General features: G+C 36.8%; 1 protein-coding gene across 1 annotated transcript; it reads right to left on the bottom strand.

Moving 5' to 3' along the window:
- Positions 1-20025: 20025 nt before the first annotated feature.
- Positions 20026-55527, bottom strand: LOC145692331 (uncharacterized). Its single transcript, XM_081767630.1, has 3 exons — positions 55399-55527; positions 24000-24167; positions 20026-20600 (listed from the first exon to the last, which is right to left on the bottom strand). The coding sequence occupies exons 1-3, from the start codon at positions 55463-55465 to the stop codon at positions 20530-20532; spliced, it is 306 nt and encodes a 101-aa protein (XP_081623756.1). The 5' UTR covers positions 55466-55527; the 3' UTR covers positions 20026-20529.
- Between the last annotated feature and the right edge of the window lie 10589 nt (positions 55528-66116).

A 66116-nucleotide genomic window follows, 5' to 3' on the forward strand; every position in this document is an offset into this window, starting at 1 on the left:
GGTACGCGATGCGCAATTAACGACCTCGAAATTCAATAGTAGCGGAACTCTTGGTCATTTTCGGCCCATCTTGGAAGCCCATTTTGACCCACTTCCGGTGACGCACAAAACGTGGAAATAAGAACACGAAACGGCACGAAACATTGAGGCATAATATTTTACAGTAATTTAAATCCTGGCTGTAAGAGCCAAACTTGAAAAGCGCTATTTTTCCCTTAAAATCCTGGCTAGTGTTGCCAGCTTGAAAGGAAAAAAAACTATTTATCTTAAGACGTATCCGTAGCCGACGTTAAGGGAAAGGGAAAGGAAAAAGAAAAAAAAAAAGAATTTGGGTCGCCGATATTATTCCTTTCTTACGCTATAATTATAGACCAGTAAACACAACGATACTTAACTCCAGATTTTTGTACACTAATGGCATCGTCGATGTTGAGGAAGAAGAGATAAAAAAAAAATTATCATTCAGGACAACACCATATATCTTGCAACTCTGTTTATTTAACTTTCCTTGTAATAACGTATAATACTAGACTCTCATTAACATTTATGATCATGAATAGCTAGATTCAAATAAAAAAAATTATATGTATTCCGTTTAAAATTTTCAAACCTTTAACGCCAACACAACTCAAAGGTGAGTAACAGTAGAAGTTAAACAGTACTGTAATAACAGTGAAAGAATTGTTTACATTTAACTAGACATTAGCACAAGCTCCTCGGTAGGCTACTTCACAAAGAGGAGATTACCAATTACATTACTGCTCGTAAATATCTCATTGCAGAGAGAGAGAGTAGACCTACGGCTGTGTCGATTGACCTTCCCCCTTTTAGTACATAACATCTCCACTTTGTCCGCATCCAACTGTTAAGAGGGCATTTCCCTCAACATAATTTACAATTAACAGCGGCGGTAATAACAATACACACTGTAGAACATTACGGGGAATACAAGACCAGCCAGTGAAATTAGACTCAACTCCTGACACTTTCGCATTGAAGTACGAGCGGTATCGTACACCCACCGTCTTAGCGCGCCTCACTGAACTAGTGAGCAACATTATAGCTAAAACATGACATGAAGACAACTCGAGGATTTAACACAAATTTTGTGGTGTGGCGACTTAATACTTGGATTGTAAACTATATATATATATATGTGTGTGTGGATATTAATAGACAATACGGAATGCCCGCTACTGGACGAACATAAACTAGCCATCGCTAATCAATCTTTACTTTATCAAGTGAAGTACCTGAGAAGTAGACAATACGGAATGCCCGCTACTGGACGAACATGAGCTAGATGGTAGCGAGTAATACGTTATACATCTAAACAACTCTAGGAAATGATTTTATTCAAAGCAACAAAGAAACGGTGTTGATATTAGACTACCCCGTCGGCGTATGATTCGACTTACTGGATAGAGACTCACTTTCGTTTACTCGGACATATTACTGACGAGACTCATTTTAGACAATATTATAGACATTGTGAATTGACGCAGATAATATATAAATACACTGAAAACCAAGAATTATTGAATGTATATTGTTGTTTACTTATAAACGATCTGTATCAGTAGAATGAACACATGAAGATATTAATTTGACGTTAGATATTGTGATCGAAAACGATTTGGACGGATTATAAACGGTGGACAAATTTCTTTCACAACTTCCTGGACGATATCAGTTTCTTCACGAGACGGAATAAAGAATAGTAGACATAATTACCTGGGTAACAGTGACCAAAGCTCACCAAACCTTACTCTCACTTCACGAGTAGGAACACTGCAGAAACATTGTGAAACAATGTCCCAGGGTGACAACCGGTCCTGACGACTTCTCCAACATCTCACCATACAGCAATCATAACCATAACTTCGGCACAGGTTGACCAAAGGGTGACATCTCCTTAGTTGATGCCAAGTAAGCACATTTCACCACTACTTTCACCAGGTAGACAGAAGTTCGCTGCAAAGCTGCCACAATACTGTGTTCGCAACAGCGACCGCAGTCCAGGAACATTAATCCCACAGAGCAGGTATGACCAATAACCAGTAACATAGGATTGAGTCCCTTATTAAGAAATCTGATAACACAGAATCACTACGTCTAAAGACGGGGAATCATTACTTCAAGAGGACGAAGCCATACGCAATCGAATGCGGTTTGGAGACAATAAAGAAAGGCTATTAAACTTCAGATCTCATCACAGCAGTGATTAACGAGTATTGCGCCAATCCCAATAATACGTCAGACACACACACGCTGAGCAAGTTTTAGATGAATCCCTTATAATTTACTACATATTCATTCCTCCAACATAATGTTCAACCACCACAATGCTTAAGAGGGCACTGATAATAAAAAGCACGATCGTTTACTGCATAATTCGCAGGAAATTTTATGTCCAAAGACATGGACAAATTATGCTTCTCACTACGCTTCCGCCATGTTCGCTACAAGAAGCTAAGACAAAAGAGGGGGGGACTCCGCAGCCCGCTCGTTTCCTGATTGGTCATTCCATACTACGCATCAGAGCGTAGAACGGAAACGACAACTTTAATAATAAAATATATATGACTGAGTGGAAATAAAAATTATATAAATAAACGTTTATATACTCACGTTTATAATTAATCTCTCTGTTTAAACGAAACACAAAATTCAAATTATTTTAAACAGTCAGAGCTATTCTCAAAGGCCGCTCAACGCAAAACAAAGACATATAAAGAAAAGTAGCACACTATAGCTACGCACACTGGCCCAATTGTCGACCATCTTGAATCCTTCATGAGAGTCGAGAATTGAGAAATATAAAAGAAATAACATTAACTAAGAGCTGATTAAACATTTCCTCAAATAATCTCTTTGAGAAAATGTAACGCTCAAAGAGGAACGTTACATCCACCCAGGGGACAGGAAAAAAAATTTTTTTACACCATATATATTATTAGTTAAAGTTATTTATATGGATAATTCCGAAGAAGTTCATCTCTCCGTTCTTTGGAGCAGTTGAATTTCTTCAAGTTATGGAAGTTTTGCGTTCCCACACTTTCCCCAGTGAGGGTATGCAAAATCGCTGAGTTTTTCAGAACCTTTCTGGCTAAGAAAGGGCCCGAGAAACATTTCATATATTTAGCAAATTCTCCTTTGATTGAAGAGGAAAGATGGTGAAGTCTTACCATTACTAGGTCTCCTTCTTCTAACTTAACCTCCTTTCCTGTTCGTTTCAAAGATTTCTTAGTTTTATTAGTAACTTTAGGATACAATGTAATATAACGATCTTGGGTAGGTGTCTTCTCTAGAACACCAGGCCAAGGAAAATTCCTTTTAAATGCTTCAATAGCAGAATAAGATAAAAATAGCTCTGCAGGCGTACAATCAATACTACTACATAACGAATAATTAAGGAGTTCCTGACATCGCTTCAGTACAGTACTCCACTTAGAATGATTACTATGACACTCCAAACGAATAATTCGGTTGAGTTCTTTATGGCTCCTTTCCGCCAAGCCATTCGAAGAAGGGGAATAACTAGACGTTAATATTGATTTCATATTATGCTCCTTACAATAGTCCTGCCAGGGGCGCGAAACGAACTGTGAACCTTTGTCTGAGACAATGGCATTAGGATAAGGAAACAAATAGAAATAATTCTTTTCCAACACTGAAACTATACCTTTAACATGAGCAGTCTTTAGAGGAAAGAAACAAACAAACCTAGAATAAATATCAATAATAGATAAAATATAATAATAACCATTACTAACTGGGAGCCTCCCAACGAGGTCTACCGCTAGGCGGTCGTGAGGTCGACTAGCTTCTATATGAATTTCTTCTTTAAGTATTACTTGATTGGCGAACTTTGTCTCAGCACAATCAAGACAATCTCTGATATACTGTCGAATTGACAGCCTTTGTTTCTTCCAGTAAAATAAAGAACGACATAAAGACATACATTTCCTAGCCCCAAAATGACCACGCGAATGGACTATTCCAATTATTTCCTTTACTAACTCTTGAGGAATAACCAAAAGCCATTGGTTCGAATTTCTATGCATGAAATATAACAAACCTTGATAACAAGTGACATGTTCTGGAGAACTATTCAATAAAGACCTTAATACAAAAGTCATCGTACTTCTGCTTTTCCCTGACTTTCTCCAGGTTGAAAAGAGACGAATCTTGAACAGACAAGAAGTTGACATGATACTCTTCTAACTTAGAAGGCACTTCCGGTGGATTCCTACTCAATGTGTCCGCTACAAAATTTAAACTTCCAGGACAATGCTCGAAGACGAGGTCGAACCTTTGTAATTTGAGAAGCATACGAGTCGTCCTAGTATCTAAGTTCTTCATAGAAAAAGAATGAGTGACAGCAGCATTATCTGTATGAATATACGTGGTTCTTCCAAGAATATATTGTGAAAAACGTTCACACAGAAACAAAACAGAGAGCAATTCCAACTGAAAAGAAGACAATGAAAGTTCGTGAGGTTTAACTCTACGACTAGCGTAGGCAATGACATTTGGATGATCGGACCCATCAGGGTACTGTGCCAGAAAACCAGCCAAATTCTCTGAACAAGCATCCGAATGGATGTGGAACGGCAAATTGAAATCCGGTTGCCCCAACGCAGGTGGATTACTGACGATTTCCCGCAATTTATAATAGAGATCCAAAACTTCAGGAGTAAGTTTATACTTAACATCCTTCTTAATGAGATCGTACAATGGAGAAGTAAGAGTCGAATAATTTGGAATAAACCGCTGTCGCCATCCCAATAATCCTAGAAATTGACGCATCCTTTTCTTGGTTTTTGGGACGGGATAGCAACGGATTGGCTCATTATGACGTGGGTCAACTTTAACAGTCTGACCACTAATGACATGTCCCAGGAAGTTCACTTCCGTCAGAAGGAAGCAACACTTCCGGAAATTTAGGGAAAAATTTCCACGCTTGAAAATTTCGAACACACGCTCCAAATGGGCGAAATGTTCGTCTAGAGAAGTACTAGATATTAAAATATCATCCAAGAATAAAGTGACGAAATCTTTAGTACTTTGGTCGAAATAGCTATGCATTACGCTCTGGAAAATGGCGGGAGCACTCTTGATTCCTTGAGGCAAGACCAACATCACGTACTGGCGTCCTTTATAAACAAAACTCGTACAGGGATATGACGAAGGATGGAGACCTACGCCATAGTATCCTGACGAACAGTCAAACTTTGAGAAATATTGCGCTTTCGCTACACGGTTCAATATATCACCTATTGGTTCCACTTGAGCCTTAGGAGCCCGGACACGGTGGTTCAGTAGGCGAAAATCAATTACAGGTCTCACAGCACCAGACGCCTTGCGAACACAATGCATAGGGTTCCGGTACGGTGAGCTCTGTTCACGGGCTATGCCTAATTCAATCCATTTTTGCAATTCTGCCTCAAATTCCATTTCCATGGATTTTGGCACAGAATAATACGGTCCTACAACAGGTTCTTCGTCAGTTAATTCTATCTTGTACAAGGGCGTTCGTATCCTGCGGGGATACTCGCAGAAAATATTACGATATCGAAGTAACAAATTATATAAACGTTGCTTAACGTTAGTATCTAAATCTTCTCGAGATGAGATGTAGTCCTGAATTTCAGTTTCCGAAAGGTTAGATTCAGGAACTATATGCACATCTGACACAGAAAGAACAGCTGAATTTTCTACTGGAGGAGAAACCTCTAAAGTATTAACATCAGAGCACGAAAGTTCAAAGGCGAGTGATTCCTGCTTATCGGACGGCCATTCACTCCTCCCGATCTCAGCCTTGGTTGAAGACAAAGCTACCATAAGAATACTAGGTTGATCAGTCGAAATCACAACAAGACTACCAGCATTATCACGCAGTTTGATTTCCTTTCTCTCCCTGTCAATAACAGCTTTAAATTTGTCTAAAAATGGACAACCCAAAATAAGATCAGTTCGAAGATACTTTATAACCAGGGCCCGGATCTTGTTGACAAGTCAACTTTTTTCTGTTACGCATAGGACAAGGCAAGTTCAAATAAAAACGTTATCCATCAACTCTAGGTTCTAAAAATATATATTTTTAGGGTCAACTTTTGGTCACTTTTTGCCGTTTTGAAGTTTCAGGTAATCTTTTAATATTTTAAAGTAACTTTTAGGTCACTTATGGTCTTTTTATTCTTTTTCTTCTACATAAAGAAATCTTAAAATTAACACTGTTTATGGATGTGAAAAAGATGAAGTTAAATAATCTCTATGCTTCCTGACTATTGGGGTGGAAAAACTGCATTCTTAACAAGCTAATTAAAACTAAGCTGTAGCTGCTTAACGAAAGGTGGGCGTTGGTAGGTGGCCAAATAGATAGTTTTGGATTGTTGACCAGAAAGGATTAACTAAAAATGAATTAGAAGGAGTACAAAAAAATTAAACAGGGTTTTGTCTCATGTAGTCTACACTTGCGAACTTATTGTTTTAAGAATGTTTCCTAGTTTCAACTCGGGAGTGAATTGATGCTTTCAGTACGTACAATTGCCGTACAATGAACATAAATGATGAATGGAGTGCAACTAACAAAAATAAAACATTTTTAATATGAGTGAGAAAGCTTTATTAAAACTCAATAGATATTTTTTTTTAAAAAAATGTCAATGTTTAACGAAATAAACGTTTAAAAACACCCAAGTTTTAAGGTCATTTTTTCTGAATTTTAGGGTCATTTTACAGGAATTTTTGTGTCATTTTATAGGTCACTTTTTAGAAAATTTTAGGTCAACAAGATCCGGGCCCTGTTTATAACAAACAACGGAATATCAAACAAATGGCCCTGAATATTTAAACTAAATATCTGGACACCTTGAACTGAAAATTTTTCTGTACCGGCAAAGGCACCCAATGACAAACCAGTATATGGTCGCAATTTAGCAGATGAGAATTTTAATTTCAACTGTTTCCAAATATTCCAGTCCAGAAGGCATAGATCTCACCCACAGTCAATAGTACAGGTTAATTGGACTCCTCCAATGTTCCCTTTGACAACAGGGGAAGAAGAAAAATAATAGTCGGGCTTTTCCTTTTCTTCATCCTCCTCAACTACAAAGTTTACGTTAAATGACATAGCATTATTGCTCTCGTTATTGTTTACATCTCCAGATAATGACTCCACCAAGACATTATAAGTTTTGACGTTAGTTTCTGAATCATTATCTACGGGGACTGGAGAAATACAGCAGTCGTTTCCCCCCGTGTTCGGAAAAGACTGCAACCTTAGTTTTCCGAAGTAGATGAGGGTTGATCTTCCCTCGGATTGGAAGATGCTTCATCTCGTCTCCTATCATTATTTTGATATCTCCCGTTACGTCCTCGATTTCTTCCACGATAACGGTTTCTACCATTTCCTCGATATCGATTATTATACTGATAATTATTACTATTATTGTTATTGTTATTATTTCTATTTTCGGTCTGAGCATAGCTTAAAAATTCAGTTTGACAGCTACTGTCAACATGTTCTGAATTACGATTAATAATTTTAGCTTGCTTAGCGAATACTTTCTTTGTCGGAGGCCTAACTTCATGTATAGAAGTATCCTCAATCCCAGATAATAATGCTACTTTACTCATTAATTCGTCAACACTATTATATTGCTGAACAGACAGCAAACGCATATCTCTAGGCGGTAAACAATTCAAAATTAATTCCACAAGTTCCGAAGTACTCGGGGTTTCACATATATTATAGTAACTTTCAACTACAAACCAAACGTAGTCTAACAATGAAGCGAACTTTGTCTTATCATAGCGCAAAGATTGCAAAGACTTCTTCTGTGCACGCTCTATCTGGGGCGAACAATACTGATTCTTAAAAAGACGCACAAAGTCTTGATAAGTTTTGATTTCGGGAGCTACTGAGCTATACCAAGCAAACGCGGCTCGCACCATACAATGTTCTACGACCCGTAGTTTGTCTCCATCAGTAAGTGAATTCATACTTAAACATTTCTCAAGATCCCTCAAAAACTTCCTGGGGCTCCAGGTTTGATATCCCCAAAATACGAAGGAAAAGATTGTAAATCTTTCTGCTTAATCGCAAAAAGCAATGAATTTGGTGTTATACCACTGAAGGTGGCAACACTGTTTCGCGATACCGGATTATTCGATACAATAGTAGGGTGAAAAACACCAGGATCATAACTAGGCTTTAAATAGCTAGTATTAAACACTGGTGGGCTATTCCCAACATGAGAAGTGATCCCTCTCGACATTGACCATGTGACAGTGTCAGTAGTACGAGTACTATTACTTACATTATTACTGTAATAAACAGAAGAATTAACATTTGGAAAAATACTTAAAGCACTGGCAACCACTTTAGTTTCAATAGGACTAGCCGGAAATTCATATTTAATATCTGGTTCTGATTGCACAAACACAGGTTTACTTAAATAATTAGTAACAGACACATTGCATTCAGCAGACGTACTAACAATAGTATTGACAGGCAAATTATCCCTTGACTCAGAAAACGACACAGTAGGGTCAACACTAATACAAGGACACCTTCCTTACTCAGGCTCCCACACTCAACTGATGTAAATTTCGGTTTCTGCAATTTATCCACTTTATTAGTTAGGGTTAACACTTCAGCAAAAAGTTTAGATTGACTAGTATTACACCCCTCTAATTCAATTTTTACTTCATCATTTTCATTTTCAAGTTTTTTTATTTTATCAAAAACAACCTTTAATGCTTTATGATGAGATTCAGCTTCATTCTCAATAGAATCAACACAAGATTCCACAGATTCAACACACGACTTAACAGACTCAATACATAACTTATTATTCTCAATACATGACTTATTACTGTCAACTTCTACCTTAATGTTATCTAACTGCACTTGCAAATCCTTTTGATTAACAGTTAAAGAACTACAAAGATTTTCTACACTACCTATTCTTTCATCAATTTTGTTAATTGTAGTGGAAAGATTATGTACATTTTCAACAATGCACTCCTGAATTCTAGCGTTGTTAGCTTCGTTACTCTCTTTAACTTTCTGCTCAACGCTTTCTAATTTACTTTCTATTTTGCTATTAATATTAGCATTGCTTTCTTCTATCTTCCTATTAGTATTAGCATTACTTTCTTCTATCTTGCTCAATACAAGCGCAAACATTTCAGCAAGTTCACTCATCCGCTCCGTCCCTTTTTCGCTACCTTGCGGGGACTTAGGCGAAGAAAAATGTTTGGGAGGTGATTCATTCTCACGCTCCGATACTTCAGGAGAAGTATGTACGTCACATTTAGGACAAACCCAAACAAAAGAATCTGAGCTAACAGCTTCGAAAACACTAGAAGTATCCTTTAACTTAACACAAACAAAATGTGACCATTCGTGACACCTGTCACAAGATATAGCACGTTTCTTATCAGAGTCAATTTGTTCCGCGGCAGCAAGAGGCTTGCTACAACAAACGCAAATAATATCATCTCCATTAGGAGGAAGATTCCTCGACTCAGCCGACATCCTACTTACTTACTTAACTCTTAATAAACATAGACATATGTGAGCTCTATCCAGCATATCTCATCAACACCAACGCGACAGTCTGTATCACTCGTTTCTTCCCGCATAACACAAAACAACCAAATAGTGTAACATTTTTAGATAATAAAATAATCCTACAGCTGGGTTCGCCAAACTTGAGGCGTAATAGTTTACAGTAATTTAAATCCTGGCTGTAAGAGCCAAACTTGAAAAGCGGTATTTTTCCCTTAAAATCCTGGCTAGTGTTGCCAGCTTGAAAGGAAAAAAAAACTATTTATCTTAAGACGTATCCGTAGCCGACGTTAAGGGAAAGGGAAAGGAAAAAGAAAAAAAAGAATTTGGGTCGCCGATATTATTCCTTTCTTACGCTATAATTATAGACCAGTAAACACAACGCTACTTAACTCCAGATTCTTGTACACTAATGGCATCGTCGATGTTGAGGAAGAAGAGATAAAAAAATAATCATTCAGGACAACACCATATATCTTGCAACTCTGTTTATTTAACTTTCCTTGTAATAACGTATAATACTAGAATCTCATTAACATTTATGATCATGGATAGCTAGATTCAAATAAAAAAAATTATATGTATTCCGTTTAAAATTTTCAAACCTTTAACGCCAACACAACTCAAAGGTGAGTAACAGTAGAAGTTAAACAGTACTGTAATAACAGTGAAAGAATTGTTTACATTTAACTAGACATTAGCACAAGCTCCTCGGTAGGCTACTTCACAAAGAGGAGATTACCAATTACATTACTGCTCGTAAATATCTCATTGCAGAGAGAGAGTAGACCTACGGCTGTGTCGATTGACCTTCCCCCTTTTAGTACATAACATCTCCACTTTGTCCGCATCCAACTGTTAAGAGGGCATTTCCCTCAACATAATTTACAATTAACAGCGGCGGTAATAACAATACACACTGTAGAACATTACGGGGAATACAAGACCAGCCAGTGAAATTAGACTCAACTCCTGACACTTTCGCATTGAAGTACGAGCGGTATCGTACACCCACCGTCTTAGCGCGCCTCACTGAACTAGTGAGCAACATTATAGCTAAAACATGACATGAAGACAACTCGAGGATTTAACACAAATTTTGTGGTGTGGCGACTTAATACTTGGATTGTAAACTATATATATATATATATATATATATATATATATATATATATATATATATATATATATATATGGATATTAATAGACAATACGGAATGCCCGCTACTGGACGAACATGAGCTAGATGGTAGCGAGTAATACGTTATACATCTAAACAACTCTAGGAAATGATTTTATTCAAAGCAAGAAAGAAACGGTGTTGATATTAGACTACCCCGTCGGCGTATGATTCGACTTACTGGATAGAGACTCACTTTCGTTTACTCGGACATATTACTGACGAGACTCATTTTAGACAATATTATAGACATTGTGAATTGACGCAGATAATATATAAATACACTGAAAACCAAGAATTATTGAATGTATATTGTTGTTTACTTATAAACGATCTGTATCAGTAGAATGAACACATGAAGATATTAATTTGACGTTAGATATTGTGATCGAAAACGATTTGGACGGATTATAAACGGTGGACAAATTTCTTTCACAACTTCCTGGACGATATCAGTTTCTTCACGAGACGGAATAAAGAATAGTAGACATAATTACCTGGGTAACAGTGACCAAAGCTCACCAAACATTACTCTCACTTCACGAGTAGGAACACTGCAGAAACATTGTGAAACAATGTCCCAGGGTGACAACCGGTCCTGACGACTTCTCCAACATCTCACCATACAGCAATCATAACCATAACTTCGGCACAGGTTGACCAAAGGGTGACATCTCCTTAGTTGATGCCAAGTAAGCACATTTCACCACTACTTTCACCAGGTAGACAGAAGTTCGCTGCAAAGCTGCCACAACACTGTGTTCGCAACAGCGACCGCAGTCCAGGAACATTAATCCCACAGAGCAGGTATGACCAATAACCAGTAACATAGGGTTGAGTCCCTTATTAAGAAATCTGATAACACAGAATCACTACGTCTAAAGACGGGGAATCATTACTTCAAGAGGACGAAGCCATACGCAATCGAATGCGGTTTGGAGACAATAAAGAAAGGCTATTAAACTTCAGATCTCATCACAGCAGTGATTAACGAGTATTGCGCCAATCCCAATAATACGTCAGACACACACACGCTGAGCAAGTTTTAGATGAATCCCGTATAATTTACTACATATTCATTCCTCCAACATAATGTTCAACCACCACAATGCTTAAGAGGGCACTGATAATAAAAAGCACGATCGTTTACTGCATAATTCGCAGGAAATTTTATGTCCAAAGACATGGACAAATTATGCTTCTCACTACGCTTCCGCCATGTTCGCTACAAGAAGCTAAGACAAAAGGGGGGGACTCCGCAGCCCGCTCGTTTCCTGATTGGTCATTCCATACTACGCATCAGAGCGTAGAACGGAAACGACAACTTTAATAATAAAATATATATGACTGAGTGGAAATAAAAAATATATAAATAAACGTTTATATACTCACGTTTATAATTAATCTCTCTGTTTAAACGAAACACAAAATTCAAATTATTTTAAACAGTCAGAGCTATTCTCAAAGGCCGCTCAACGCAAAACAAAGACATATAAAGAAAAGTAGCACACTATAGCTACGCACACTGGCCCAATTGTCGACCATCTTGAATCCTTCATGAGAGTCGAGAATTGAGAAATATAAAAGAAATAACATTAACTAAGAGCTGATCAAACATTTCCACAAATAATCTCTTTGAGAAAATGTAACGCTCAAAGAGGAACGTTACAACATTCACTAGTCGATGCGAAAGGAAGAACCTCAAAATTCGGTAGTGGCGGAGCAGTGGGTCGATTTCGTCCCACCTTTGAGGCCCATTTTGACCGTCTTCCAGTGACGCACAAAACGTCGAAATAGACTCACAGAATGGTACGCGATGTGAACTTAACGAAGTCGAGATTCAATAGTGGCGGAACTCTTGGTCATTTTCGTCCCACCTTCGGGACTCATTTTAACCCACTTCCCATGACGCACAAAACGGAAGTAGACGCACAAAACGGGACAAAACGATGTGAAGGAAACGACCTCGAAATTCATTGGTGGCGGAAGAGCAATAATTTGTTCCGCTATATTTGTAGGCTCATTTTGACCCACTTCCGGTGATGCACAAATAGTGGGAATAGGCGCACAAAGCGACACAAAACACGCACAAAAGATGCAAAACAAAGTACCTCGAAATTCGTTGGTGGTGGAACAAGTTAATGACGTCGTGAGCACCAATATAAGTATACACTGTAGTTTTTACCAGGAGGCGCGATGGGTCAGTGATAGAGCGTTCACCTCCGGTGCTTGAGGTCCCTGGTTCGATCCCAGCTCGCGCAGCTTGGACTTTGTGGTGGACAAACATCGTGCTCTTGGATTTTCTCGGGGTTCTCCCGTTTCCTCCCACTTTCTTCATTTCATTCATTTCTCATCATCACCGTCTCCTTTAGCCTCACCGGCATAATCGTGGGACGTAAAACTAAAGATTTCATATCATTTTTTGTAGTTCTTACCATCAAGGCTGAGAACTGCACGGTCCATTTTTTTTTTTTAGCCAAAGTAGAAGCCCAACCGGATAGTGATGTCAACCGGCCCGGCTCGGTTCAACTGAGCGTACAGCTTGAGCTGGCTTGGTTGGGATTACCTATCGACTGGGCTCAATTGAGCCAATTGCTTGAACCGGCTCGGTAAAGACGAGTTATCGACTCGGCTCGATTGGAGCCAATGGCTCGAACCAGCTCCGTTGAAACGAGTCCATAGGCTGGGTTCGAGTCAGCTTAACTAAGCCAATGGCTCGAACCGGCTCGGTTGGGGTAAGCAATCAGCTCGGTTCGGTTCGGCTTGTGTGAGCCATTTTTTCGAGCTGGCTCAGTTGGATGAGCTGTTGGCTCCGCTCACTTCTCGGTTCGGCTCGATAAGTGAATGAGCTGTGAGCGAGCCGCTTGAGTCGTTGATAACCCTAAACCCGGGTCGAGCAGTTTTAAACATGTTTGGCTGGAGTCCCATAACTTCTAACAATTTTTGGCTCGAGCCCGAATACTTGCTCCTCCTGAACTCAAACCAAGAACCTCGTGACCGATGTCCTTGCCTCCTGAAAGTTTCTTGACTACCGAGATCGACAGTCAACTAATTTTTAGTATTCCGATACAAACCACCTATATTCCATGTTTATACAGGTACATGGTGTTATAATAAAAATTAGTTATAGTAGTAGTAGTAGTATCATTGATAATTATATTGTCTATGTAGGATACTTGAAGATAGTAGTACTTGGAACTACACAAAGGATTTAGCTCGAATTGGCTCTACTCGACTGGAAACTCGATCGGAATTCGAGTCGAGTTGGGGGGAATTTTTCGAGCCGAGGTCTCGATTCGAACTCAAATATGTCTGCTTCGAGTCGAGTCGAGTTTTAAAGAAAACTCACTCGAACTCGCTCGTGCTCATTCCTATTGTATGCATGACGGGTATATAGAGTTCTTTCCAGGGGGATAGAACCATAAACATAATATATTTAAAAAATACTTAGTTTCACGGCTTTCTTCCCAGGGGGGGAAAGGGATGGTAGGTATCCAGCATTTCTTATGAGTACCTTATTTGAAATATGTAAAACAGTAACAAGTGGACAATACAATATACACACATCTTCTTATCTTCAGTTTTAATTGCTGATTTCAATTGCAATTAACAATTACAATTAACAATTACAAGTTTCAATTATCAATTGCAATTAACAATTGAATATTTCAATTGCACTCTTTGCAATTGACAATTAACAATTAAAAGTTTCAATTGCCTGGTGACCAATTAACAATTAACAATTGAAAATTTAATTGCAAATTTTATGATTGAAATCAATTGCAATTGAAATTAATTGTCAATTACAAATTGAAATCAATTGCAATTGAAATCAATTGCAATTGATTTTCAGAGCAATTACTTTCAATTGATTGATCAATTGCAATTAATTTCAATTGATTTTGCCCAACACTGCCCTCAACTTTACTCAATGAAGCGTGAGGTGATGTTACATTTAAACATATATAAGAGAGAAAAATAATGTAACTAGGTCAGCCTACCTAAAAGCTAGGAAAACATATAAGCAAGCTGTTAATGAAGCGAGAAAGCAGTATACTTCGGCAAAAATCGAATCGTCTGTTAATAAGTGTAAACAATCTTGGAATGTAATTAATTCTATAGTTAAGAGTAATCGGGACTGCATGTACCCCAATCCAGAAGATTTTAGTAATTATTTCGTGAACTCTGTAAATGAAGTACACAATAATATTGACAAACCTGATGTAACAACATTCAATCTAATGGAACAATCTGTAAATCCTATACAGGATAATTTTGTATTCAGAAATATATCACCCCAAGTAGTTCTCAACATTGTAAATAACTTTAAGTGTTCAAACAGTGTTGATGTTTATGGATAGTCGAGTAATCTAATTAAAAAAGTTATTGATTGTATTGTTCTGCCGCTTACCCATTGCATTAACCAATGTCTAACACAGGGAATCTTCCCCGAAGTTTTAATATTATCACGAGTTGTGCCTGTCTATAAAAAGGGGCCCGAAATTGTCCATCTAGTTATCGACCAATTTCTCTGGTACCAGTCTTCTCAAAAATTCTTGAAACTGTGATGCATATGCAGTTATGTGATTATCTTGATAAGCATAACGTAATTAGTGATTCACAGTTTGGTTTTGTAAAGGATAGATCTACTGTTTGAGCGATCGATTTGTTAGTAAAGAAGGTTATTAGAGGTTTTGAAAACAAGGATTTTGTTCAGGCAACATTTTGTGATTTAAGCAAAGGTTTTGATTGTGTTGAACACACAATTCTCCTTAAAAAAAAAAAAAAAAAAAAAAAATAGCGCACTACGGTATCAAGGGTTTAAGTTTTAGGTTATTCAAGTCTTACTTAGAAAACCGTAAACAAATTGTTTTTGTAAATAACAATAAATCTGGTATTGCATCAGTTAAGTACGGAGTACCTCAAGCTTCAGTACTTGAGCCACTTTTATTTTTACTAGTGATAAATGATCTACCTTACTTTTTATCTGCTTGCTCTATATTATATGCTGACGATGCGACCTTCCTAAATACTAGTCCTGATCTTAGTACACTTAATGCTATAACTGAAAATACACGGGATTAGATTGTGATTTGGTTTAAGGCTAATAGTTTTTTACTTAACGAGAATAAAAGTCAACATATGACTTTTAGTCTAAAAGAAGTGCCTGTTGAGAATAATTGAACATGGGTGAAGTTTCTAGGTATTTATATTGATAACAAGTTATCGTGGGAACAGTATATTAATTATGTTTCTGGGAGACTCTCAAGAGTAATATATCTGCTAAAAAAACATGTTCCTGATAACTGTGTCAGATCAGCTTACTTTGCTTTTTTCAGAGTATAATTTTGTATGGTATATTTTTTTGGGGTAACAATTATCATCTAAATAGCATTCTTTTAATATAGAAAAAGGCCATCAGAATTATTTCAAACGCAGACAAATTAGATCATTGCAGACCTTTGTTTATCAATCTTAAAATTATGACAATAATCAATCTATACTCTTCTATATAAAAAGTAATCACCAAAATTTCATCTCAGGCAAGGCATCCATTCGTATAATACTAGAAGCAGTAAATTCATAAATGCCCCATATCAACGACTGTGCAAATCGTTAAATAGTTATGAGACACTGGGAATAAACCTGTATAACAAGTTGCCTGCAACACTAAAAAATGAACATATAGATAGATTTAAAAGTTAAGTTATACAATTGGTTAGTTGCAATGCCCTTTTATTCTTTATAGCAGTATTTTAATTGTTCAATAGAAGTGTAACGTATTTTCTAATCTCGTGTTGAGCTATATTTAAGATGCATATTGTTATTGTCATTTATTTTGTAATGTCATTTCATCATTAATTTAGTTAAAGATCATTATTTATTTATAGTTACGTATCGATATCGTATCATATTTTGACGTTGTCTATTGCTATGTATAGCTTAACGATAATAAAATTCTTTATTATTATTATTATTATTATTATTATTATTATTATTATTATTATTATTATTATTATTATTATTATTATTATACCGCGATGAATCCATGGCATTTCAGAACGTTGACAGAAAGTCATCAATGCTGATGGTTACTATCTTTGATCTTCCAGGTACGTCTTAGGTGACATATCGATGTTCGAAGGTGGTGAGTGAAAAAGTAACAGAACTTTCTTGGTTACCTTTATAATAAGGAAATACATTACATACACAATTAATTATGTTAATGATATATGGTCTCATTGGGCAAAAAACTCCAAACAAAAAAAGATTCATCTTAGCCAGAGAAATGGTTATCCTTCGTTTTTCATTATCATTTGGCCTTGAAACGAACGCCTCTATACACAACTATGTTGTGTTGGAATGAATAACTCATAGGATATGATGCTTTACTTTTTTTAAAATAATCAAAACTTCCAGTGTACTTCTAAAAATGTAATAAAGAAATGATAGTCACTTTTTTTTAAGTATTCAATTAGAACCAGACAATCTACACAAACTTTGGAATCGACCAACAACCAGTTGTTTCTAGCTGTTGCGGTTTCCGAGATCTCATTGTCGAACATATAAACCTAGCATTTTAATATATAGGTCTTAGTTGTGTCTTGTGCTTATTTAATAAAAATGCTATTAATTATTAATATAGGAACTTCATCCACAGTCAATTAATTATAATTTCACCATCTTTCGTTAATATTCACAGGGAGACTACAGATATTGAAGAATTTTGCAACTGTAACAATTATTTGAAGATTTTTTGTCCATTACAACTTTCTACTCTTTTATTATTATTTCTACTCTCTACTTAGGGGCACCGAAATATAGTTTGCTTACACTTAAGAAATGTCTAGAACCAGCCCTGTAACACATAGTCGTTATCACTCTCCACACTTTCTCATTTCACTATTCTCACACTCATTTATCAGCTACAGAACTCCTGTAGTGCTGAGATACACACCTCTGAAGTGAGAACAGTGTTTCCACTACTTTTTATCCTACCTATGAACGTTACTTGTCTGAGATACATTGTGCGTACTAATTAATTTGTTTCGTATTCTTAATTCTTTGTGAAGTAATTTCAGCTATCAATTTTCCGAAACTTTCTTTTACCAATTCTTAATCAGAATTAAAATATTGCCATAAAGTAAGACTTAAATGAATAAGAATGTTTGTTATATTGCAATTTTTCCTTTTTTCAATTAGGGGAGACCGGGGTATTCAAGAACACTTAAACTTTGATTATAAGTATCACTTTCGTTTTTGAAGATAAAATTAAGATTTTTGTGTATAGAAAGCTTGGAGTTTTTCCTGTTTACTAAAGTGCAGAGGAAAGTCAAAATTAATATTTTCAACAAATCAGTGAGATGTTTTAAAAATGAACCTATGTTCGGGATTGCCCCAGTCGTCGGGGTAATCCCGAACATACTGTTTACATTAAACTTTCCTTTACGAAACAAGCTAAATGCATTAAGTTATATTAAAAATATACCGTAATTTAATATTTAAATCTTTAATAAGAATTATAATTACAGACATAACTAATAAATAAAGCAATTATAAATATAGCGAACTATTCTTATTAATAAAGCTAATAACGCTTATTACCAAGATATGATATAGCTATTTCCCAAACCAATTTCATTAACTTATTACTTACTTTTCAATAAATACAGAACTATTACATTTTTTTTTGATAATTTATTTCACACCATTATGCAATCCCGAACACTTTGGGGTAATGGCGAACATCTGTCTGGCATTTCCCCATGAGACACCATTTTATTGTTATAATTGAAACTATTGTTGACTGCATATAGGCTAGTAAGATTACAAAGAGCTAATGCTCAAATATAGGGGAATATATAGCCTCATCTGTAACAATATGGATAAGATAAGAGCCAATTTACTTTACCCACATTATTGAATCAACGTTATAAGTGAATCGACTAAAATAACAAAACGTTTCTTCCTGGCAATCCATTCAATTGACTGTCACCAAATTTATGCTACACTTTTCCAGGTCTCTCCGCTAGCGTGAAGTAAAATCATCTGCTTTCTAACAAGCTTCCCTGGGAGTAAACTTGCGTGTTTGGCATTACCTCAGTGTTCGCGAATACACCGGCTTCCCCTATACATTTCCGCATTGTAACCCTCACAGGGAGACGCCCCATGTTAAAATTAATCTTGTGCCCTAATCTTTTCATGAAATTGTCATAACTGTAATCCTATCCTTACTATCCTTATCTTATTGATATTACTAGTAGTTACATCAGTTTGTCAGGGCCGGATTAAGGGGGGCTTAGGGGGCTGTAGCTCCGGGCCTCCAGGTGGACAGGGGCCTCCACTCTGATCAAATTCTCGACTGACTATCTACAAACAATCATGAAGATACAAGTATTATCATCATAAAATAAAATATAATATAAAAACAAGAAATATATTCCCTTAACTTTCCTACTGTACTTTTACAAAAATGTAGGTGAAGTCAGCAGGGACCACTTATTTTCCAGCCCCGGGCCTCCAGATGGGTTAATCCAGCCCTGCGGTTTGTATACACCTATACCAGGTAGTATCAAAATTATATGACTTCCTGTAGTTCACTTCAAAATCGAGTCTAAATGCATAAATAAATTAAATTGTTTGTACTAACTTTGACTTTAAAGAATAGTTGTGCTAAATTTGAAAACTCCTGACTAGTTATTTTGGAAGATACCTCTGTGAAGGAAAGCTGTTCTTGACAATATCTAAGGTGAAGGATTTCACTATAGAGAAACAACGAACACCGCAGGCCTTGATCAAGGTTTTGTCTGCATGTGGTAATAAATAAATAAATAAATAAATAAATAAATAAATACAAATCTTGTGTCCCTCGATAGTCAGATGAAAAATAAAGTCTTATTTCATCACCATTTGTTAATGGTCTTCTGACAATGAACTGTGCAGCCATAGGCTATTGTTCTGGAATGTTTATCACAGTGAGTAAAACGTTTATATTTCTCTTCAGACCAGGAAGAAGAAAGGCAGTCCAGTAGAAGATTTCTTCGTCTCCACTGAAGAAGTTTCACCAGATCTCTTTGAATGAGAAAGTTCTATATGCCACCCTCTGGGGCAAAAGTTGTATTTGACATACACTAAACGTCACTCATTGTACTAAAAACATGATTATATTGGCATCAAAAAGATTTTATTTGTAATGAAAGCACATGTTTTAAATTTTATATTTAACGTTTAATTTTTATATTTAACAAATAAAGGTAACAAAACACACAAGATCCTAAATAATCCTAAATCACCAGTCTAACATAGCTTTGTGCTTAATTGTACAGTATATTGAAATAAACTTGTGAGTGTATCGATCTATTTTCCTTGTTATGCAAATAATAAACACTTTTTAGTGCTTTATAATAATTTTAACATGTTTATATTCACGGTGTCCTACTCATTATTGCTCTCTTTTCTTCATAACGTGCGGAATAACCAACGCATGGAAAAGAAATTAAAGGTGGATTTAACCTTGATCGTGTATGATTTGCCTGACAATTACGTGAAGTGATGAAAATAGCCGCCGTTACACCCAGACACACCTAAATGCGACATTCCATGTTGTCAATTTTCAAATGACAAGAAATGTATTCTCTTCTCAATTTTGACCTCCAGAGGCCCAGTACTTTTTAGAAATGTGATATTTTAGCATTACATGTAGAAACTTAACTTTTACGATCAATTTCGTAATAAAAAGATAAAATGATATGTTTAATAATTTTGGTCAATCATGCTCTATTTGCGTCACTTCTTCTTCCTCAGATTCACAGGCTCCTTTGTGCAAATATGTAAAAACTGAAAGAGAAAAGGAAACATAATATCAAAGCAAATTAAACAGTTATTTCGTTTTTATACAAGGTAACTTTTATACAATTGTTAGAATATTGTTTTGTCTTTTTTTAATTAATAGCGATAAAAAGTATTAACCATTATGGAGCCTTATTCCGTAAGGGTCTTCGCAATATTTACAAATCGCAACACAACACAAATAATGCAATAAGTAAATTATAAATTTAATGCCGACTATCGTGAACTAAAACACAAACTCATACGGAATGAGGCTCATGGTTATAGAAAAAATATCTCAGTGACACAAGTTGGTACACAAGGTGTTTGCAGGTGGCGATCCCAACACGACACCCTTTGAACATTCCCAACATGTTATGTAGGGTGCTCGAAAACATACAATAGTCCTATTCATCCAACAGCACATATAATTACCCTAAGCGAGTACGCACACCTGTTTGGGCAGAAGACAGTCCTACAGATTCTGGACGTCCGTCTGGGATATGGTACTACAGGCTCGCTGTAGATTTTGGCTCAGCTGGGTGATGGTCGTTGCCGAAACTCGGCTACTAATCAGATGCAGTCCCAGCATGCTGGATAGAGCTTGTGCTTGAGTCCGAAATCTAGCAAACTATGGTAGAGGGCATATACAGAACATACAGGGGTAGACAAAAAAATCTAAAATATTTGGAAAAGTGTGAAAATCATACCTAGTATGGTATGGGACCTCATTTTGCGTCCAAAACAGCTTGAATCCGACGTGGAATGGACGTATACAGCTCCTAAATCATGGTGTGTGGAATTTTGTACCATTGTCCCTCCAAAACATGCTCCAGTTCCTTAAGGGATGCTGGTGGAGGGTAATGAGACCGAACACGCCTTTCTAACTCAAACCACAATGGCTCAATAATGTTCAGATCTGGTGATTGTGGGACCCAGGGAAGGTGCGATAGCTCCTGGTCATGTTCCTCAAATCATTGCAGCGTGACGGCGCAAAATCATCTTGGTAGATGCCATCACCATCAGACAACAATATTTGGGCCATGGGTAGAACCTGATACCCCAAAATGTTCTCATACGCCTTAGCATTCATCATTCCATGCAGGGCTATGATGGGACCTGCGGAAAACCACGATATCACTGCCCATACTGTAACAGAACCACCCCCATGCTTTACAGTTGGAAGCAGCCAGTCTATATCATAGGGCTGCGACGGTGTTCTCCATACGTAAACACTACCGGTTGTTGGAAACAAGGTGAAGGTCGGTTCATCGGATCACATTACGTGTTTCCACTGCTCATGAGTCCACGCCTTGTGGTCCTTGCACCACTGGATACGCCTCTTCGCATTTACTGCTGTGACCAGGGGTCTGGCGATAGCGGCCCTACCATAAATTTTCATTTTATGAAGTTCCCGTCGCACCGCTTTCGGTGAAACCGAGTTCTGTAGGCCGGAATTGAGTTCAGACATAATTTTCATTGCAGTGGTCTCCTTTTTAGCTGCTACAATCTGTTTTAATGCCCTCCGGTCCCTATCTGACAGGATTATCTTTCGACCACTATTGTGCTTTGCAGACGTCGTTTGCCCATGAATTGTGTATGGCCTCAAGACATTGGACACAGTGCCTTTCGATACCCCCACAATGTTCGCCACTGTTGCCACTGAAGCTCCAACCAGTCGGGTACCAACGATCATGCCTCTTTGGAAGTCTGTCAGGTCGCCCATTTTACCGCACTACTTTGATACCACGACACTCACAGGTGAACGGATTACTGCCGACGGAAGAGGAAGGTCCACATGACACATTGAAAACAAAAAATGATCGGCAGCCGCAACACGCGTTATACAGTGGAGGGCCAAACTTACGTGTCCTGTATGAAGTGTTATTAGATTATTTTGTCCATATCCTGTATATTTTCGTCAGTAAAGACACAAAGTGAGTGGATGATCCGGTTTATTGCCTCCTGTACTAGGGTTCAGGGTTCGGTCCTCTATTACGAGCACTAACATAGGATTTAGATTTTAAACTTGCTTGCACGAGAGACACAACCGTCATTGTGCCTGTCTTCATCTCTGAATACCACCGCCCTTCCGAAAATACCGAAGACTTTCACGGCAACGACCAGTTGTGAGATATAATTGTGCTGGGTAACGCAGGAACGTGTACTTGTCTCTATCAATCGATTGTTTAGTGTTCGTAAGTTTACATGAGGGCCCTCGGTGGCTATAATTGCACTAATAGTCTCCTACCAGCTAAGAAGACCTGAATGATCCTTCTGTCCACGTGCCCTTTGTGCGTCGCAGGGGCATGTCTGTTGTGGAAACTAGTGCTGTCGAAATCGGTTTTTGAAAAAAACGAAAACGGTTTTTGAAAAAGTGAAATTTCATAAAACCAAAATGTCGGTTTTGGAAACCGCTTTTGCGGTTTCTTTTTTGAAAACCGCGTTTGCGGTTTCGGTTTTGAAAACCGCTTTTGCGGTTTTGGTTTTGAAAACAGCATTTGCGGTTTTCGGTTTTCAGAAAACCGGTTTTCTCAAAAACCGCAAATACAAAATTCGACAGCACTAGTAGAAACTCTTTGTCTCCACTCGGGTACACCACAGCAATGTTATGACCGACGAAAATGTTCAAATTCTATGAAACGACCAATCGTTCCCTCGTAACTCCCCTATAGGGCCTTGCTCGAAGTCAATTACTCAATAGAGTTTTAATGGCACTGCAAACTGATCCACACATATAACTATACTTGTCGTGCTATCCAACAACTTTTAAAGTACTGGCAGCATGCTCTGTGCACACAGTGACGAGCCTGACCTCACTTTTGGCCGGTGTGATGCGACTTAAAATTAGGATCGCCATGCCCTGTATAAACGCACATTTTATGTTGTGCATTTTGTTCTAATCGATACGGAGTGCTTGGTGATAAATGAAGCTATCGTAAGCTAAAGACATTTGTGCCAGACATCAAATTACAGTATCTTCCTGAGATATTCAGAACGCACTGTGCATACTTCAGAAATTTCAATGGAAGATTTTCGAACATCCTCCTTGCAGTACTGGCCTTGCCTTTTCTGAGTAGAATCTACTGAACTTCTGAAGGCACACTTCCGCCTTCACACACCACATACTGACTCATGTGTTATAAATGTTACAGTTTTACTGAAAATTATTTTAAAAATAGAACCTTACAGTGTAGACATTTGTGCTACAAATCGTATTTCATCTTAGGTCATTTAAAGCAAATTGAATAATAGATGTTAATCTTTAATTTTAAACGTATTTCTAGTCATGTTGTTTTAACTTCTTTCGCATAAGGTTTTAATTAAAGATCTTGCCAATTATTTTATTCTCAGAATCTATGGATAATTATGGATAAACCCTGTATGTATTAAAGAACCGTTGCATACCTTCGTCTGTAGCTAACAGGCGACACTGAAGGTAGCACAAGTTTTCAAACGTTGATGTAACTCCATTCTCATCTTTTACGCACACTTCGTCACAAGCAGTTGGATCAACAGGTGCGCAAGGACAGGGACAATCACTACTTACAGGTTGTGAAGCTACGCTTGCAATCCCTGAAAATAGAATGATAATTAATAATAAGTCGCGGCTACAGAAGAGTTGTACTAACTAAAAGGAGAATAAAATATACAGTGAACTTACCAGTACAATCTAGTGTTTTACACGTTATATAATATTTTTTTAGTTGTAGGAGCACAACTCGTTGTTTCTTACGCTGACTATTTTACGGTTAAGGAAAGTCGGCATCTGACAGTAACTTACATGCTGTAAACAAAACAAAGGGGAGGTTCACCACTCACTACAATACCCTTTCACGCTGATTGTAGGCAAAGTCACTGATCGCACTGCTCTCTGTAGCTGAAATTTGAATATTCTGTTACGTGTTCAAAGTAGTTATTTTTGTTATTTGGAAATCATACAAATCATCCTTTCATATTACAATTATACGAGAGTAATCCCAAAGAGAAAGTCTCTTTTTTTTTTTTTTTTTGAAATACAAAGAAATGTTTATATTCAATCATGTTTACATCATTTTAATACTTCTACATTTAATTATTTTTTACATAATCGCGATTTCGGTCAATGCATTTTTAGTAGGACCGATGGCAGTTCTTGTATGCCCACGTCACACCAGCTTGTCACCATCTTTGAAGAAGCGTTGAATTTCATCTTTCACCTCGTCGTGGTTGCTGAAACGCGTTCCGGCCAAATCTTCTTTCAACTTAGAAACAGGTGATATCAAGGGTTTGCTCAACCTTCATGATTGTCTCATCGGAAATTGATGGTCCCTCGCTTCTAGTTTCTTCGGCGTGAATTTCAGTCCGACCAGCTGTAAAGGACATTTCTGACATCCATGCACGACTTGCCTTACACTTCCGTCAACTGGTGATGTCAGTTTAACATCTTTTGTGTTCAAAACCCGAATAACTGCACGAACTTCGCACTTGGCTGTAATATCAAGCGGGAGCTCTATTACAAACTACTGCTAAGCCAAAACTAAGCGTACCAGCGAGGTTCACTCAGGCTTGTTTCGGAATGGGGAAAAAAGTAATAAAACAATAGTATTGTCAATAACTACACGAACAGCTTCCCTACATCCCCGACTCTTTGGAGACCTTACTTTTGGGATTATCCTCGTAGAATTATTCCTTATTAAAATGTTCTAAGTTTGTCAGCAGATTTGCTGTCTCTATTGTTACAAACCCTTTGGAAACAACGCGTCCAACGCACGTACAGTTCGTGTTCTGTTTAACTGTCAGTGTCTGCTTTATTTAACTGCACAGTAGGCAAGTCAAATTGTTGTGCAGCAACTGGAACATTATATTACACAAAAATGGAGATGCTTCGTATCATTCGATTATCGTGTGCTAAGGAGAAAAGAGATAGAAATTTATCAAGAACTGGTCTAGAACTATGAAGACAATGTGCTGATATGTAAACAAGTGCACATGTAGCTTAACGTGTAACCAGCGGAAGCATTGATGTGACGGATGAGCAAAGTACTGGAAAATCATCGACATCAATCAATAACAGGAGTGTGTGTCGTATGGATGTAAATATTCGTGAAGGCTGGAGAGTCGGATTACAAAGTATTGCGGATTCGTTGAAAATTTCGTACGATTGGTAATGAGAGCAGCATTGTGAATGACCAATTCGATTATAGCAAAGTATGTTAGTATGTTTGTGCTAGATCCTAAAGAGTGTGACAAGAAAACCGATACCAACGGATGAGCATTGTCTTCACATATCTCACACGATGTGCGATAGGGTTCGTCATTTCTTCATCACAGCATAACGAGGGGTAAAACACTTTTGAAGCTGTGAATACACCAGTCAAAAGGGTAAACTATTACATGGGAACACATGAGAGAAATTCAAGACAGTAACCGCAAGAAAATCAATTACAATTGTGTTTTGGGACCATTTCCATCTTAGTCATGTGGATTTTCTCCCAAAGGGTACCACCATTACAGTCAAGAGGCACTGCTACACTATGGACATACTTAAAAATGCCACACGCTAGAAAGGTAGAGGAGCACTATGACAAAATGTGGTGTTATTGTATAGCAGTGCAAAACTTCATAAGTCGAATATACCCGTGCACACTTCCAGTGGCGAAGCGTGCCGTGAAAAATTGGGTAGACATATAACACTACACACACACACACACACACATATATATATATATATATATATATATATATATATATATATATATATATATATATATACAGTGGCATATTTACGATTTTATTTCGGGGGCTTTGCTAACTTTGTTCCTGGAAATGTGAAAATTCTGCGAGATATTTCATTTAGTTTAATATAATAAATACAATTTCGGGAGGGCTTAAGCCCAGAAGCCTCCGACTTAAATACGCCACTGTGTATATATATATATATATATATATATATATATATATATATATATATATATATATATATATATATATATATATATATAGGATACAAATGAATGTAGAATACCATTTACTAATTAAGTAATTACTCGTCACCAAAACTGAAAATATCAGCAAAACATACTTCAGAAGGTAAAGTAGAATGTTTACTACAGCACTAAGAAGTTACAATCATCACATGAACAAGACTAAGATAGGTATTAATGATTTACTGAGATAACATGAGATATTTATCTGTTTAAGTAAATGGGTCTAAATATGGAATACTTGTAATAATCTATTTACAAAAATCACAAATATAACATCCTCGTTCATATCCAAAACATTCCACGTGGCACCATATTTCTCACATAAGACACATCAATCATTGCTCTCCATTATTATATTGTGAGAATTTTCCACCACCAAAGGGGCATTCTGCATCAGGACTATTGGGATAACTTCATCGTCTGGCTGAGAAAAGCCTAAAGACGAGTCTTCGAAATTGATATCCCATTCTTTTGATGAATTGGAAGAGCTCTCTCTGTGTCGTTCTAAACGTTTCTTACTTCGCTCACGATATCTTGAGGTAGCTGTGAGCTCTTTGTACTTTCTTCCTTGTCCTATACGTGTATTGTTTATTATCTGTGTTTTCTTTTTCTGTTTGTTGTCTGTTGCGTTTCTTTTCTTCTGCTGCTGAAAAGCATTTTTATATGGTGAAGATGTCAAAACTGCAGCTGTTTCTGTTTCTCTTCTTCTGCTGCCTAACTGATTTCTAGGATTTGGAACTTGTATTATTTCCTCAGGACGAATTAGATATTTAGTTTTAAACCTCTTCTGCCATATTCTTAGCGTCAGTCTTCGTGAAGAAGTAATATCTTTTTTCCATTAGCAATAAATATTCCACTAATTTTAATTAGCGGATTTTCCAACTCTGTAGGTAATACAGTTTTTCGTCCAAGTATTGTTTTGGCAGCTTCCTGAAGTGTAACGTGCGGACTTTTATTTGCAAGCCTAAATAGAGTAGATCTGGGAGCATAATAATATTTGGCCTCTTTTAGGTGTGCCATTATCTTACTTCTGACTTGGAAGATGGCTACTTGCCCATTGTTTCCGATAACAGTCTTTCTTTTTGGATGAAGGCATATCTGTATGACACAAAATAAAACAGAAAAATAAAAGAAAATCGTGAGAGAGACAATTATGGAATACTATTCCATATTTATCACCCCATTGGTATTCCATATATGTATCCTCGCCACTTTGGAATGTCATATGTTGTAGCAATGTACAAAACATTTCAACTCTTTTCTGTTTTGTACGAAAATGATCGTTGATATTTGCCGAAATTCAGAATGCAAAATGACAACAATTGAACTTCATTAAGAATAAAATTTACTCCATTGGAAACTTACCTTTAGAAAACTCAGGAACCAGGAAAAATTATCAACAGCTGTATCACACTGGTTCTTTCGTTTAACACTTTCTAGTTCTACTCAGGTGTGGCGTAATATCCGTAGCTGTATAACAGTCTGCACCTATCACCCATCCGCTATAGGTCGGTATTTCATATTAGTAGTACTATTCCATATTGGTATCCTTTCCTCTATATATTAGAGAGGTCCTTAATTATATGGAAAAATATATTTTTTTAAAATTTCTTTGCTCCAAACCCCTAAGTTTGTTCCATGTCGGACCAAATTAATCCATGAAAAAAATTGGCTCAATTGAAGAATATTTAACCAACCCCAATCGACCTAAACATCATGCATTTACAATACACTAGCATACTGTGTAAGCGCGGGACACTATTGTTGTCTGGATTGAATATGATACAAAATTAAAAATATTTATGGCTACCAAAGTAGTTTTAATAACACTTTAATAATATCTTTAATTAAAAATTTCTCGTTTAAGACGTCCTCGAATCTAAGATGCACCCCGATTTCGCTGGGTTAAATTTAGGAAAAATAGTAATATGTTCGTTTTTATTATTAGAGGTAAAGGTGGTATTGTGGAACCCTGCAGGTAAAGTGGAACCCCTGCATATCGCAGCTTCCAATCGCTGCAGCTAACTGGAAAGAGCGCGAAATTATGCATTTAGTTGTCAAACAGCCCACTGTAGTGCTCGACTTCAGTTTGATGGGACATGTGCGTGCCGAGGAAGCTGTTCTGATTTTCTTTTTTTGTGAACTTTTTGCAAGATAAGATTCATATTGTAACTTGATGTACTTTTACTGATTATAGATACCAAATGATTTGCTTATCGTAATCTATCATAGTTATAATTTTTTTCCTTTCTTTAATAGCCTAAGTTATCTTTCAAGAGTAAGGTGTAAGGAGAAGTAAAAATCCAATGTGCCGAAGGTGGTAATGTGGAACCCTGCCTGTGTTGGTAAAGTGAAACCCTCTGAACTTTTCCACAAATCACTAATTGGCGTTCTTATGTCATTCCAGATGCCATGGAAACAACCAGGCCCAAAACCGAAAACTGTTTTAAAGAAATGGGATAGTGAAAATATGATTCATGCAATCAAAGATGTTCGAGCGAAGAGAACAGAAAGCCAGTTTCTTCAGGAGTGTTCTCGTGTCTCCTCAAGAAATCAGCCCAATACCTGAGTTTCCGAGAAAGCGTTCTAATAGAGGACGGAAGGCATCGAGTGCATCAGTTCTTACAGCTTCACCTTACAAATTAGCATTGGAGGGGACATTGACAAAGCTCTTAGTAAACAATGCAAAGTCATCGAAGAATCGTCTCATATTAAAAACTGTAACAGCTGCAGACCAAACGATAAAAATTGAATGTAGAAGAAAACTGTCAATTGAAGTTGCATCTGCGTCTGAAGACGAATCAATTGATTCTTGGGAATCAGGTTTAAGTATGCTGGTTAGAGAGAATTGTCCGCGTGACGATGCAGCGTGTATATTTTGCAGACCGCAGAGAGAGCTTTTTCTACATGGTCGACAGTAGCGTGGATTGCCTTTCGTAGACCTATAACGGGGAATGTAAACCTAGATACCTTAATAAACGAATACATTTGTTGTGAATACCAGCCTGCATTTCATTTGGTAAAATTTTGAATTCTTTAAGTATACTGATATTGGGGTTCCACATTACCACCTTACTTTTGAAACGACCAAATTTGGAGTGTTCATAAAAATGTGCATTATTTTTGTCTAATTCTGCATATTATCTGAATTTGATGGTATGTTGCGCTGCCAAACATAATACAGATTGTGTGTACAAAGTTTGAGTGTATTTTTATGTCCTCTATAAAATTTTACATGCCTAAAACAAAATAGAGTTCCACAATATCACCTTTACCTCTACTAAAGCGCTCTTTGATATTGCTCATTTTCGGTGATTTTTATATATCCCTCTCCCCTCCCCATGTTGCGGGGCACGGCATGGTAAAAATTAAACCTGGCCCGAATGCCATGTATGTTGAAAATTTGATCGAGATCGGTTGGGTGGTTCAAGAGTTCAAGAGTTCTATTTATTATTATATATTAATCTCCCCTCCCCTCCCCTAGGTTCTACCATCAAAGTGAAAATATTAAAAAAAAAAAAACTTTCCAGGCTAGAACGTCATCTATGTTGATAATTTGATTAAGATCGGTTCGGTGGTTAAAGAATGATGAAGTCACAAAGGCAGTCACTTTTATTTTTATGTTTTTTTTACATATATGTCTCCCTTCCCCTCCCCTACATTGTGCCGTCAAAGTAAAATGATGAAAACATCCCAGATCTGAACCTTATCTATGTTGAAACTTTGATCGAGTTCGGTCGGGTGGTATAGAGTAGGGATGGCCATTTCCGGAAAAAGAGTTTTCCGGTTTCCGGGAATCACATTTTCCGTTTTTCCGGAAAATTTTCCGTTTCCGTTTTTCCGGAAAATTTTCCGTTTCCGTTTTTCCGGAAAATTTTCCGTTTTCCGATTTTCCGGAAAATTTTCCGTTTCCGTTTTTCCGGAAAATTTTCCGTCTTCCGTTTTCCGGAAAATTTTCCGTTTCCGTTTTTCCGGAAAATTTTCCGTCTTCCGATTTTCCGGAAAATTTTCCGTTTCCGATTTTCTGAAAAATTTTCCGTCTTCCGATTTTCCGGAAAATTTTCCGTTTCCGTTTTTCCGGAAAATTTTCCGTCTTTCTAATTTTCCAGTTTCCGGAAGAATTATATTCCGTTTTCCCTGAAAATGTAGTCATCCCTAGTCTGTAGGAAGTTTAACCTTTTAAAGAGTTCTGGTATATTTATATACCATGGCGTACTATCCTCTTTGACCGCTTATTTAGGTTCTATAACAGGTATTTAAGCCGGGATTTTTTTTAATATTATTTTTCAAGTCAAGGATTGACCAAAGAACACCGCAGATGCGTTTTGGAACCGGATAGTCAACTTGGCGGCGCCAAGTGTTGCGAAGGGACGTGACTTTTTTCTTAAGGCAAATTTCAAAACTTTTTCACGCCTTTAGTTTTCAAGATATCAGATTGAAACTTGCATAAGGATTATGTGTAGACCTACCTTTGGGTATTTATCAATTTTTTTAGATCCCTACGTGAAACCGGAGACGGGCCCGGGGGCGCAAGTGTTACGAAGGGGTGATTTTTTCAGAAAAATTCAGTTTTTTTTCGATTTTCCGGTTAAGGTTTATGATACCGACACGTGGTACCGTTGGTAAGTGTGCTCTATCGTGAGAAAAACGAGGTATGAACCATGATTCTACGATAAATAGTAAGGAAGCAGTATCTGTTTGAGTGAAAGTCTAAAATTTTGGACATCCTTAAAGGGTTAAATTTCTTGCAATCTGACGTCTTTGTTACATTTCTATCTGATAATTCATTGTTAAGAGCTCTTCTTTGTTCTATCAATCTCTCAAGCATTTCATGTATGCTGTTCCACCGAGTTTTAACTTGCTGTATAAGGAAATGTACTTCCAATCCTAATAACCTTTACTGTTTTTCCAGTTCTGACGTTGCCAACGTACTATATTTAAAGTGGGAAACAATCCGACTAACAACACTTAACATTTTCTCGATTTTCTCTATTGCAAGTCCCTTAATTATAGAGAGTTTAGGGTCTGAGCAAAACAACATATGCTTGCATACGGAAGTTCTCGTACCGCACTTGTGATATTACTAGCATTGTCATAGACAATTGCATGTATTTTATCTAAAATATTCCACTACTCTGCAACATGGGCTAAGTGCTGAGTTAGGTTTACCTTTGTGTGCCTCACTTCTATTTCAATTATTTGAAGGACTGAACTTATTGAACTTAAATGGAAGCATATAGTGGGTTGCGATTGTAATATAACTTTCCGTAGCCTGCGAAGCCCAGCTATCTGTTGTCAAATCAATCGATTCCGCAGCCACACTTCTCCTTAGAAAACAAGGCATCAATACGGCGAGTTACAGTTTGCCTGGATGGTGAGTGGTAACTTGATTCTACTTCATTCATAAATTCAAGAAACCGAATTGCTTCAACGAAAGACAAAGGAAGAAGAATCCTTTGGTACCGTATTACTTATTTTACTATCAAGCACCTCTGCTCTTGCGGAAGAACAAGGTTTAGGGTCTCTGAGATCAGACAGAATTCTTTTCTGTTTCTTACGTACTACTATGTTCCCTTATTTGTAAAACATTTTTTCTGGGATCTTTCTGTTACTTTTGATGCATTTGAGCGAGCGCCAGGTGAAGCGATAATCTGAGATATAGAGGTAGCAGCACCTAGATTATCATCTACGTTTCTGAAATAATAATAATAATAATAATAATAATAATAATAATAATAATAATAATAATAATAATAATAATAATAAAAGAAACACTTGGATTGCATTAGGAGTTCACAATTTAGTAACAAAACATGAATGTAGAATAATAAGTAGAGCAACCCACATTATGCTTTATTTTTTTTCCAAATTATGCTTTATTATGCTTTATTATTAATTTCAATCATTGTTTTACATCAATCGTGTATAACGTATAATATTTACTATACATTAAATATTCTAAATATCTTGATCTATTTATTAATATTTTATGCAACCAGTTTCTTTCATATTTAATGAACTTTCTACCTAATGCACTGTAAAGAGAGGCTTTACTCGAGTCAGTTTTTTTTTTTAATCACTTGTGTGCGCCTTAGAGGTGCATATATACAGAAAGGGAAAGTAAAAGATGCCACCAATAAGTACAGAAAGTGCTCAACTTCAAGAGGTACACACATGGGCGGCGATTAGGGGGGGCAAAGGGGGGGCAGTTGCCCCCCCACTTTTTTGAAGTGACCCATTGATGTATATAGTTTCATTTGGAAATGTAAAGTTATTGCATATATATTACTGGTTCATAGAAAAGAATGATGCCATATATTTGCCGTTGCGTGAGTACGTATTGGTTAGTTCTCTTCCTGTTGTGTTAAGAAAGCTACAGGAATTGCGTTTTAATTGCCACTGAAAATGGTCCAAAATCTAACGTATTCGAGCACAATGATTCCAGCGTACTTCATTTCTTCTTACATTGTTAGTCAGACGCTTGAAACTAATCGAGATAACACTGAAAAAAAAAACTTTCTCAAGTTATTCTTTAATTGCATAAAAATTGACTAAAATGTATTTTCTTTTTTCTAATAACAAGGAATATTGATTAAAAACAGAGCAATAAGAAAGAATTACTACCTTTTACATTGTTTTACAGTGTAATATACGAATGAAGTGGTGTGTTTAGGGGTGTACGAGGATATATACAATTAAATTTACTGAATTCAACATAATTCTAGGTTTCAGGATTATTTTGTATAACTGGAGTGTGGATTGATTCTAAGTATCGTTGAGTTTAGATGTATTCCAAGAAAGTGAAAACTGCACCTAATGGCAACGAAAATGTTTCGGGAAGCTTACTGTCTTTCTAGAGTAATAACATACATTTAATACCTTGTGTGGAATTAAAAATATAAGTTGTTCATTAATCCCTAATTCATTAAAGTTTCTATGTAACTTTTGCAAAACAAGCCTCATTATTCATTACTGAGTAATACAGGGTTAGCCTAAAAGAAATAGACAAATTTAGTGGTCCCCAAATGAAGAGTTTTAATTACATGGTAACGTAACTTACATGAGTTGTAGGGTACATCTGGAAGTAGTTGTGATACAACTACAGATGTTCTATGTGTTATCCTTTGGTTACACGGGAAACATCTAGTCTGTAGTCCAATTCTTCCCAAACAGGCATCAAAGTCTGACTGTCCACCAATGCAACAGCATCTCTGATTCGTTCTTTCAGTTCCGTCAGACTGAGGGAGGGGAGGGAACATACACATTCTCTTTTCTGAAACCCCACAGAAAGTAATCACACGGTATGAGGTCTGGACTTCGTGGTGGCCATTGAGTCATAGCCATGTTCTCATCAGTTGAACGGCCAATCCACCGCCTAGGAAGAACTTCGTCAAGATAACCCTTACATCGGAATGCCAGTGAGGTGGGATTCCATCCTGCACAAATATGAAATTGTCACTATCTTCTTCAAGTTGTGGCATCAACCAAAGTTGCAACATGTCAAGGTACGTTCTTCCAGTAACAATTTCTTCTTGAAAAAGAACGGTCCATACACCTTTTTGGGCGATACAGCACAAAACACGTTAACCTTTCTGAGTCCCTAATCTTCTCTGTTTACGACATCACTAGTGTGAAAGGTTGATTCGTCCTCAAATGTAAGCAGCTGAATGAGGTCATCTTTTTCTTCACAAAGATTTTATATGAACACGCAAAACTGAACGTTGCTGTTTGTCACTTTCATTGAGACTTTGCAGTAATTGCAGTCGATATGGATTAGGGATGGCCAATTCCGGAATTTTTACTTTCCGGAATCCGGAAAGTAAAATCGGAAAATTCCGGAATTCGGAAAAATTCCGGATTTCGGAAAAATTCCGGATTTCGGAAAAAATCCGGAATTCAGAAAAATTCCGGAATTCGGAAAAATTCCGGAATTCGGAAAAATTCCGGATTTCGGAAAAAATCCGGAATTCAGAAAAATTCCGGAATTCGGAAAAATTCCGGAATTCTGAAAAATTCCGGATTTCGGAAAAAATCCGGAATTCAGAAAAAATCCGGAATTCAGAAAAAATCCGGAATTCGGAAAAATTCCGGAATTCGGAAAAAATCCGGAATTCAGAAAAAATCCGAAATTCGGAAAAATTCCGGAATTCGGAAAAATTCCGGATTTCGGAAAAAATCTGGAATTCGGAAAAAATCCGGAATTCGGAAAAATTATTTTTTCTTTTTGTAATCCTAAGAATTTTGTTCAAATGCAAACGAACAAATTTCCTTTTTGTAATCCTAAGAATGTATGATGCAAGTTAAGCTGAAACTTACATCCTAAAGTATACACTACTCAATCGTTAATGAGATGTAGTCCAAAAGTACGATGTACTCCTAATATTTAATTTTTGTTTTACTGTAATATTGTCCAGAGGTAAGACATATATCACACTGAGATAAACAACTTGACATAATGAAGATGTTATCATACGTAGTTTTCCAGAAAATCGTGAGAAACGATTTTTTATGAAGTTAAAATATGCGTCGCTTGTTGCCAGTGTGATGCAATTGATAACTTTTATGCTGGAATAGTCTTATTATTATTATTATTATTATTATTATTATTATTATTATTATTATTATTATTATTATTATTATTATTATTAATCGTTTATGTACTGTAAAAGAAAAATATGAACCTTTAAGTAGTAGATTTTATCTGTTGTTTTTTGATATCTTCTAACAGTAATAACAAATTGCTTGTAAATACGCAATGATTATCAAGGACAATGGCATATTAATGTAAGGACTACTCTGCAGATTAGCAATAAACAATAACAGATAAACAATAGTCCCCCCAAAAAAAGTAACTAACTTGGGCACGTCAGAATGTTCGCGAGAATATAGGGACGCATTGAGACTAGCAAAAAATGTGGTGTTATTATTACTCAAAGGGCCGTACGATGGAGGCATTAACGTTAATGTTAATGGCACCAATGAGCACTTACTTGCTCTAACGGTTAACCTCATTTTTGAGATGATTCTTAGAAGTGGGCGTGTTGGCATGCAGTTGGAGTACTAACGATTTGCGTCACTATCGAACACTAACGTAGCACTAGCGACGTTTAAAGTCGAAATTGGAGTCTGACATAAGTGGCTTGTCAACTTCACGGACATTATATTTTCCTTGAATGCGAGAATTTTGCGCCCGGGAAATTTGCGCCCTACCACAAAAATAGGAAAAAATGCGCTCGCAATATATTTGCACTGGGATGTTTGCGCCCTACCCCAAAAAGAGGGGAAAATGCGCCGGCTATATATTTGCACTGGGATGTTAGCGTCCTACAATTCAACTTATTATTGTATTGTGTAAAGTAACTTCCACTCGCACTTGAACTAGGCTTGTCTCTCATCGTCTCAGTGAGTTACTCCATCCGTTATAATATTCCGAACAAATGAAAAAAATACAATTTTAGTTCACTAAAGGGCAATCCATACAAATACAATTTTTCATTATACTACAAAATTTACAATAAACATATAAATGACTGATATATAATTATTTATTAATATAATCAAAGAGTATAATTTAATCTACAAAAGGCTGTTTGGCTCTACCCAGATATCTCTGTTCACAATCCTTGCGAGTTGTTTGGCTTTTCAGAACACAAAATATAGAAAAGAAAATGTAAAGTGAATGTAAAATCAGTTCAGTAATATTATCAAGAAAACTATTTACAGTGTGTTTACTTGCTGGAATTACACTTCAAACACACAATTGCGTTCAGTCGTTCTTTCAGGAAAAATGTTCCGGGGGGCACATTTAGTATTCCGGAGGGGGGTCACTGCTGGTACTATTCTATTTATTATTATATTATAGACGTATTATTTTGGTCTCCTCCGAGGGGGCACTCTGAGAGCTCTGGGGAGGCCCGTGTTCCCCCAAAATCATCTCTGGAAGAAGCAGTGATTGCGTTGATCCGTTGTGTTCTTTTGGCTTATATTGAAGTTTATTCTCCCCTTATATAGCCACAATGAAAATAAATCACAAATGGCATGGTTGTGAGGGGAGGATTGTTTATGTTGTAATGTCAGCCCCTCCGAGGAAATGCGTAAGCTCCAATAGGTTCTTTTATTTCGCAGGGCTCAAACTTCCCGGTGGAGGTACATCGCAGACGCAATTTTCCCTGTTCTTGAGGTAGGGCGCAAATTTCCCAGACGCAAAATTCTCGACACAGTTCGAATGACCTCGGAAGACGATATCTTTTTCAATACTTTTTTAATATTCTTTTACTCGAGATTTCTTCATAGCTTCTTATTAAAATACTTACTAATATATCCTCATTTTATTGTCCTAACCAATCAATATGGTTATGTTGTCAGTAAAATATTTAGATTGATCGAGCCTCTGGTTTGTAACCACAGTATTTCATATCATGCCCCCATTAGAAATCTTGGCTAAACGAACCAATATATGTTGCCAATAAAATAGTTTAGAATGATTGAGCCCCTGGTAAATAACCACAGTATTTCGTGACAGACCCCCCCCCCCTCCTTCCTATTACCATATTCTAGCTACGTGCCTGGCTCAGCTAATTCTCGACATTCTTTACCAAGCACACATTTTCTAAAGCGGAAAATGCTCTCTAAATACCTAAGCTCATTATTTTCAGCAGATGCACAAACTGGGTAACATTCTATCTACATGAATGTTATATATGTCGATTACTGGAAACCGCTTCTCGCTATCTATTACCATATTTACTATATAATGATTAACGTTAAAACCGGAAATGGTGGTTTGTACCGCTTCCGGTTTGAATATTACATTCATCAGGGAACTCGATTCTTAACTATTGACTCTGTACATCATGGCCAAAATTGATTGGTAATCCATCAGATAGTTCTTGAGACTGTTTGTTTCACTGACGGACAGAATGAATATATGGCTATAGAGTTTTGATAAACTAAATTCGTTAATGAGTGATGATGGAACAAATATAAGAAAGGTAGGCCTTCCACCGGGAAAATTTTCGAACACAAAATTAGCCATTGAAAACCCACATGTCCTGGGTTAGAATACCATAGATGGAAACTCTACCACTGAGTCATCAATCACCCGCTTATTAGTTTTATTAATTATTATATTAATATAAATTAATGAATGCCTGCTTATGTTAATTATTGAACAATTACATTGTATACTTCGTAAAGTCAAAAATTATAAATTTGTATTTACTGTACATACAGTGAGCGCAGAAAGTGTTCGTACACCTATGCTATTGAAACGAGAATGCCTGCGAAAAAGAAACAGAAAATTTAAGAAGTGTAATAACACACACAATATGAATAATGAAAACTAAGCTTTATGAATATATCAATAAAGAACCACAAAGACAAGTTTAATGGTCAGAAAGTAAATAAATTCCGTAGAAAATGTATAGAGTAGACGCAAAAAGTGATCGTACACCTGACGTACGAATACGAAACAAAGATACCACAACTGGGGTTCACTAGTATTCACCTGAGTATACACCTCTGTATAGCATGACGAGTAACAGAATGAGTTTAGTTGTGAATAGGAGTGAAAAAACTGCACGGTGGGCTGTCGAAATGGGAAGCAACCGAACAGAAACAAATGAGGAGACAAGAAAAGTAATTATTAAAGTGCATAAGAAGGGTAAGTCTTTGAGAAAGATAGCAAACCTCAGGGGCAGATCCAGAGGGGGTCGATCGGGGCCATCGTTCCCCCCCCCCACAAGAGGAAACTTTCTTATTTTATATATAAATAAACCCATCCATAACAAGTTTGGAGCTCTTAAAAGTAGCAGTATTACTGCCGACCGCCCCTTCCCCAGAAGTCTGTCCTGGATCCGCCCCTGTATAGAGTAGCCACAATCGAGTATTTTCCGCTGTATGTTTGGAGTCGTTGTCTTGCTGAACAATAAATTGTTTTCAAGAACCATCTTCTGCGCACTAGTATGGAGATATTCCTTTAATATGTTAATATACACTTTGTGGATCATCACTCCATCGATAAGGTGGAGACGACCCACTCATGAGGCACTCATACAACCCCAGACGAGCACGGACCCTCCTCCGTGTCTTACTTTAGGGACGAGATTTTGAGGATTCATCTCTGTATTCACCTTGCGCCATACCATACGCCTCCCATTGGACTCGATAAAATTAAATTTACTTTCGTCCGAAAATATGACCCTATTCCAGAAAGAAGCCTGATCCCTTATCTTTATACTCTTTTTCAAACTTTAGTCTCTTTATACGATTTGTCTTGTTCACCCAGAACATTTTCCTGGCTATCCGACCATGATACCCTGCAAATATTCCGCACTGTACTGGCTGATACTTTAACACCGCGTGTTTCCAGATCCGTTGCCAATTGCACAGCACTACTTTTTGGAACCTTTTTTCTTTCCCTAATAATGTAACGTTTAACTTGTTCACTCAACACTCTTGGTCTTCCAGTTCTTTTTATTATTATTATTATTATTATTATTATTATTATTATTATTATTATTATTATTATTATTATTATTATTATTATTATTATTATTATTATTATTATTATTTTTATGGTTTCGCACAGTGATAGAAACATTATACATCGCAATTATTGTTTGTACTGTTGAACGAGGCCTGTCTGCAAGGTTTGCCAGGGGCGGATCCAGGACGGACTTCTGGGGGGGGCGGTAATACTGCTACTTTTAAGAGCTCCAAACTTGTTATGGATGGGTTTATTTATATATAAAATAAGAGTTTCCTCTTGTGGGGGGGCGATCACCCCGATCGCCCCCCTCTGGATCCGCCCCTGACTCTATAATACCTTGAAACAGCTTCGCACACCACCCCAATCCCCAGACATGAACCCCATAGAACATCTATGATCTCTTCTGGAGACAAGAATCAGAAGGCACAGCTTGTCTACTAAAGAAGGCCTAAGAAAAACTATTCAAGAAGAATGGGACATAATCAGTCCCGAAGCTACAGAACTACGAACTACTACAGGTGAAATCAATGCCACGAAGACTACAGACAATCATTAACGCACAGGGTAATCCCACAAAATATTAAATAACGTAATATACTTTATAAGCATTAATTCAATCATAAGTGTACGGTGACTTTTTGCGTTTACAAAAAAGGAATTCTCTCTTTTCTTCTGAACAAAACAGTGATTGTCTTTGTTTGCCCTTTCTCTTGTATATAGAAATAAAATGTATGAATGTGTAGTCTTAATTCTGGTTATATATATATTTTCCACCTCCCATTCTCATGCTAGCTGTTTTCAATATAAAGTATGCACGGTGTACGAACACTTTCTGCGCTCACTGTAGGTATGTTGACAATAAGCGAATGTTATTAGAATATTTGTTGAGATTTATTTTCCTTCACTGCCTTTCGCCTGGTTAAAAAGTAGTTTGCAGTGCTTTGGAGCAGCTGCAGGTGAGAACGCGATAATGTTTGAGACATACCGGCGACTTTTTTGTGTGTGAAAATAAGACCTTTCTCATAAAGTAGTAAATAACTGCAGTAGCAATTGTCTACGTAAATGATAAAGACATATCCAACTACAAGAAATTAATACAGTATATATAGCCTATTCATTATTGTGTTTCTCTTTTAACAGCTACTAGCTAAGGATGGCCAATTCCAGAATTTTTACTTTCCGGAATCCGGAAAGTAAAATCGGAAAAATTCCGGATCTCGGAAAAATTCCGATTTTTTTCTAAATTCCGGATTTTTTCCGAATGTCGGAATTTTTCCGAAATCCGGAATTTTTCCGAATTCCGGATTTTTTCTGAATTCCGGAATTTTTCCGAAATCCGGAATTTTTCTGAATTCCGGAATTTTTCCGAAATCCGGATTTTTTCCGAAATCCGGATTTTTTCCGAAATCCGGATTTTTTTCTGAATTCCGGAATTTTTCCGAATTCCGGAATTTTTCCGAATTCCGGAATTTTTCTGAATTCCGGAATTTTTCCGAAATCCGGAATTTTTCCGAATTCCGGAATTTTTCTGAATTCCGGAATTTTTCCGAAATCCGGATTTTTTCTGAATTCCGGAATTTTTCCGAATTCCGGAATTTTTCCGAATTCCGGAATTTTTCCGAATTCCGGAATTTTTTTGAATTCCGGAATTTTTCCGAAATCCGGAATTTTTCCGAATTCCGGAAAGTAAATTTCCCGATTCCGGAAAACAAAATTTCCGGAATCCGGATTCCGGAAAATTTTGGCCATCCCTAATATGGATAGAACTTGAGACGTTTGCATAGAATGTTCCAGACAGTCTTTTGAGGGATATCAAGTTCTTTTTCTGCACGTGTCGTTGATTTCTTCGGGCTACGAGCGTAGCTCGCACGAACGCGCTCAACTATTTCATTTGACACTGGAGGTCTTCCCGTGGATTTCTTCTTACACAGACAACCTGTTTCTTCAAATGTATGCACCCAGTCATAAATGGACTGTCGTGTGGGTGGTTCTTTCCCATACTTTGTCCTAAAAAGACGTTGCACTACAGTAACTGAATTTGTCGTGGCATATTCAGGAACACAGCCTTCTCAACTTGACTCGCCATATTCCTCCAAGCCACGTCAATGTCAAGTTCGAGGGCAGGGCGCATTTTCGCCGATCCCAAGAGGTTCGTCCAATACATGGCTGAAGTAGCACTCTTATTGGCCGCACTCTTACATACGGGTGACATCACAAAGATTCAAGTTCAACTTGCTACTATGCGTGTTGCTTTCGTTTCTCTGTTTTGTGTATGTGCGTGTTTAAAAACAGAGAGGAGATTATTAATATTATTACTTGTGAAATACATTGCATTACAATTCTTGATTTATGTTCACTTCTTACACGGTACAAATAAATTATCCTTAAATAAGTCTTCGCCCAAATGAAAGTGTTATAAAACGCACTTCACATGAATGTTATTATTGACTGCAATTTTAACATTTTTATTAAATCACAGAGACAATATTAGCTGATGATGCTCACAATGAATACACTGGCTTTTGCAGAAATCGTGCACTTTGTTACGCAACGCCTTCTTTTGATTTCAAATTTACGTACAAAACTTGGGTTCCATTCAATTGATGGTGTAAAATTGAAAACGTCTTGGCCTCGTTACTTTTACCATGTACAAAAATGTTTCTAAGATTAACTTTACATTATACGCTCCAATTCGTCTATATTTGCATCCAAAAATAGGTCTGGTTTAGAAGTATTTAGCGGCAAATAACATTGTAGTGTCGTTATTGATAAGTTATGATCGATTCAATTGCACGAGAAATGCTCACCAACTTGAACTAGATGGCCATTATTAGCTAGCATTTTTTATGAACCACATAAGGTTACCAACTGGATTATACAACATAAATTGCATTATATTTCGTTGGAGTTTAGCATCCCTTTCAACACCAAAGTTATAATGAGACATGGACCTATTGCTTCACGTGGAATCCGAACCACATGGGATTATGCCGCGAATCGAACCCGGATCTCCTGGGCCAAAGACGTGTACGTTAACGATATAGTCACGATATAGTTCCAGACAATGTAAAATTAACCCTGCTTTTCTTTAGAATGAGTATACCAGGGTCAACTTTACATCGCCTTAGACTTTGAACCAGTGGTTACAAGGGCCAGCCTCCTGAAGGGGACTACAAGCAAGGAAGAACAAGCAAGGGGTTACAAGCTGACTACAGAAATAAAGTATAAACATGTCAAAATGCTTAACAGACGTTACGTGTTTGATATTTTGTCTTTCCTGTACTCCCATTCGAGACTTTTAAGTAATTAAACACTTAATAAATATAAGCAGATGAAAACAAGGCGAGTGGTTTGAGATTTGGAGCAGGGCCGTGCCGTGGGTGGGGGCGAGCGGGGCGACAACCCCGGGCGCTGAAGTAAGGGGCGAAAAAGTATGGTGAAAAAGGGTAAAAGAAAGGAAAAAATACTTGGAATATATGTATGGAGACGCCGTCGTATAGTCTCGCCCCGGGCCCTGATTTTCCACGGCACGGCACTGGTTTGGAGTCCTGTTCAGCAGCAAAGCTATATGAGACGTTAAACTACAGCTTAACGTAAAATCTTTACTACACAAGTTCTCGCCGAAAATCAAACTCAGATCTCTCGCGCCGAAGACGTCTATGCTAATCATATAACTAGGAGGAAACTAAAGAGTAAAATATTGTTATGATTGCATTATCGGTATTATTATTATTATTATTATTATTATTATTATTATTATTATTATTATTATTATTATTATTATTATTATTATTATTATTATTATTATTATTATAGTGAAACCTCTCTAAAGCGGACAGCCGTAGGGAATCAAAAATTGTCCGCTATAGAGAGGTGTCCGCCTTACAGAGGTTTCAATATTTTCTTACGTAAATTAATAAACAAGGTAATATGCAATTGGAAAAAAAAATATTTTTGCATGAATCACGTATTTATAAATATTACCAAAATGTTACTGTATCTGCATTATCTTGCGTCATCCAATTCCCTATGTTCGAGGCACAACATGGGAATAAGATGTTATAGTTCTCTGCACTTTACACTTATCACTACTTACTACGTTTTCGATGTGTTGCTTTAATTTGTGAGTTAATTGCAGTCCAGCAATGACATTTTTTAAAAAAAGACAATATGCGTACCCGTGGTCAAAAATACCAAACTTGTCTTCTGTTTGGTTAGAGATTCCACCCAGCGGGACAGTAGAATGATGTGTCATCCCAAACAGTGGGCAACTGTCAATCACTCTTGTTTCTGAAACAGGTTGAGTGGGAGTGGAATGCAAGCAAAGGATATAAGGGTGTTGTGAAACAGAGACCCTTCTTCAGAGTTGCTGAACAGACAGTTGAGGAGGCAAAAATGTTGTCACACGCTCATGTTCTTCCTTGGTGACATAGCATGAATTACTAAAAGTGTATTTTTACTGTACTTTTCAACTTGTTTTTAGAGAAAGTGTCCGTAATAGGAGGTAAATAATACCTATAAAATACAAGAAAGACTGTCCGTGTCCGTACTAGAGAGTGTCCGCTTTAGAGAGGTTTGCCAATGTTTTTTCCTATTACGGTGTTTGGGGATTACAAAATATGTCCGTTATGGGAGGTGTCCGCTTTATAGAGGTTTCCGTTAGTAGAGGTTTCGCTGTATTATTATTATTATTATTATTATTATTATTATTATTATTATTATTATTATTATTAGTAGTAGTAGTAGTAGTAGTAGTAGTAGTAGTAGTAGTAGTAGTAGTAGTAGTAGTAGTATTGAAGACTTGAGATTTCATTGATGAATCTAAAATCAGACAAAAAGCACATATAGCCAATGACTGGGAGGGAGGTTAACGAGAAGTATACACGGTTTACGAAGGAGACACCAGGTAAACGGTTGAGAACCACTGCTTTAAACATTATAACTTACACTTTATAAGCTCGCACTTGTGCTTCCTGCTTTGCCCTGCCCTTGTGCGGATTTGATGCAAAACTAGCTTGTACAGACCAGTCAGCACAGACTGACCTGTATTTTACGCACTTGATGATATAATTGCATCAAGAAATCATTATCAATAATGACACGACAATAACATCTGTTATAAAATATCTCTCCACGTCGAATGCGCGTACAAAATACAGGAGTTCATTTTTTTAAATTATCTCTATACGAAACTCGTAATGTTTGAATGGACCTATTCTATCAGCGGATTCTCATTCTGCTGCGAATACTTCCAAAAAGGATTTCCTTCATAATCCACTGGGAAGAGTAGGGGACCTAAGAAAACAGACACCGAATAGCATATTGAGTGAGGTTAAGAGCAAGGATAACAGATCTGAGTTGAGTTGATTTTAGTTTAGCGTCCCTTTCAGCAGCGAAGCTATATGAGACGTGGACCTACTGATTAACGTGGAATCCGAACCACATGAGCTAACAGATCTGAAAATAATAACCTTAAAACACTGCAGACAATTGTTTGTTTCATTTACTCCAGATTTTGAAACAGCCCGGTAGCCAGCCCAAAAATGTAGGGAGTGCCCGGCTGAAATTAGGGGGGTCCGATCCAACCATATTATAGTTCATTTGCAAGCCTAGCATGAAAATTTTTGGGGAGCCTGGCCCCTAGACTCCCTGGATAGAACATGTTTTGAAATCGCATTCCAAAAGCTGGCAATTTACATTAAAGATGTAGTAATTTAGATTTGATTTTCAAATTGAATTTAGCGTTCGTTTCAGCAGAACCCCTATGAGCTGCAAGGAGTCGAACACGGGCCTCCTGCGCCAAAGGATTGTACGCTATCCACCTACCCATTAGAAAGCTATATGTAGTAATTTAGAAACGAAAGAGAATTTCTGAGGAACTAGCTTGTCTATACTTTGAACCATGTAAGTATAGTGTTACAAAGTTATAAACAACAACACTAGACGCCTTCGGTGCGGGAGACCTGAGTTTGTCTTCCAGCGAGAACTAATGTAATTAGGATTTTACGTTAAGCAGTAGCTTTAAGTCTCATATACCTTTGCTGCTGAACGGGTCTCCAACCCTCAAAACACTCGCCTTGCTTTCATCTATTTATATTTATTAAGTGTTTAATTACTAAAAAAGTCTCGGATGGGAGTATAAGAAAGACAAAATATCAAACACGTAACATCTTTTAAGTTTTTTCTTTTTTTTTAAACAATTTTATAGTTTATTTCTGTAGTCAGCTTGTGATCCCTTGCTTGTTCTTCAAGTACCCTTCAGAAGGCTGGCCCTTGGGAACCACTGGTTTAAAGTTTAAGACGATGTAAAGTTGACCCTGGTATATTCATTGTGAAGAAAAGCAGGGTTAACTTTACATTGTCGGGAACTAGATCGTTAACACACGTTTTTGGCCCAGGAGATCCGGATTCGATTCGCGGCATAATCCAATGTGGTTCAGATTCCACGTGAAGCAATAGGTCCATGTCTCATTATAACCTTGGTGTTGAAAGGGATGCTAAACTCCAACGAAATATAATGCAATTTATTTCTAGTTCAGTTTGGTGGGCATTTCTCGTGCAATTGAATCGATCATAACTTATCAATAACGACACTACAATGTTATTTGCCGCTAAATACTTCTAAACCAGACCTACTTTTGGATGCAAATACAGACGAATTGGAGCGTGTAATGTAGTTAATCTTAGAAACATTTTTGTACATGGTAAAAGTAACGAGGCCAAGACGTTTTCAATTTTATACCATCAATTGAGTGGAACCCAAGTTTTGTACGTAAATTTGAAATCAAAAGAAGGCGTTGCGTAACAAAGTGCACGATTTCTGCAAAAGCCAGTGTATTCATTGTGAGCACCATCAGCTAATATTGTCTCTGTGATTTAATAAAAATGTTAAAATTGCAGTCAATAATAACATTCATGTGAAGTGCGTTTTATAACACTTTCATTTGGGCGAAGACTTATTTAAGGATAATTTATTTGTACCGTGTAAGAAGTGAACATAAATCAAGAATTATAATGCAATGTATTTCACAAATAATAATATTGATAATCTCCTCTCTGTTTTTAAACATTCACACACACAAAAGAGAAACGAAAGCAACAAGGATAGTATTACCTGACCAGGATAGCAGTGCGGTTTTGGGAGGATGGCGCTGCTGTTGTGTTTACATCAGTTTCTTGGCAAGCGCGGTGAGACAGGGGAGCGGGGAGTTTCACTCTGCAGTGTATCCAAGGTTTTTGAAAGTTGCAGTTTAGATGTTATGCATAGCCTAATCTCTTTCCGCTTAATAAAGAACGCTAAGTTATGTGATTGTAGTGAACCATTTCTGCAACAATCCAGATGTATTGTGAATAGTGATATATGAATGGAAACTACCAATTTAAGAACAGCGCAGAACAATTGACAATTCAGTGAGCTTCTACCGTGTATTAAAAAGATTGCAAAAAAATTGATTACGTTTTATTCGATGTCATAAAACAGGAGCAACCTGTAAAACGCTGCTCTCGTTAGTTTGTTCGCAACTTAATATGGAGTTATATTTTTTGTTGTTGATGTTCTTTGCTTGTTACTTAAGATGTTCTGCAAATAACTTCAATAAGTTTTGAAACTGTTTGTCTTAACTTGAGCCAAGGATGGATACAAGCTGAATGTTTGGGGGGGGGGTTCGAAGTCAAATCAAGGTAAGAGTGTATTGCAAAAAAAAAAAAGTAAAAAGTAAAACAACTATAGAAAAGGAGAAGTAGATATTGTCTGCAATTTCTAGAACAGAAATGGCCACCTGCGATTTCGAAGGTGGACTTTTTTTGGGGCAAGAACGCCAATGTAAGTAATTTCTTGCAATTTATTATTTGACTTCTGCAACGTAAAACAAAAAAAAAAAAAAAAAAATAAGGCCTACCTATTTTATGTTTTATTTTACATTTATAATACAAAGGAGAAAATTCTTAGGTTTTATTTTTAAAATAAAAAATATCCTATTCTGGGGGCAATCGCCCCGATCGCTCCCCTGGTTCTACCCCTGACTTGAGCATATGCGTGGTTTATTACGAACAGGACAAAACGAACTGTGATAGATTGATTACAAGTAATCCGGTTAGAAACACTGCTGCTTGCATTTTAGTTCCAAAACCGGCCGCCCGCACTCGTTCGCTGGTCAGGTAATAGCAAGTTGAACTTGAATCTTTGTGACGTCATCCGTATGTGGCCAATAAGAGTGCTACTTCAGCCATGTATTGGACGAACCTCTTGGGATCGGCGAAAATGCGGGCAGGGCCGCTTACGTCACACACCCGTCATTGAAACGAAAGAAAAACTGTCAGCCGCAAAACTTCAAGTATGTATGCATGTACCACCGGTAAAATCTTTTTGCTCAAAAAAAAAAAAAAAAAAAAAAAATATATATATATATATATATATATATATATATATATATATATAAAAGAAATAGACAAGTTATATATATATATATATATATATATATATATATATATATATATATATATATATATATATATATATATATATATATATATATAACTTGTCTATTTCTTTTAGGTTAACCATGCTCATGTGGTTCGGATTCCACGTTAATCAGTAGGTCCGCGTCTCATATAGCCTCGCTGCTGAACGGGACGCTAAACTAAAATCAACTCAACTCAACTCAACTAGGTTAACCATGTATTATCCTTTCTATTTATTTGTTTTGTAAGTTTGTTATTAAATATTCTGATAAGGATTTATAATTTCCTTAATAAAATATGAAATAGAATATACAGTATTTTAACTAAAAAATATAGTATCCTATTAGTTATACAACCTTTCGACAAACAAAGTGTTAGCATCAACCAGGTAAACTAACACTGATATACAAACATTCAAATCATGCCTTGCCCCCCCACTTTTAACGTCCAATCGCCGCCACTGGGTACACATAATATTATAGTGTGGAGTTCTTGTGTACTATTCATTGTTGGTGGAAGTTTTCTTCTTTTTGTCCTTTATTCTTTTCTCCATGTCAAAAGATTAGACCAAAAAGTTTACAAAAATAAAAATAAGCTTTTCATTGTTGCATTGTTATGTTCTCAATGATTTTGCACTGTAAATATTGTTTCTTAAAAATATTAATACAATATGTTAAACTTGAAGTTAAAGAGATTTTTTAAAGAATTGTGCTATATCTTTTAAATTATGTTTTATGCTTTATTTTCTAAAATTATGCTTTTAAAATTAGTTTCTTCTGGACCCTTAGACAGCCACAACCATGTTCAAGGTACAAACCATATGTGTAAATGGCTATTATGCTTTTTATGCTTTTGTATGCTTTTGGGTTGCTCTAATAATAAGTAAAACTTTCAAATGCATGCAGAATCATAGATAATAAGTCAGCATTGAGAACTGAATTGATGTATCGATAACTAGGTGGAATCGTCCTTCAGTTTAAGAGAAAGTAGCGGAAAAAGTTACGAAGAGAATTATGTGGAATAGATCATTATATGAATAGCTGGCGCTAGTTTCAAGTAGTGCTACATACTATGGTATTTATCTCAATAGTACCGGTATTTGGAATTTGTGACGCTTATAGTTGCAACATGGTAACACTAGGGTAAAGTGTAAAATTGAATTACATCAGTAGAATTGAATTTATCTTAGGGTTAAAAAGTCTATGGCACAGGTCGGATGTAACTGAGTAATAAACTTACAGAAAAAAAAACAACATCGGGACGATAGGGTGCTCGAATCGAACATCGGCCTTCTGAATGTTAATCCGATGTTCTAACGCCTGAACTCAGTTGGAATACGTAGTGTACTCCCGCCAATACTACTGCGTGTGGATTCTATAGAATCAATCTAGGGCGCCAATTTCTCTGTAACTTTGGGGATCCATTCAGATGCAGAAGGTATATATGAGGGTTTTAAGACAAACTGAATTCAAATTGTGCAAAATATTGTATATTTATAAATAGAATGCGGGGTCCACATGAACTTTGAGGGGGCTGCCCCCGGCCCCCCAGGATCTGTGACCTTGACAGATCACCGTGATCACGATAAGCAATGAAGAAATGGTTGGAATATAAACATACCAGTTGTATTAATAACACACTGCCAGCTCTACTGCCAGAGTTCTGCCCTCAGGTACACGCATAATCGGGGATACTCCGAAACACACGCATGATGGGAATTTCCCGGTGCAAACGAATGATCTGCAAGCCCTCACGCAAACAAAAAAAGTACATGATTAAGCAAGTGTACAAATAGATGTAGGAGGAAGGAATGTTTCGTCGCTGATTTACTCGATCTTTTCTCTCCTGTCCAATGTTGTTTGAGTTGCGTTTCTTTAGCACTAGATGGTGAAGAGCATTGGGTGATATCAATAAAACGGAGAAGTTACTCATTACGCCCAATTTTGAAGTAGTTACTCGCATTGGTATCAATAAAAAGAGAGCTGAGCACTAGTCGTCTCGGCTGACCTCGGAGAAGCCCCGCCCTTTTGAAGTAACCACACCTCTGTTCTCGAGCCGAGTAACTACTACGCGTTTGATATCAATAAAAATCAAAGACTCCTCTGTGATGCTAGTAACTTCTCCAAATTTGTGGAGCAAGCTAAATAGGTGACTCCGTGCGAAATATGGCAGGGTATATGATTGTTTTACTACGTAGAAAAACTTATAAACTGCATAGAAATGTTGGAAATGGAGATTACAAAAAGCATTATAAGTTTATGAAAAAAAATGTAGTAATTGGGTGATATCAATAAAACGGAGAAGTTACTCATTACGCCCAATTTTGAAGTAGTTACTCGCATTGGTATCAATAAAAAGAGAACTGAGCACTAGTCGTCTCGGCTGACCTCGGAGAAGCCCCGCCCTTTTGAAGTAACCACACCTCTGTTCTCGAGCCGAGTAACTACTACGCGTTTGATATCAATAAAAATCAAAGACTCCTCTGTGATGCTAGTAACTTCTCCAAATTTGTGGAGCAAGCTAAATAGGTGACTCCGTGCGAAATATGGCAGAGTATATGATTGTTTTACTACGTAGAAAATCTTATAAACTGCATAGAAATGTTGGAAATGGAGATTACAAAAAGCATTATAAGTTTATGAAAGAAAATGTAGTAATTAGAACAACATTTTTTAAGGAGAATCAACGGAAATTCGGGGTGGTGGACTACGTAATGATGAAAAGATGCGGGTTTTCTTCAAGGGCGCCGATCCTGTGGGGCCCAGGGGCCCCGGGCCCCCAAAGCTCATGTGGGCCCCTATTGTATTTATGAATATACAATATTTGGCATAATTAGAGTGCAATTTGTCTTAAAATCCTGACATATATATACCTTCTACATCTGAATGTCCTCCCCCCTCCAATTTACAGAGAAATCGGTGCCCTTGGTTTTCTTGCGTTACGTGAGTGATCCGGGATTCTGGTCGGAATGTCAGGGGATTCTGGTGTGGTTGACTACCTGAAAATGGATTGTTTCCGGAAGTGTGCGTAATATACAAACAGCATAGGCAGAGTGGCAAGAACAATATACATTTCCGGGTGCTATCGGAGCACTTGACTATACACAAGTGGCATTAAAGAAACCTAGTATTTTGGAGAGTAATACGTTAATAGGAAGAGCTATTTCGTGGCTAAGCGGTTAGCGTACATGCCTTTGGCATAGGAGACCCGCGTTCGATTCCCGGCAGGAGCTCATGTGGTTTGGATCCCACGTTAATCAGTGGGTTCTGTCTCATATAGGCACGCTACTGAAAAGGACGTTAAACTAATAATCAACTCAACTCAACGTTGATAGAAAGGGTGTATACATGAGAATGTATTTTGTTTATGTCAAGGCGAAAGGGGATACGTATGGTGCGGAAAACGCAATCAGATGGACGTGATTTATGACGTGGGTGGCTGGACTTTATTAAAAAGAAAACAAAGGAGCCAAGTGTCTGATTTCGTTCTTAAAGCCAAACAATCTACAAAGACCTTGGACAACACGTGATATGCGCTTGTCGTGTTAATCTTGATATTGCTGGATTCCAATCAACATCCGTCAGCTCAAATAGGTTCATTCCCATGGTTTCAATATTACTTTCTTCTTTCCCGTTTTTTTTTTTTATTTTTCTCCTTTTTTATTTTTGTTTTATTCTCGCTTGAATATTAAAGATTCTCTTTTGACTTTGTGTCTCAGTCGTAGATGTATTTGATATTTCGTTCATTTCACTGTAATTACCTTCAAAGTTTCGGCTTTCCTTCGTTTACTTTCTGGTAGCTGTGACTTTGAAAGTACCACTGGAAACTCTTTTAGAATATCCACAAATGCACTTTGATTGAAGCTATCGTTGCTACTTGCCCGTTTCATGGCTTTTAAGATACACGCCATAGGTTAAAAACAACGAAATGACTGCGCGATGAATGGGAGAAATTAGTAATCACTTCTTTTATTGATACGACTCAGTGCTACGTGCAGAGGAAGCGCGAGTAAACGTTCATAAATCTGGAGCAGACTAGACCTGAGTAGTGGCTTGTTTAATTGATACGAAATTGAGGGAGGAGATTACTCCAGGTGTAGTTACTACGATTCTCGAGCAGGACTTCTCAGGAGTAGTTACTTATTTTTATTGATATCACCCATTAGCACAACATTTTATAAGGAGAATCAACCGAAATTCGGGGTGATGGACTATGTAATGATGAAAAGATGCGGGTTTTCTTCAAGGGCGCCGATCCTGTGGGAGCCCGGGCTCCCCAAAGCTCATGTGGGCCCCTTTTGTATTTATGAATATACAATATTTGGCATAATTAGAGTGCAATTTGTCTTAAAATCCTGATATATATACCTTCTGCATCTGAATGCCCTCCCCCCCCAAATTTACAGAGAAATCGGTGCCCTTGGTTTTCTTGCGTTACGTGAGTGATCCGGGATTCTGGTCGGAATGTCAGGGGATTCTGGTGTGGCTCAAAGTACTGTCTATGACTACCTGAAAATGGATAGTTTCCGGAAGTGTGCGTAATATACAAACAGCAAAGGCAGAGTGGCAAGAACAATATACATTTCCGGGTGCTATCGGAGCACTTGACTATACACAAGTGGCATTAAAGAAACCTAGTATTTTGGAGAGTAATACGTTAATAGGAAGAGCTATTTCGTGGCTAAGCGGTTAGCATACATGCCTTTGGCATAGGAGACCCGCGTTCGATTCCCGGCAGGAGCTCATGTGGTTTGGATTCCACGTTAATCAGTGGGTTCTGTCTCATATAGGCACGCTACTCAAAAGGACGTTAAACTAATAATCAACTCAACTTAACGTTGATAGAAAGGGTGTCTACATGAGAATGTATTTTGTTTATGTCAAGGCGAAAGGGGACACGTATGGTGTAGAAAACGCAATCACATGGACGTGATTTATGACGTGGGTGGCTGGACTTTTTAAAAAAGAAAACAAAGGAGCCAAGTGTCTGATTTCGTTCTTAAAGCCAAACAATCTACAAAGACCTTGGACAACACGTGATATGCTCTTGTCGTGTTAATCTTGATATTGCTGGATTCCAATCAACATCCATCAGCTCAAATAGGTTCATTCCCATGGTTTCAGTATTACTTTCTTCTTTCCCGTTTTTTTTAAAAAAAATTCTTCTTTTTTATTTTTGTTTTATTCTCGCTCGAATATTAAAGATTCTCTTTTGAATTTGTGTCTCAGTCGTAGATGTATTTGATATTTCGTTCATTTCACTGTAATTACCTTCAAAGTTTCGGCTTTCCTTCGTTTACTTTCTGGTAGCTGTGACTTTGAAAGTACCACTGGAAACTCTTTTACAATATCCATAAATGCACTTTGATTGAAGCTGTCGTTGCTACTTGCCCGTTTCATGGCTTTTAAGATACTACGCCATAGGTTAAAAACAACGAAATGACTGCGCGATGAATGGGGGAAATGAGTAATCACTTCTTTTATTGATACGACTCAGTGCTACGTGCAGAGGAAGCGCGAGTAAACGTTCATAAATCTGGAGCAGACTAGACCTGAGTAGTGGCTTGTTTTATTGATACGAAATTGAGGGAGGAGATTACTCCAGGTGTAGTTACTCCGATTCTCGAGCAGAACTTCTCAGGAGTAGTTACTTATTTTTATTGAAATCACCCATTGCCTCATTTACAGGTTGTTTTCGCGTAGCATTTTTCGTTATATTTCTTAATGTAAGACGACCAATGTCACTATTCCCAGTGAACATTTTCATTTTCCGGAAAATTTTCCGTTTTCCGGAAAATTTCCGTTTCCGTTTTTCCGAAAAAAATTCCATTTCCGTTTTTCCGGAAAATTTTCCGCCTTCCGATTTTCCGGAAAATTTTCCGTTTCCTATTTTCCGGAAAATTTTCTGTTTCCGTTTTTCCGGAAAATTTTCCGTTTCCGTTTTTCCGGAAAATTTTCCGCCTTCCGATTTTCCGGAAAATTTTCCGTTTCCGATTTTCCGGAAAATTTTCCGTTTCCGTTTTTCCGGAAAATTTTCCGCCTTCCGATTTTCCGGAAAATTTTCCGTTTCCGATTTTTCGGAAATTTTCCGTTTCCGATTTTCCGGAAAATTTTCCGTTTTCAATTTTTCGGTTTCCGGAAAAAATATTTTCCGTTTACCGTTTTTCCGGAAAATGTGGCCATCCTAGTATAGAGTTGTTTTATTCATTTTCATATATTTACCTTCCTCCCCTCCCCCTCCCCTAAGTTCTACCATCAAAATGAACTAATAAAAAATCTTCCCTTGTTCGAACTTCATCTATGTTGAAAATTTGATTGAGATCGATTGGGTGGTTTAAGAGTTATTATCACGGTCACTTTTATTATTATATTTATTGATTTTTGTATATATATCCCCCTCCTCCCCATCCCCTACGTTGTTCCGTCAAAGTGAAATGATAAAATCCATCCCAGGCACGAACGTCATCTATGTTGAAAATTTGATCGGGATTAGTCGTTTGGGTAAAGAGTTATTAAGTTTTATTTATTTTATTTTTTTTATAATTCCCCGCGTCCCCTCCCGTAAGTTCTACCGTCAAAGCGAATAGCTGAAAGCATTCCCAGGCCAGATCTGCATTTACGTCAAAAATTTGATCCAGATCGGTCGGGTGGTTCAAGAGATTAAGAGTCACAAACATAGTCATTTTCAATTTGGATCTGAAGTTTTTTGTTCACAAACACCGCTATTAACATATAGATAGTATATGGCAAAGTTCGGAATAGACCTTTGTAACTTGGAAAAGGCTGAAGGGCAAGGAACCATATCTTGGATAGTTGTAGCCGAGGTAAGGTCACACCTGAAACTGAATAGTGGCCGCCATCTTGGATTTAGACCCGAAATTTTAAATAGAAATGGGGGTCGTGTGACACGTCGTTTTGGGATAGCTTTTTGTCACAAACACATAGCTGCCTTTATTTTTAACTTATGTCTGGTCATGTAATAGTTATTACCTTTATAATAACTTTTTATTATCCTTCACAATGTTGACTTTATAGTTACAGAAGTATTTAAAAAGTGGTACATAAAAGTAACAAGAAAGCAATTATATATGTTAATATATAACAGAACATTCCGTCCCAATGCACACCAGCCTATGTTGAAATTATTTACATGCAATATGTAAAAATACCTAAATAATGTAATGAAGGTATAAAATGACAACAATAATAATAAAGCTGAGGGATGTGAATAACTAGCTAAATTTTACTGCCTAATTAAACCAATTTTTGTAGCAGCTGGATACTTTTTACTGTGTTCACTAACGATCTGCAGTATGTATTGTTCTTCTGTCTCTTCCTTGGTTAGAATATTATATATATCTATATATTATAACAAATAAAACACAGTTCTGACCAGAGCAGAATGAAATATATTAAAAACTATACTTACAATGTGTTACAGTTTCAAGGACCTAACGTCCTCTTCATCAGAGTGTTTGTGTCTGATGAAGAGGACGTAAGGTCCTTGAAACTGTAACACATTGTAAGTATAGTTTTTAATATATTTCATTCTGCTCTGGTCAGAACTGTGTTTTATTTGTTACTCTACTTATCCAGAGCCATGGAGTTTGCTCATCTATATATTATATCTATATATATTGATTTTACGAGTTCTTTAAAATACGTCGTCCTTTCTGCCCCAACTTGCAGCACTGAAACTGATTACATGGGTGAAGACTATTGCTCCCTCCGCCAAGCAAAATCTGAATTAACGCTGCTGGTCTAAATCTGCCGTTTATATTAAGGTCAATTGGTTTTTCATCCAAAATTGTACACGTAATCTCTTATTTTGATTTATAATAACTGAGCCCCATACTAGTAATAATATTAAAATAAATAAAATGACTTACCAATCATTCCGAAAATAATGATAGTAATAATTATTATATCGTAAAACGCAATAATCCTTCTGCACATTACTCATACATAGAGTCCAGAAACTGAGACAAAATGCACAAGTAAGTTAAATTAGCACATCATTGTTTGCTGCACTGTCCAATTTTCTCTTTCTTTCTTTCTTTCTTTTTCTTTTTCTTTTTCTTTTTTTTTTTTTAGGGCAGAAATAAATGTTTTCGTAGGGAAATATATCACAACGACTGAACGAACAACACGACATGTAAATATGTATCAGTTAAAGATGTTGCCACGAAGTTATACGCATGTCAAACACTAATTAAGTTAGTCAAGAATGGTTAATTAGCTGACAGGAATAAATATTCGTAGAAACTTCAACAGCTTTTATGATATGACAACACGTAAGGAGAAAACAGATTTGTCAGGCTTTCTTTTCAAGTTAAGGAATGACTAATGTGAATTAGCGAGCAAAACAACTATTGAAAGAACAGTTAATGGATCACCCACCTCCGTATTACTTATTACTAGAGCCCGGATTTCCATGCGCAAACCCTGAGATATGCATGAAAACTATCAAAAATATTTTCTAAAATATGCATTAAAAATTTAATATATGCACTGAATTATACTCTAACAAAATGTAATTTCAATTTCTAACAAAAATATCTTACCTTAATGACCTCTATTCCAATCGAAAGTGAATTACTAGGATTATGAGCAACAAACTCAACGCCTTTCATTAAAAAAAAAAAAAAAAAAAAAAAAAAAACCTATATATTTTGCATCTACGTGTACAAAGTGATTCAAATCACTTTAAATATAGCCTATTTCCTTGTGATATACGATGAATTATGCAGCAATAAAATTAGGGAATATGCAGTATCCTGCAAAGTTTACGAAATATGCATACACATCGAAATTCACTCAAAATATGCACTTATATGCGCTATTGTATGCGTCTTAAATGAATCCTTACAAGTCCGTCGAAAAGAAATAAATATTTCCCATACGTTTGTGCATGTTACTATAAACATATATATTGCATATAAATCCGGGCTGTAGTTATTACGTTATCTGTCAAATGTGTCTTCAACCATGTAACATTTTGAATAGAAACGTCACAAGTTGATTGGTTTGCATTATTTTCATGATATGTTGCAGAAGATTATTTATTTACTGTTAACGTATGGAACGATTAGAAAAATGACCATCCTGTGTCTCTTATACCTATTTGAATACCGCCAGTGAAAACAAAGATTATTACTCAGTTTTCTCTCGTATTCAACTTATAATAAAAATACAATAATAAGGTATTATTTGTGTGTGACCTTGGTTATACTCGTAACTTGTGTATTCTGTAAATTAAATACAAGTTAAATTAACATACGACAATAACATACTTCTTGTCACAAAAATTAATTTCGCGTTATTCAATTGTAGCGAAAGAAATATTCTTACAAGGGAAGGGCGCGAAGTCACTCAGAGATAATTGCAGCAAATTTGGTGGAGGAGTAGGTAATAGGAATAGAAAAGAACGTGTGGAAGCATTTGTTTCTCAGGCGTTCGGAATCAGAAATAATGGGCCCTACAGTTCTGAAGAAGTATGACCTGTCAATCAGATATTGATGGGACGAAGTCTTTGCTCGAAGTTGCGACCAATGCAAAAGTTAAATAAAGTAGAATGAAAACAGAAAAGATGAGCTGAACAGAAAATGCGCACCCTCAGTCCCACCAGGCGAATTCCAGGATACTAAACATATCAACTGCCTGCCCTTGCCGTTACCAATTGGGTATGCATCAATAGTTAGCTTAATGAAATTATATTTAAAAATAAAGAAAATATATACAGAAAGTAATCATGAGGTCGCCAGAAGTTTTCCAGGGAAGGTATCGCAATTAAGTTGCTGTATTTCTTCACACTATAAGATGCTGCCAGTACGCAAGTATTACATGTTTGAACCCACCAATATTAACTGATTTCATTTGTACTTGTGTTTGATATCTACGACGTGGCTCCCACCAAAATTATTGTGTGTTTGTGAGGTGAATTTAAATATATATTTCGGGATTAGTTGTAATGGGAACGACTGTGGACGCCATAACAAAAATAACCGTTTGAATACATACAAGACTGTTCATTAACACAACTATGTTAACGCAAAGATAAAGGAAATATTTGAATTTGGTCTACTCACCACTAGGAAGCAGCAAAATGTATTAAACAGAAACAGCCTCCTAACAACTGCGTTCAAGACTACAAATATAACTCACACATGTTTCACAAACACTGCATTTTAATAGTGTGAACACAAAATGAACATTAGCGTTTTACTTCTGTTGCCTCTCTTCACTGTCTACACACATGCCACGTTCGTAAATTTAGCTTCCAAACTGGTCTCGACAACATATACCGTAGTTATATTAGAAAATACCGTAGTTAACCTTAATATACCGTACAGTATTATATACTTTTTTTGACATAATGAGACAATTCTTAACAGAAGCATTAAAAAATATAACAAGCACACAGTACCAGGAGCTGCATTCAAAAAATAAATAGCTAAAAAAGCAACACACGTTCAGTCTGAAACCGATAGGCTGCTTTTTTAATATATATATATATTTCAATGCCTCTTTATAGACATAAGGGGGTAATGGCAAGAGCAGATGATGATTTAGTATCCCAGCATTCGCCTGATGGAACTGGGGGTAGACATTGGCGCATTTACTGTTATAACATAATCGTTATACTCCTTTTGAACAACCCTCGTATGTACAGGATTTCTTAGAATCACCACGCAGCAAGACAAAATTATTGGAAATCAAAAAGCTGCGAAGTTTCTCGCTCACAAGTTTTGCTATGTGTGTGTGTGTGGTTGCTCATCCACTTCTCTCTTCGTATGGCCTAATTTGGAAAAAGAATTCGGCTCAGCTTAGCCACGACCTTCTCTCTTCCGAGGGTAGTGGCTTAGCCACGGCCTTCTCAATCACAAGGCCATTGGGCTACATTCAGGTTCAGCCGTGACCAGCAACGAGTAGGTCGAGGTTAGCGAGGACTTTCTCGTCAGCCTCGAAGTAGTTACAAACAAAGACTACAGATTCCTGCGAGGGTGAACGACACTTGTGTGGTTAGTTAAACAGTGAGCGCGTCTTTTGAAAGTGTATGTGGTGGTGTTATGTGAATTCTTATTTTAAGTGTTTATTTGTGATTCATTTAAATGTTTTAAGTGTTTATAATCCGAAGGCAAAAGTGCATTTTACTTATTTTCTTGGAATTGTAAAGAAATTACGGAAACGGTCTGAAAGTTTCTGTTTCCAGTTGAAAACAATCTACGACAAAAATGGCTCCAGATACAAAATACAAAAAAAAAAAAAGAAAAGAAAGAAAGAAAGAAAGAAAAGAAAAGAAAAAAGAAAGAAAAGAAAAGAAAGAAAATCATAGTTACCCAATCCAGTAGGGTAAGGCTAATTTTTTTTTCTCAAGATAGTTCATAACAATGATTCTTAAGACATAATCTAAAGGAATTGTTCATTTTTATTTTTTTGTTTAGTTAGTTTTAAGTACGATATCAACTTACTTCTTTGCAGCATTATTCATATAAAAATAAGAACTTTCAGATTCTTCGTGTGCTTAAAATAGGTAGGATTTGAACAAATTGTCGTTTCAAATTCAATAATTCAGGAACTAGCCTATATATAGTAATATCCTATAGTTCTCAATCGGAGTAGGCAACAGTACGATGTACTAACATGTTCCTCAAATTCAATGATGATAACTATATCTAAGTACAGATCAATAATTCAGTACTCTGAATCAGTACCATACGTATTTATAGTTTAATTATAATTAAACTATAGTATAATTATAGTATAATTATCGAATTTGCCTATTGTGTCAATAGTGCCTACGGTTGTGAAAAAAGTATTTTGAACAAGGATGGTAATTCATTTTATATTCATGTTTGGGTCTTCACAATTGACAAACACCAGCAATATTTGTTTATCATACATTAATTATAAAAAGAAGCAACAGTAACAAATATGAATAAGAAGCCTGTATTTTCTTACGAACAAGCTTCAGTAATTTATATGGTTAAGAGGGTCAGTCAGTTGAAATGTGATTATTTAGATGCTTCATTTGTAGAACGAATTCAAGATGCGAAGTTCTGAGAGGACGGAAGAAATTTACCTCCACTTAATAGTTTCGGTTTAAATTCCACAAGTCAATGTGTTTTGTGCGATATCCCGATCATCTGTTTACGACCCATTCTTCTTTAATGGAAACACGGTTAACAGTCAGCAGTATCTCGCTATGTTACAAAACTGGTTGTTTCCAAGGCTGCACGAAGACAACTTCATTTTTCAACAAGACGGGGCACCCCCTCACTGGAGTCGCCAAGTGCGTGAATATCTTAATGAAACTCTACCGAACCGTTGGATTGGTCGTCAAGGAGCTGGAGACTTAGCATGTCTCAGCTGGTCTCCACGGTCGACGAATTTTGGCACCCTGTGGCTTCTTCCTGTGGGGTTTCGGTAAAGACAACGTTTATGTACCACCACTCCACAGAGCCTGGAAAAGTTGAACAACCAGATCCCTACTGCCATAATATCAGTGACGCAGGACATGCTTGCCCGAGTATGGGAGGAATTTGAGTATCGATGTGATATTGTTCGTGTCGCTGATGAACATCTGTAATTTGACATATTGAACATCTGTACTTTGAACTTTGAATTGTAATTTGAACTTGAGAGGTTCGTAAATATGTGTATAAAATTTCATATTCGTATGTCTTAAAGTTTAATAAATATATGCATTCGAAATACGTATATTCTTTTTGAAACATGGTGTATTTTGTCTCGAAGATGAGACGAGAATTGTCATGTTTGTAGGCTCGTCTCTAATTTGAACATACACTTCTCGTCTCGATTCCAAGAAACTTCTGTATCGTGGATAACATTACTTTTGAGTTTCTCCAAGTACTGATTTTCTCAGTCACCTTTCATGTCACTTGTTGAATTCAGGTTATTTTTTAAATATAATTTCTTCCTAATCAGTTTTTTTTTAGTTTCGTCTCGCAAACGCGAGAACTATATCTTGCAATACGCCGAAAACATTTTCTTAAATGCAAATAGCTAATAATAACAAGCAGAAGTGGAAAACACGTTTGATCACCATACCACCTGGGTGACATGAGAAGCGGGTAATACTACTACTACTACTACTACTACTACTACTACTACTACTACTACTACTACTACTACTACTACTACTACTACTACTACTACTAATAATAATAATAATAATAATAATAATAATAATAATAATAATAATAGAGGAAGAAGAGTTAGTTGGAGTACTAGTGATTAACTGTTTATTAATCGACTTTTATTTCCTTGGTATAACAACTTTAATTTGCAACAGGTTCGTGGTGTCTCAGTGGTAGAGCACTCAAGTCTGGTTCGATCCCAGCTCTCTCGAAGTGAGCTTTGTAGTGTATAAATATCGCATGGATGAGTTTCTTGGAGTTCTTCCATTTTCTTTACTCCACCATTTAGTTCATTATCATCATCACCGCCTCCATTAGTCTAGGATCACTATTGCTGGTTTTAAAAAAATGAAACTAATCCCTAGCAAGCGCAAACCACACCTAAATGTAATAGAAAGCAACATCTGCGTGCACGCTAGTAATACATTTAAATGTATTTCTAATTGCCAAATATGTTCTCGAAAGATTTTCATGCTTCAAGTTTGTTTTTCCTGTAGTTTTAAATATTTCTAACCTATTATTCTGTTGAAATTTCTGTCAGAAATATAATTTTTAAGAATAATATGTTTCTTACTACCATTATCCTCCCCATATTAACAATCTTAATTTGATTGATCAAATTTGTACCCCTCTCTCCTTATTTATAAATAAATAAAAAAAATCATTTCTGAAAACAACTTGCTTTTGGTTCTTGTGTAGAGCTGCCCAACTCTGCCCAACACACTGTGCCTGCCTGTCCCTACTTTGTGTGACGTCACTCGCTACGACGAAGGCCTTCTGTTATTTCGAAGGCCGTGGCATTACTCCCACTATTCCATGTAATTACAATACTCGTTTAAACTTGACAAATATAGGTGTAGGATAAATTCTGGATTCTTTGTTGTTATCTTTTATTTTTTCTTAAGATTATGTTATTTCTGTCGGGGATTGTAGTTTCCGTTATAATTGTATCTGTAATCCTTTTTCTATCGTGTCCTTTGTTTAAAAATGAGTTAAAAAACATTTTAAAAAATATGCAATAATAACCCTAGTCCGGTTTTATTTTTAGATACCATCCTGAAGGTGGTTCTGAGCATTAAAAAAGTAGACAGGGATGCTGAATGTCACCCTCCCCCCATTTATTTAATATATTCCAGAATAGTTTAAACACGCACACCAACGGGAAAGGGGAGATGAGTAATCAGAAAGAATGATTATGCAAATTAATGTCAAAAATATCAGTGTATAAATCATGATTATTCGAGAAGGGGCCCCGATCTACTTCACTGGCTCCGGATCCCAGTTTGCCTTTCGCCAGCACTGCTGAAATTGACTTTTTCAATCATCATCGTCATCGTCATGTTGTGACTAAACACCTGGACGGCAAGTTATCATACCCTGAAGTGTTTTTATTCAAAGGAGCTCATAGCAGTGTTAGATACGCTACTTACCTTATCCAAGGAAAATTTAAAGAAATGCATAGACATAGTCAAGAATCTTTTCTCAATTTTCAATACGCCCATAAAGAGAGAAAATATTAGTATTAGTTATGTTGAAGAAGTACTTTCTTTATATCAAACAACTATAAAATTATACTTTTGCAGTGCTATCTGAGTTGGAAAGATATAAAATTTCGTAGATGAGTACATAAATCCTTGTTTAGATCAAGATTTTCATTGAATGTGCATTCAACTAACGAGAGAAGGACGCGATGTCACTCAGAGATAATTGCACCAAATTTGGTGGAGGAGTAGGTAATGGAAATAGAAAAGAACGTGTGGAAGCATTCTTTTCGCAGGTGTTCTGAATCAGAAATAATGGGCCCTACAGTTCTGAAGAAGCATTGCCTGTCAATCAGATATTCATGGGACGGAGCCTTTGCTCGCTGTTGCGACCAATGCAGAAGAAGTTAAATAAAGTAGAATGAAAACAGAAAAGATGAACTGAACAGTATGAGGGTACTGGGTTCGATCCTTGTATGTCCCTGTTCGGCAAGACAAGTTATGAGGGTATCTGGGTTCGTTCCCTGTGGGTTACTGTTTGTGTAAACAGGTTTAATGATATCGGATTTGATCCCTAAACGTCCTTGTACTGATTCATGAAAGAAAACAGACTCTTGGACTGGATGATACCAACCCACAAGTCGGGATCCGAACCATGGACTATTGGCATTAGGTTTATACCGTGTTCGTGGTAACTCCTTGTATTCATCTTAGCTGAATCAGTTGATTTTTCCCAATAGTGGTTACCCAGTTTTACGGTCAGAAGTTCGGGGAACATTGGGTGCGTTATATATTCCTACTCCATTCATTCCATGAAAGATGATACCAACCTGTAGCACTGCGGAAACTGTAAACATAATAAAATATACATATGCACAATACTTATCCTCTAACACCGAATATTATTATGTAATATGCACACTATCACATTTTTATTATAACTACTTGAGGAAGTAATTAAAGATCACTGAATATATATTCAGGATATATGTTTGAAACTATGAGCCACCACAACACTCACATAATTATAACACAAATTAATTTTTGTGGATAAACTGATCTGGCCTCTTGTCGTATATCCGCGACGGTAGAACGATATTCCCGCACGCGTAATTGCGATCACGAAAGCCAGTCTGCCGGTACACGTAAACACTGATCACTAGCGATGAGAAATTTGTCCACAGTTTGTTGAATCCTTTTACTCCTCCCGCATGCTGGTTCCATCGCCCATTCTAGTAAACATAGACTACTGTATTTTTCCGTTGATACACTTTATAGACAATTGGAACTTTCGGAATACTTTAACGTCAAAAATTTTTTCTAGGCTATAATTCTTATGAAAGAATTAGTGACAAAATGCGTTTCAGGAGTTGCGTTGAGAATTTTCATGTCACTATGATCACGAAATAAATAATAAAAGAAAACTGATGGGAAACAAAGTAATGTGATGTGTTCTCTTTAGTAGCCAGAATCCCACACATCGCACCCTGTGTGAGTACTACTCTCTTCTCGCACAATGGACGCGTATGGATACACTATTAAAACAAAAGATAGTTCCACAAAGCACTTAGTTTTTAGGTAGTTGCTTCACTGATAAGAATTGATTGATTAATTATTACATTCTTAAAAGCACATTAACCACATTTAAACACATGGCAATATGAATAATCAGTATTTATCACAAAATATGCAGATTATAGCATATAATCCGATGTTGCGCCTTTGCTTCGCATTTCGGCTTGTGTAGAAGGGGAAGAGAGCTAAACCACGACCTCCGAAATAACAGAAGGCCTTCGTCGTAGCGAGTGACGTCACACAAAGTAGGGACAGGCAGGCACAGTGTGTTGGGCAGAGTTGGGCAGCTCTACACAAGAACCAAAAGCAAGTTGTTTTACAGAAATGATTTTTTTTTTTTATATATAAACAAGGAGAGAGGCGTACAAATTTGATCAATCAAATTAAGATTGTTATTATGGGGAGGATAATGGTAGTAAGAAACATATTATTCTTAAAAATTATATTTCTGACATAGAAATTTCAACAGAATAATAGGTTAGAAATATTTAAAACTACAGGAGAAACAAACTTGAAGCATGAAAATCTTTCGAGAACATATTTGGCAATTAGAAATACATTTAAATGTATTACTAGCGTGCACGCAGATGTTGCTTTCTATTACATTTAGGTGTGGTTTGCGCTTGCTAGGGATTAGTTTCATTTTTTTAAAACCAGCAATAGTGATCCTAGACTAATGGAGGCGGTGATGATGATAATGAACTAAATGGTGGAGTAAAGAAAATGGAAGAACTCCAAGATACTCATCCATGCGATATTTATACACTACAAAGCTCACTTCGAGAGAGCTGGGATCGAACCAGACTTGAGTGCTCTACCACTGAGACACCACGAACCTGTTGCAAATTAAAGTTGTTATACCAAGGAAATAAAAGTCGATTAATAAATAGTTAATCACGAGTACTCCGACTAACTCTTCTTCCTCTATTATTATTATTATTATTATTATTATTATTATTATTATTATTATTATTATTATTATTATTATTATTATTATTATTATTATTATTATTATTATTATTATTATTAGTGATGAGCAAATGCAAGACCAAGACCAAGACCCGGGTGGTCTTGGTCTTGGTCTTGGTCTTGCACATGAGGTCTTGGTCTTGGTCTTGCACTGGAACCCTCGGTCTTGGTCTTGGTCTTGGTCTTGCACACCTAGTCTTGGTCTTGGTCTTGGTCTTGCACACCCAGTCTTGGTCTTGCTTGCAAGAGTCTTGCAAGTTTTGCTTTTAACAATTCTATGATTTTCATAAGTAAATTTTACTCTGGATATAAGGAATAATAAATCCTACATTGCGTCAATAGTGAGGGAAATACAATGTATGTTTCTAAATGTAATATATTTTACCTTCGTGTAAGTGTGATGATACTGTATAACATAGGCGATGACCTTTACTTTTTTTTTTTTTCAATGGGTGATCACGCTTCACTACTTAGAAGATAAATCACAACATTTCGTAATATTTTTATGTTTTAACAGATACAATACTCCACTGGTTCCCAAACTGGGGAGGCTAGCCCTGACAGTGAGACGCACGAAAGAAAACCAAGACGGCAAAGATTACTGAAATACCATAAATTGCAAAATTATTTTTACACTCTAAAGGTGTCAGATTTTTTTCTTTCCAACCACGATTAGCTCATCTTTGTATTAAACAAACTCCCAATTAAATATTGAAATTTTGTTTTACTGATTCTAATATGTACTGTATGGGGCAGAAACAAGGACATTACGCAAAAACGATGAAACAGTTAGACTTTCGAAATGTGGGCATGGAGTAAAAAGGAGAGAATCAGCTGGGTTGAACGGAAAACGAATGCGAAAGTTTTAGAAATAGTAGCAGTAGGGGAGAAAAGAAGAATTTTAGATGTAATGAAGAGGAGGACATTGGCTGAGGAGGAACTGTATTATGAGGGACATGCTAGAGGGAGGGGGCGAAGGAGATTGTAGTTGAAGAAAGATATTAAGACAGAAAATTGCTACGTTAAGACGAAGAGACTAGCTGAGGACCACATCATTGAACCTTCTCAGCTGCAGCAAGTGACCTGCCAATAATGGCAGAATAGCTATTATTATGACGATGATGGTATGTTTTGCAATATTGACCAAAATAGAGAGAAAAAAATAAAATAATAATAATAATTAAACCTCTTAATATTTTCGAATATGAAATGAAATTAAATTTGTGAGCTTTACGTCCCACGATTATGCCAGCTAGGCTAAAGGAGACGGTGATAATGAAAAATGAATGAAAATGGTGGAAAGAAGAAAGTGGGAGGAAACGAGAGAACCCCGAGGAAACCCACGCACACACCCAAACCCACGTTTGTCTACCACAAAGTTCACTTGGCGGGGGCTGGGATCGAACGCGGGACCCCAAACAC

The sequence above is a fragment of the Thermobia domestica genome, chromosome 1, assembly GCF_964235325.1.
Source record: "Thermobia domestica chromosome 1, izTheDome1.hap1.1, whole genome shotgun sequence".
In the NCBI taxonomy this organism is placed as follows: domain Eukaryota; kingdom Metazoa; phylum Arthropoda; class Insecta; order Zygentoma; family Lepismatidae; genus Thermobia; species Thermobia domestica.

Bases quoted from the DNA above. Each gene is read 5' to 3' on its own strand.
- LOC145692331 (XM_081767630.1), bottom strand. From the start codon at position 55,465: ATGTGCAGAAGGATTATTGCGTTTTACGATATAATAATTATTACTATC. The intron at 24,168-55,398 runs GTAAGTCATTTT...TTCTATTTTCAG, and splicing joins CATTATTTTCGGAATGATTG to GGATTGCAAGCGTAGCTTCA. The intron at 20,601-23,999 runs GTATGCAACGGT...TTTCTCTTTCAG, and splicing joins CCTGTTAGCTACAGACGAAG to TTTTTACATATTTGCACAAA.